This window comes from Sciurus vulgaris, assembly GCF_902686455.1.
Source record: "Sciurus vulgaris genome assembly, chromosome: 9".
In the NCBI taxonomy this organism is placed as follows: Eukaryota; Metazoa; Chordata; class Mammalia; order Rodentia; family Sciuridae; genus Sciurus; species Sciurus vulgaris.
In genome coordinates this window covers 73,323,522-73,381,255 of record NC_136469.1, presented here as the reverse complement: position 1 = coordinate 73,381,255, position 57,734 = coordinate 73,323,522, and the positions used below count along the sequence as shown (strand labels likewise).

The 57,734-nt window shown below is 35.8% G+C and overlaps 2 protein-coding genes across 2 annotated transcripts; both read right to left on the bottom strand.

Moving 5' to 3' along the window:
* Positions 1–7,388: 7,388 nt before the first annotated feature.
* Positions 7,389–21,899, bottom strand: HSD17B13 (hydroxysteroid 17-beta dehydrogenase 13). The gene is made up of 7 exons (XM_079153988.1): positions 21,496–21,899; positions 18,106–18,213; positions 16,991–17,122; positions 14,773–14,879; positions 12,829–12,966; positions 11,834–11,950; positions 7,389–7,671 (listed from the first exon to the last, which is right to left on the bottom strand). The coding sequence occupies exons 1-7, from the start codon at positions 21,703–21,705 to the stop codon at positions 7,581–7,583; spliced, it is 903 nt and encodes a 300-aa protein (XP_079010114.1). The 5' UTR covers positions 21,706–21,899; the 3' UTR covers positions 7,389–7,580.
* A 5,183-nt stretch (positions 21,900–27,082) lies between these two features.
* Positions 27,083–57,262, bottom strand: HSD17B11 (hydroxysteroid 17-beta dehydrogenase 11). The gene is made up of 7 exons (XM_079153337.1): positions 56,912–57,262; positions 53,243–53,350; positions 49,722–49,853; positions 48,382–48,488; positions 41,172–41,309; positions 30,359–30,475; positions 27,083–27,823 (listed from the first exon to the last, which is right to left on the bottom strand). The coding sequence occupies exons 1-7, from the start codon at positions 57,119–57,121 to the stop codon at positions 27,733–27,735; spliced, it is 903 nt and encodes a 300-aa protein (XP_079009463.1). The 5' UTR covers positions 57,122–57,262; the 3' UTR covers positions 27,083–27,732.
* Positions 57,263–57,734: the final 472 nt, after the last annotated feature.

The window sequence follows — 57,734 nt, the reverse complement described above, 5'->3', positions numbered from 1 at the left end:
TCTTAGATATGTATTATATCAAGTCACCTGGTGGAAGATAAGGGGAGATCAAAGTGTATGTTTTTAATAGGTTTTCTTTCTGGGAAAACTGAGGCCTGCCTTTGATCTGAAAAGCTTATCCTTATTTAGTTCCTGCTGTGGGAGGCAGCTGATGTTCTACAGGACTAGACGTAACTAACGAGCTAAAGGAGTTTTTATTTTTGCCTTAGAAGCCTGGGAAAAATCTGTAATAGAAATTATCCTAAGGGAGTCAAAACACTGTTCCCAAGAAAAAGACACAGGACACGGTTGCTCAAGAATGTTTTTCACCCTAAGACACATAGAGTTTTGTTTTGCACAAGTCTCATTGGTATCATTTGTCTGGAACCTGAATAAATCATTTAATAAAGTTGTGTTCCCTTTATCCCCCAATGCATTTATTCCATGAGAGAGACTCTGCAATGAATAATATGTCAGTAAAAACAGCAGGCACAGAAAACCCCAGAATATGCAGATGGCTTCCTGGCAGGACCCAGTTTTCTGATGAGACCTTGCAAGCATCTTCCAGAGGAACCTTGTCATGCTCTGGTAAGGGTCTTATTTGCCAAGTGCCCCCGCATCTCAGAGTTTCTCTTGTTTCAGTCCATGGTCATCTGGCTTCATTGCTTTGGGTGTCAGATGATACAGAGTACCACGGAAGAAGAGTATGGTGGCATAGGAAAGAAGCTTACCTCATGGCAGCCGGCAGGGGGGAGAGGGAGAGAGAAGAAATGGGGGGAGAAAGAGAGAAGAGATAAATATTGACAGAAGGACAGGGAACAAGATACAGTTCCCAAGGGTTCACCCCCAAGGACCCACTCCCCTCAATTAGGTCCCATCTCTTATAGTTTCTACCATCTTCCAAAAGTACATTTATGAATCCATCATTGGATTAATTCAAAAGTGTAATTGCTAGATCTCTACTTAGATGCTATTGTTATTTTAATATTGTATCTTGTGTCCCTTATATTTAGTTCTGAATCTGAAAAGTTATGACTCAGCTTTGTTTTTTCATTGCCTTAAGACTTGTGTACTTTATAATTTTAGATACTCTTGTCGATCTTGAGAATTCTTTCTGGAATAAAGTAGGATAAAATGTAATCAATAGAAACTAACTACAGTCAATATATTGGTTTCATTTTTTCCATGGTCAATAATAAATAGTTTATAAATTAATCTATTAATTGACTTTAAATCAATATAGCAGCTTGAAATTTTAGGTGGTTTTATCTTTTGATAATATACATATTGTTCAATCTAATAGCATATATACATTGATGGTATTTTTACTTACAAACTGGTTATTTAATAACTTATTATTTTCCTTTGGTACTCCATCCTTCATTTCAATGCCAGTTTTGATCTCATTGGTTTGTGGTAGGCCTCGCTTTCATTGCTTGACTGAATAAAGTCCAAATTCCTTAATGTGTGAAGGTTCTGCACTACTGGACTCTAAATATCTTTTCTAAGCTTTTATTCCCCCAAATCTCCCCAGTAATGTGATCCCTGTTTACCCTGGATGACTTACCATGCAACAACTCTAAAATACAATTTCTAAAGAACATATTGTGTACCAACGTAACATTCCCCCGTATGTTCTTCTTCTCTCTCTCTCTCTCTCTCTCTCTCTCTCTCTCTCTCTCTCACAGAGGGGACTGAAGTCAGGGCCTTGTATGCATGCTAGGCAAGGGCTTTGTCACTGGGCTTTGTCTCTGTGTTCCTCCCTTGTGGGATGTTCTTGCACCTTCTCCTCTTTAGTGCCTCAAATTATATCTCCTCAGAAAGGACAAATTTTTCCTCAAAATTATTCCTGGTCTCTTTCCATAAAGCACTTTGTTAGTAACCCTTCAAAAGTGCTGATCTTACTTTTCTTCCACTTACTTAAATGAATTTGTTCCCCTGGTATGTTAAAAAATTCTTTAAAGTGAGATTTAGATCTTCATCTCTGATTTTTCTACAGGTTAGTATTCTATGTTTCCTACCAAAATTTCTCAATGAAATTCATACTAAATATGTGCCCTTTTTTTAGTGCATGATAGAAAAGACTTGTTTTGGTTTGAAAAAGTCTATGAAGTGGTATAGTCTGTTTATCTTGGATATGGTCTATGTGGAATTCACTAAGATAGAAAGGTGCTCTCTCAAATTCACAGTATTATCAGATAACAAGGTGGACTGAAACTATAATTTTGTTTCAAATAGTTAAGTAATCATTCCAAACTGAATTCAACATCAATGTCTATATAGTCTATGTAAATAATAGTTTCAGTAACTGAAAAATAAGGAATATTTCCCGACCAGATTTGAGGTATAGGTGGAGGTTTAGACTGGAGACTATCATACTAAGTGAAATAAGCCAGTCTCCGGAAGTCAAGGTCAAATGTTTTCTCTGATATGTAGAAACTAATCTGAAATAAGTGGGGAGGAGGTTTAAAAAAAAGAAGAAAGATCAATAGAGTAGACAAATTGGAATGGGAATGAAGGGAAGGGAGGAAGGATAAAATAGGGAAAGACGGTGGAATGAATCGGATGTAACTTTCCTATGTACACATATGAATACACCAAAGTGAATCTCACAGTCATGTACACCTACAAGATGCTAATTTAAAAAAACTGTAAGTTAGTTAAAAAAAGAAAGGGGAGTATGAAAAGAGAAAGGGTGTAATAGAAGAGAGGTTGAGGATCAAATACACTCAAATAATTGGACAAAGTATTGACTAGTGAGTACAGAGCCATTAAAAGATAAGAGATTTTGAGAAACAAAAGAAAAAATAATCCTAGTTATTGAAATTAGATATGGCAACAAGCAATTCAGATTTTGAGTTGTTTGAGAATATTTAAGTCTTAAATATTACCAAGTTGACCTCACATTGAAAAATCACAAAATCTATAGAAATAATGGATCATTATTGGAGTCTAATAGCTAAATAATTTTGCTTTTTATAAGTGTTTTGATGTGAATTTATGAATATTATTTAACTTCATATGGGTTGGTGAAGATAGTTTGAACGGGAAATGGTTATATATTAGGCAAATCATAAAGTATTTTCTTGTAATTTGACTGTGATTACTGTTACTATAAATGATTGCCATCAAGTTCATGCCATTTAACTTTCCTATAATCTTATAGTTGCTTCATGAAGCTGGTAAGAAAATTGATTATATATAATATATCCAATCAAATAAAGAAGGGGTTTTCAGCAAAACACCTGGCATATGTGAAGAAGTAAATTGATACAAGCAACAATAAATGTTGGAGAGGATGTAGGGAAAAAGGTACACTCATACATTGCTGGTGGGAATACAAATTGGTACAACCATTATGGAAAACAGTATGGAGATTCCTCAGAAACCTTGGAATGGACCCCCATTTGACCTAGTTATCCCACTCCTCAGTTTATACCCAAAGGACTTAAAATCAGCATACTACAATGACACAGCCACATCAATGTTTATATCAGCTCAATTCACAATAGCTAAACTATGGAACCAATCAAGATGCCTTTCAACAGATGAATAGATAAAGAAAATGTGGCATACATACACAGTGGAATGTTGCTCAGCTTTAAAGAAGAATGAAATTCTGGCATTTGCTGGTAAATGGATAGAGTTAGAGAATATCTGCTAAGTGAAATAAGCCAAATCCAAAAATCCAAAGGCCACCTCATGTACATGTATGACTGCATGACTGATGTGATTCTGCAATATGTATAATCAGAAAAATGAGAAATTACACTCTATGTATGATCTATCAAAATGTATAAATGCATTCTACTGTCATGTACAACTAATTAGAATAAAATTTTAAAAGTTAACAAAGAAACTTCTAGTATGGTATTTATAATAAAATAATACACAAAAGAATAAAAAGTCTGAATATGAAAAAAAAAAAGAAGTCATAGTTTATCTAACAACCTTTAGATATAAGAGGAAGCAACAACCAGAAAAGTATGAGAGAACACTTATGGAAGGGTTAGGCTTCCCTCCTTATGGTTTTTCACATAGTTTGTTGTCTCGTCCAGCGAGTACAATGAAGACTCAGCTCTCAGATGAAGTTTTAAGGTCTTTATTTTTATGGGAGAGCTTCTGAGCCGAGTGCCTGGTTCTTCCTCCTCCTCCACCGCCGTCTTCTTCTTCTTCTCGCCGTGCAGCTCTCTCTTTCCTTCTTTTCTCTCGAGCAGCTGCTGCTGCCTCTCTCTTCTTCCTCTCTCGTCGCACCGCTGCTGTCTGCCTTCTTCTTCTCTCGTCATGCATCTGCTGCCTGCCTGCCCACCCGCCTTGCCTGCCTCCGCCCCGCAAAGTACGCAGCTTTATGGGATGTAATAGCCAATCACCTTAACGGGTCAGGCATTTGGCTTGTGGAGACTTACTGGTGGGCAATGAGGACATGCAGTGATCACGAGCTAAGCACTGACGCGGAGGAGATCAGTCAGCCAATAGAAAGCACTTCCTTAAAGTTGTTTTTCTTTGCAGTTGGGCTTCTCGGCGCCATCTTAGGGCGAGGCCAGCCACCACTGCGGGCCCTACAGGGCAGCGGTCTCCAACAGTTTGTGAAGATGTAAACACAAAGGTAAATGTTGGATTTGATGCAATTATCACATATTCAGAACAGCCCTTGGTCACACAATGCTGCATTAAATTCAAAGCTAATGTTATACACACACACAAAAAGCATGCCTCTTGAACTTTAGTGCACATTACCTAGAGGTCTTTTGAAAATGAAGATTCTGATATTTAAAAATCTGGGTGAGTCCCAAGGGTTTGTATTTCCAACACATTTTATTGTGATGGCTACAAAGTCAGAGAGCAGTCCTGGCATGAATCTTTTGGGCTTTCCTCCTTGTGAAAATGGAGAATTGTAATGTTAGATGTTAACATTATGTTTGGAAACATTATCACATACATAATATAAGATGTAGATCTGAGGCTAACTGAACATTGTCTCTTCAGTCATGTATTCACCTGGGTATTCCTTTAAGCTATGCATAAATCTAGAGGTGCTTGGCAGTATCAGACCTGGCAAGTGGGAACCTTGTCCCAGTCCTGCAGCTCAAAGAACTTTGCTCTTTGGAGTGCTTTCTTTGAATTTTTTAAGCCCTCTTTTGGTGCCTCTTCTGTTTCTCCCCTTTGGGGTACTCTCTCTCCTCCTACATATATGGTTGACAAGATATTCTGGAGAGCTCTGGGACTTGTATCTATGGGGTCTTTCTGGGGCCCTATTTCCTGACTCCACTTTCAGGAGGGTGACCTGGAAAGATATTTCTTTTGCAGGATCATGTGAGATTGGGCTTTCAGAATGATGCTGGCATATTTATTTTGACTGATGTTCAATTACATTAGACATAGTTCTAATTCAGGTCTCTGAGTACTCATTATCTGTGTTCTGAGCATGGTTTCACCTCTGATATGTAACATCCAAGGGCTGCATGAATGGCATCAAATATCCTTATATCTTTGCCACTCTCACTCAGAATAGTCACCCCAACTCCTCAATAAGTTCTATGTCATGGCAGACCTTTGGTGGGGGGTTGGGAGGCTGCATCTATTTCTTGTGAGAGCTTTCAAGATTATTGCTTCTTCATGCCAATAGATCATTCTGATTGATGTAGTGATGCTATGTTCTTCATGACATGTATTAAGCTGTCCCAGAGGAGGGTGAGAAATTCCTTGTGCAAAGGGGACTGCTGATTTTGTTCTCCTGGGACAAAATAATCCCCTCCTGCTGGAGGTGGTGAATGGGAAGCAAGGTGCAGTCAACATGAAAAATATCAGTTCTGAAAATGTAATGTTTAAGGCTTAAAGAGTTCAAGACAAGTCACAGTTGGAAGATGTATTATTCTGTTATGCTGTACCATTCTAAATAATAAATTGAATCTATCTATCTAGAATTCAAATTTATCATTTGTGTTTTCCTGTATGCCCTGGATAAATCTTGAGTTTGTGGTTATTATCAAAGAAATGCAATAACCATCTTTGGAGATTGGAAGCAGTATTCACAGTAAGCAGATGATGCAATGTCCAAAGTAATGATGAAAGCAATACTAAATAAATTGTAGTAGGATATTTCAGAGGGTAGAAGATTTATATTATTCCAGTATAAACATGTTACAAAGAGCCATAACATAATGAGTAATAACAGCATTGTTACCTCTTCTTTTTTGGAGAAAGTATGATGTTGACAAGGAATGGTTCATTTGATAATAAAGGAAACAAAGAAATAACTCCTGGACTGAACAAGAAGAGATGTTACCTGGGTATCAAGAAGAATTTTTATATGCATTGACTGGACAATAAACCAATAGCCCATTATTCCAAATCTTCTTTAGTAAATCACAATAGCACTTGCACATGAACTATGAATTTTATGATACATCTTTATTTATGTGATTTATATAGACAAGAGCATTGAAAAAAGTATTTGCCTATGGATCTACCCTCCAGTGCTGGGACTGGGGTTTTGGTGGGAGTGGTGATTCTTAGGGAGAATTATGAGATGGAGATTATTCTAGTAAAACATTTAGAAACTCAGCAGGAACTTATAGGAAACAAGTCTGCATTTACAATATTTTTAAAATGGGTTAAAAATAGCTCTTTATTATGCTTTCAGGCATTTCTACAAGCTAGAAAGGATTAAAACCAAAAATGGAATTAAAACAGAAAATTTTGGGCCAAGGGCATAGCTCAGTGATAGAGCTCCAGCTTAGCATACACAAGGCCCTGGGTTCAACCACCAGCACCAGAAACTAAATAAAAAACAAAAACGAACTAAAAAACAGAAAGTTTTATTTTTGGGGGGGATTTATTTGGGAAGGATTATGTTATTAATATGTGTATAACTGAATATGTTTTAATTGACTGGTGTGTTTAGTAATTGCCCAATAAAGCATAACAAAAACCAAATATATTCAAGAACTTCCATCAAGTGAAGAACAAGGCATTGAGATTTCACAATTGCAAATCTGTGTAAATATTGGACTCATCAAGTTAGATAAACAATATGGCTCGTTATTTACTCCTTGCTGTGAGAAAAACTGAACACCGAGGACAGATCATTAGGAAAATAAGTTCCTTTCTAATTCGTATAGCCAAAGAACCTCTACAAAATTTTCATTGTTCACAAACAGCCAACTCAAAGCAATATTGAAATCCTCACCAAAATAGAAATCATTACAGATATTTTTTGGAAGGCAACCTGGCAATATTTGTCTGTAATTTGAATGGTTTATCCTATCATTTATATATATAGCAATTTAGTTTATAGAATATTTACACAAAATCGCAAATATCTATGTAAAAACATATTTACTATCTTCTTGATTACTCAATAAACACTGTCTTAGTCCTTAGTATGTAACAAAATACCACAGACAGGGTTATTTGTAATAGTAGAAATTTATTTCTCACAATTCTCTGGTTTTGAGACATAGGAAGATAATTAGTTTTGCTGCTAGTGACAAATCAATGTTTTGAATATAAACAGCACTGAAAAATGTGAAAGAAAGCTTTAAAGCATTGACTCTAAACTTACATTCACTTCATTAATGTGCATACATCTTTTTCATACATCATTTCATTTTGGTTTTGTGATCAACCACTGCTTCAAATTGTATATTCTGTATACGACTTAAAGCTGCCAAGGCACGTTCAGGAAGAAACCTACATTAAAAATAAAAAGAAAAAAGAATAAAGTCAGTTTAAAATCTCTGACTCTGAAGTCACTTGTTTGTTGTCAGTTAAAATGGCCCGAATATTGAGTTTTATCTAGCTCGCATTTAATTTTCCTCTCTTCCTTAGTGTCCCCCTCTTTTGCGTGTCTCTTACCATTAGTAGTCCATATTGCATGCAAAGATAAAACACTGAACACAACACTCTTCTCATCTCTCATCTTACTTAAGAAAAATTGTATGAGATCTTATTTCATTAACGATCTAAAACTGAAGGTCTGAGCTCATTACTGAAATTGTTGCTTAATCTTGATGTCAACAGCATACAGCACAAGAACTCATTCCATCCATTCCTCCACCTCTTCCTTAAGGACAACTGAGTATCTATTACATACTCTGTAAAAAGGCAAACTAAAGAACCTAAAAAATAGCTACTGCCTTTAAGGAATTTATTCCTTAGTTGAGAGTCTAATAAGGCAAACTTGAAACACAATCACTGAAAAATATCAACCACATGCAATTAAGGGCTGGAAAAATAAGGAGGGTTAATAAGGGCTGGAATATCAGAAAAAAAACTTCAAAAACACAATTGTATGTTCAAGCATGGATGAAATTTTAATAGACCAATGAAAGAAGAGGGTATGTCTGAGTGGAAAGGGACAGAAATAATATGTTCTACAAATAAAGTCATATTGAAAGTCATTTTGGTATTATTCTCTAATTAAAGATTCAATTCCCTACCTTGGGATGGGAGGCTAGATGATGGAAGGATCAAAGTGAGGCTGGGAGGACCAAGCTGAAAAGAAAGGAGCTGGTGCAGGCCTTTCAATTACTTTTTTATTTTTTTAAATCTTTTTCGGTACTGGGGATTGAACCCAGGGCCTATGTGCTTCCAAGGCAAGCACTCTACCAACTGAACTATATCCCCAGCCCCTTTCAACTACCCTTGAAAAGAAACCTTCATACTAGTAATTGCATCTGCTCACAAAACATGTCTCTCTGAACAGGAAATAAGTGTAAAGAAGATTAATAAGATGGTCCTGTTGCTGAAATAGACAAATTCATAATTAGAGTTGGAGATTTTTAAGGATCTTCTCTCAATTATTATTTATTTGTGCTATTTATTTATTTGGAAGACACTACTTAGTTTGTTCTTTATTTACATTGGAAAGTCACGGGTTACTTATCAATAAAATGACCTTCCAGGGCAGAGAAACCTAATGATATTTATGTACAGGCTCATCCCTGGAGATCACATTTTCTGAGGGGCCTCATCTGGCCCCTTCCCAGGTCTCCAGGAACCAACTGTAAAGAAGTAGGAAACAAAAGCCATTCTGACGTTGGCACTTGCTTTTGGCCCAAGGGGAGGTGGCAGCTGGTGGTGTTCTAGTCCCTCCCCAGTGGGTGTGGGTTCTCTCAATTACTGATGGAGCAAGTAGACAAAAAAATTGGTAATGCTATGGAAACTCTGAATAGCTTTATCAACCAATTTGACTCCTAATTGACATTTATAGAACACTCAACAAGAGCAGAGGACTCATTCTTTTCAGGTGCACCTGGAACACTTTCCAAGATATACCATGAATACTCATCTATACTATATATTTGTCTCTGGAATGAAATATATCAGAGATATGAAACATATCTCAATAAATTTTTAATATTCAGTTAATACAATGGGATTAAATTAGAAATGAATGGCAGAAAAATCTCTAGAAAATTTCCCCAAATATTTAGAAACTAAAAAATAGATTTCAAAGAGTCCATAATACAAAAGGAGAATTAGAAATATTTTGAACAGAATGTAAATGAAAACACAAAATGTCAAAATCTGTGGGACAGACAGAACAAAAGGGCTACATTTGGGGAAATTAATAGCAATAAATGACTTTTTGAAAAAAAATTTCTATATATATATACACACACACACAATGGAATACTATTCAGCTTCATAAAAGAAGGAAATTGTGCAACATGCAACAACATGGATAAACCTTGAGGACATTGTGCAAGGACATGAACCACTCACAAAAATATGAATACTGCATAGTTCCACTATATGAGGTATCTAAAATTGTCAAATTCAGAGAACTGAACAGTGCAATGGTGGTTTCTAGGTACTGATGGAAAGGGAACTGGGGAATTAATGATAGAATTTTAGTCAAACAAGATATTTGAACAGAAAAGCAGGGTATGGTGGTGCACACCTATAATTCCAGCAACTGGGGAGGCTGAGGCAGGAGGATCACAAATTTGAGGTCAGATTCAGTAATTAAGGGAGATCCTTAGCAATGTAGTGAGACTGTCTCAAATCTCAAAAACAAAGAAAGAAAGGAAGGAAGGATGAAAGAAACAAAAAGAAAAAGACTGGGATGTAGCTCAGTGGTAAAACACCCCTGGGTTCAATCCCCAGTACTGGGAGGGAAAAGAAGAATAAGCTCTAGAAATCTGAAGTGCAACACTGTGTCTACAATCAATATGAGTGTAATGTACATTTAAAAATCTGTTAAGATGTAGATTTCATGTTGTTCTTAGCACAATAAAATAAAAAGGAGAAAGTATCAATTCAATGAACTCCTCCACATTAAGAAATTAGAAAAAGAGCAAATTAAATGCAAAGTAAGCAGAAGCAAATTATATGTATCAGAGGAGAAATTAACTAGAATATTAAAATGGGGAAAATCAATTAAACTAAACACTAGTGTTTTGAATAGATCAATAAAATTGACCTCTAACTATATGAATGAGAAAAGAGAGGAAACAGAAATAATCAATATCAAGAATAAGAAATTCTAAAGATTTACAGGACAATAAGGGAATGCGATGTACAAATTTATGCCAGTATTTCTGACAACTTAGATGAAATGGAAGAAATTCCCTGAATGGCACATTACCAAGAATAAATAAGTAGCTTGAATATCCTATGGTTATTAAAGAAATTAAAATTGTAATTACAAACTTTCCCACTGAGAAAATTATAGGCCCAGTACCTTTGCTGGTGAATTCTATCAAATGTTTAAGGAGGAAATAATACCAATACCACACAAGCTATTCTGGAAAATAGAAGAGGAAAAACTCACCAGTTCACTCTGAAGGTTGTAATTACCCTGATACAAAATGAAACAGTACAATATAGGATTGGCTTATCTTTTAGAATGAATCAATGTAATTCATGATATTAAACCTAAATGGAAAGATCATAAGAACTTCTTTATATATTCAGAAAAATCATCTGACAAAATTTTGTCAAAGTGGTAAATGAAGGAAAATCCATCAACCTTAATATAAGAACATCTGTGATGAAAAATAATTTATAGCTAACATCACACATAATAGTGAAAGACTGAACATTTTCCTCTAAAAATCAGGAAGAACACTTGGATGATGCTCTCTGTAGTTCTATTCAACACTGAACACTGAATTAAGGCAAGAAAAAGAAAGAAAATTATGTAAAGGAAGAAATAAAAATTTCTTTTTAAATGATTGTGTAAAAAGTCTGATGGAATCTACAAAAAACAGTGAGTTTAGCAAGTAAGCTTAGCAAGGTTACAGAATATAAGAACGAAATGCAAAAATCAAATATATGCTAGCAACAAACAATGAAGAAGAGAAAAAAATGATGCATGCCATTTTCAAGCATTAAAGCCATGAAATACTTGGGATAAATCTGATGAAAGATGTGCAAGACTTGAACACCAGAAACTACAAAATACTGCCTAAGGATTTTGAAGACGATAAAACAAAACAGGAAAGATATATTGTGTTCTTGGACTGGATGAATCGATATTGCTATTTTGTTACTTCTCCTCCAATTGTTCTATAGTTGGAGATCAATGCAATCTTCAACAACATCCCAGCAGATTTTTAAAACAGAACTTTTATAAACTACTTCACTGTATTATGTGCTTTAAAAACTGACCTTCCTTCTATTTGAATAGTCTTCAGCAAAGATTGGGCAGAGATGGTAGAGAAAAGGTATCATTTCCTATTTTTTAAAATGAGTGAGACAAAAACAGGAAACTTGAGTGTTCTCCCCAGGAGTGGAGGGTCTCCATAAAAACTTTTACAACTGAAAGACCATCAATAGTATAGTTCTATGTACAAAGAGTACAAATAGTTCCATTTGTATTTTAACTGTTCTGTGCTGTACTTACTTCTCCAGTATTAGAGAAATACCAATGTATGATGGAACAAATATCATTTTTTTATTGGTGAGTATTCCATCTATCAGACTTCTTGCAACTTCATCCGTGTCTAATACAGGCCATAATCTGTGATTAAAAAGAAAAAGTCTTTTTTTTTTTCATTTTTAAAAAGATTTGTTTATTTGAGTGCTGGAGATTAAATCTAGGGCCTCACATGTGCTAAGTAAGTGCTTTACCACTGAGCTAAACCTCAGGAACCTAGTGTTAATGTTTTTAATTAATAAAGATAAACAAATTAAGAGATCCTTTCACCAAAACTAGAACTCGGTTTTAAAATATTCCAGGTTTCACCACATAAATGTCACTTCCCTCCTTCCCCCACATCTCATATTGATGTTTTGTAAATACAGTCTTATACTTTTCATATCTAGTAGGTGTATTTCTTAGCTCACACAGTATAAATATCAAAGTGGTAGAGAGGCATTAGATGGTAAGGAATAGAGGAACCAGGGAATAAGGCAGAGTATGTTATGTTAGCACTGTGGCTGCTGTTGTGGATAATATAAAATTGGCACATATCCTTACCTTCCCATACTGTATTTGAGGAAGATGAATCACTATTGGGAAAGGGGGATACTGGGTATAATTCAATGTGGAGGTGTGGTTTCCAGGATAGAAGTCTTTCTCCATTCTCTAAATGTGCCTCTCTAGCCCACTCTTCCCAATTCCTGCTCACTCTTGGCACCCAAGTGTGTGTTGATCTTTTTGCTGGACATAAATAAACACCAGTTGCCTAATTAACTGGAATCTGATCACTCCTGCTAGTCCCTAATTTGTTTTACCCCCCCCTTTATTTACTTAATTTCAAAACAAAACTTAAAGGTAATAAAATAATATTAATAAGAAAAAAATCCTCCCTCTTAGCCAACTTAAAAAGTTTCTGATATAGTTTTCATATCAATTTCTCATGCCACATTCCTATCCTAACTTGGTTTTGACTTTACCTTGTGCTTGGGTTTTTGGTGAACCCAGTATTCACAAAAACTGGGCAGAGACATGAAGTTTTGATACCAGTTTTCCCCAAGGTTTCAAGTTCTGATGTCAGAGCTCTGTGAAAGCCAACAGCAGCAAATTTGCTGGAACTATAAGAGAATTATCAACCATCATCAGTTAAAAGAGAGCAAGACAGTTAGCTTTCTGTAAGAAGGCAGAATCATTTGGTTTGAGCAAGAAGTCAAATCCCCAAAATCATCTACTTGTGATTTTTCTGAGAGAATGAATGACCATTCATTTTCTTTTATATTTTCATATATGATCAAACAGAATTCTGAGTATACCAAATTACTTTTTTTCTTTTTTTGTTGCTGGGAATTAAACCCAGGGCCTCCTGCTCATTCTAAGTGTGTGCTCTATCCCTGAACTATATATTCCCAGTCCCTCTACCCGAATTCTTAATTAGCGACCATAGCGAAAGAACAATCATAACTTTATTGACTGATGCTCACTTTTCCACCCTACATATAAAGTTTTTCTACTCAATCTCCAAAATATTTTCTAATCAGTTTTTATTACTGTTTTTATTTAGAAAAATATGAATTATGAAAAACATATTTAGAAATACTACAAAACTAATATCTGTTTTGACAAACTTCTGTGGAATTCCATATGTTCTTCCTCTTTTGGTGACCAAGCTGGTAGTTTCCTTCTTGACACTGGTGCCACTTTGTCCTCTAAGTTGCATTAAGAGCATTTGACGTTCAAGGACTTCAGTTAGTGTGGTTAGATGCGTTTTCTGTGTGCCATCAGCACATGTCTTTATCTTCTTTTTTCTTTTCTTTTCTGATTTTTAAAATGAAGATTCTAAAATATAGGACTACCTTGAATATTCAAATACCATATGTGTAATCACTTTATTTATATGGATTTATTTGTTAATTATATAAATGTTTTTGACCCATTGACACATAACAATAATGTTAGAGACTGGTTCTTTTCTCCAGGGAGAAGAAAAGGAAAACTGTTATTGCATTGAATTTCTACACTTACAAATATTAAAACAACAGAAATGTTTAATCTGTGAAATTTTTATTTGCATTTTAAGATGATAGAGGCAGTTTGGAATAGCCATAAGTGTGTGTAATAGCAATCTACCTTACACTGAAATTTAGCTATATCTGTAACTGCACTGAGTGTCAGAAATAATTTGATTCCTAACTCAATTTAACCTTGAATGTGTATGTATAAGTAAATAAAAGATCAACTAACTACCAACCCACACACCTACCCATTGATACTCATGTATTGGTAGAGGTTTTTTTCTGAGGTTAATATAAAGCGTAGTAAGGAAGGGAGATACCATTAGCAGAGTTTACAAGGAAAGGATATTTTGTAAACAGTATATGCTTAAGGCCTCCCACCTCCTTCCTTTATGTTCTTAATAGGGTCTGGGGGTGTGGTGTCTGCATCCTTTTACTCAGGTAGAGGCCCCCCTACCATATGCACATACACACATGCACAAACGAACTTTCATTATGCAAACACCACTGGAAAATGTTTTGATCCAGAGTCCACTCTGATTGGCTTATCTTGGACAGACTGGCCATGCTATAGATTTATGTTCGTTTTAACTTCTGTATGTTTTGTTTCTTATAGTATGTGTTTCTGATTTCTTCTGTCAACATCTCTGATTCCAGGATATTATGGAAACATTCTTGGTATTTCTACTTTCTTACATCACTCTACAGAGGAGTTTTCAAAAATCTAAAAATATTTAAAATAAAATTACAATGAGTTTCATTGTTTTAGGAGAAGTCATTTAAAAAAATTATTCTACCTTGCTCTTTAAATTCTGCAACTCCAAATTTCTTTGCTGTGAGCATTGAAATTTGTAGACTAATAATCACTCAAAAGTACAGAAATATGTAGTACTGCTGGCAAGTGATACTTACCAATATGGAATAAGATAGGGAATTACTCCATGGCCGCACACTGAAGCCACTGTCACGATATGGCCGTAATTTCTCTTTATCATTGAAGGAAGAAGTGCTTTTATGATCTTAATGCCAATGCAGAAAGAAGAGAAACAATGACAAAGGCATTAAGTTTCTAAATCAGGTTATCCTATTTTTTGTTAAGACAGAATGGCAGGCTAGCGATATGGCTCAGTGGTATAGCACATACCCGGCTGGTATGAGGCCCTGGATTGGATGCCCAGACCACAAAAAGAGGATGGCATTTGAGAGAACTTTACATGAAATCACATACTTGCAAAATTTTATGACAATTTCTACAAAACGAGAGAAATCAAAAAGATAAACATGTATTGGTTTGATCTGGCATTGAGTGCTATGCCTTGTCTGTTACCAGCTAGGAACACATCTCAATATTCCCCCTTCCCTTCAGAACACCACACACACACACACACACACACACAACTAGCTCCTTTTGGAATATTTCATATAAACAATATTACCGTTATTTTTTACAGTGCTGGGGAGAGAACTCAAGGCCTCATGCCTGCTAGGCAAGCACTGTACCACTGAACTGTACCTCTAGCCCTCACAATATTATTAAGGGAGAAATTCAGTTTTCAGAACTGAAAGAAATCCCTATGATAATCTGGTATTTTGTAATTTTGTTTTTATTTGGGGATTTATCATTCTAATGACATGAGTTGAAATCTGTGTACCTGTCAAACAGTTGAGAAGAATAAACCAAGAGTCTTACAGTGACCCAAATCATTATGTAGGATGAGTAGATTCACTATCTCCCTATTCATAATATTATAGAAATTATATGGTATCATACGATACTATAATATACAGATATAATATACATGTGTAACATACTATTATATACTATATATGTATAGTATATGTCCATGTAACAGGAAACAAAAAATCTCCCTCTGCCACTGCCAAACTTTACTGTTTTGTGAAAAATTTCAATAATATTTTATAATCCTACCCCATAGACTTATGAAAATTTATCAGGCAAAAACTACCAAACCAAGCCACCTACAAATTCTGGACCCACAGAAAGTATAAGGGGATATGATTGCTTATTGTTGCTTAAACTTCTAAGTTTTGATGTAAGTTGTTTTGCAGCTATAGGTAGCTAATGTACCCAGAGAAGCAGTTTTGTGGGCATGATAATTAATTCATATTAGCATGTATGAAGAGCTGGAAAAGGTAAAGGGACACATCTTTTGCTCTCTTCTAGAATCCAGATTTACCGTAGGTTCTACATTACTAGTAGGCCTGGAAAATTAATTCATATAAATGCTTTTTACAAAGATGTGTTGAAACTCATATTTCAGTTTCCCATAAAACTAACCAATTATAAGAAATCTCTTTCCTTCCTTCCTTCCTTCCTTCCTTCCTTCCTTCCTTCCTTCCTTCCTTCCTTTTCTTTCCCTCTTTCTTTCTTCCTTTCTTTCTTTTCTTTTCTTTTCTTTTCTTTTCTTTTTTATACTGGAAATTGAACCCAGGGCCTTGACACATTCTAGGCAAGTGCTTCACCACTGAGCTTCATATCCACCCCCTTTGGAAGCACTTTATTTTGAAACAGGATCTCACTAGGTAGTACAGGATGGCCTTGAACTTGTGATCCTCTTGTGTAAGCCTCCTGAGTAGCAGGGATTACAGGCATGTACCACCTCCCCAGCAAGCTGTATTTCTAAGTTTTAGCATTCCATGGGTCTAGAACTTATCTCAGAATCCTACCCAGAAGTGTACCAACCCCTGCATACATCTAAGTACTTACTTCTGATGTCTTTACAGTTCTAAAATTTCATGAAAGGAGGTCACAAATGAATGTACACTGTGTATCTTTCCTCTAAAGCACTGAAAAGATGCACACTGATGACCCTTAACAAACCTTCACAAATATTTGTTGACGACCTGGTGCATGCCAACTATGTATTTAATACTGGTGGATAAGACAGACCAAGTGGCTCATATTCTGGTGTGTTGTGCCCCCTTGAACTTTAACCTTCTGACAGATACTCTGTGCCTCTTCCCAAACAAACTTGATAATTCCTGATTTAAGAAAATGATCTGGCCTGTTTCCCACCCCCAAGTGTGTGAACTCAATTATGAACTCCATGTATCTTCAGTGAAGGTGTACAGATGTGCACAGACCAGAAATGTTTCTGATTATACTCACCCAAAAATGTCCCAGGATGTTGACTTCAAATGTTTTGGTAATTTCTTCATCCTTGGTACTAAGAAAATCCGCGGGATATACTACTCCAGCATTATTCACCACAATGGTTACATCACCCACTTCTTTCTTTATCTTTTACAATTGAAAGGACACATCAATTGGGTCTATTATACAAACTCAAAGTTTTGGGGTTATTTTTTATTCTACTGAGTGAGGTCTCAGAGTTCAGGCTTGAAAAAGTTTCTAGTTCAAATAATAGATGCAAAGGCAAAACTGTCATAAATGTGGGCTAAAATTCTTTTAAACATCTAAGTTTCAGTACCAGTACAAAATGGATTTTGAAAGCTTATCAATAAGGTGAATTTAATATTTGTGTTGATAAATTAATATGTAAGTTCTGATTAAGTATTTTTAAAGCTGATTGAGTTATCACAATTCCACCACCTACTAGCTACATGATCTTTGCCTGGCTTAATTAACCTCCTTGAGCCTAAATTAGCTCATCTACAAAATGAGATTAATAGAATCATTGAACTAAACTAACTTAAAGAATGCAATAATTTATTCAAGTGTTAGGTTCATTGTGAGCACTTGATATTAAAATTTATTATAACTTTTTTTTTTTTTTTTTTAGGAGTTGGGGTTTGAACCTAGGGCCTCACACATGCTAGGCAAATGATCTACCACTGAGCTATGTCTTTGGTCTTAGAATTATTATAACTATTACTACATTTTCCTTACAAGAGTAGATGAGCACTAAAACTTAAAAATCTCACAAAGGAAATATTAAAGGAAGAAAACTTACTGCAAAAATACAAGAACTGAAAACTAGCAAGTAATCCATTTTTCCTACTGATAAATCTTTTGTCAGTTACTCTGGGCCACTGCTTACACTTCTGATCAGAAGGAAATCTATTAATAATATGAGACCATCATAACGAGCAGAGTTGAGTGACTTCTATACAACAAAAAAGTGTACGTATCCTTCTTTGGTTACATTACTTCATTTGGCAGTACAGTCTAATTTAAATCAGACATAAAGTACCTTTTTATTTTGCATGTCAGGGGCAATTGATACAAAATCATTACTAGAAATGTGTGACCTGAAGTCTCACCTGATTCACGGAGTTGTAAATCTCTTCTCGGTTACTGCAGTCTACCACAAATACATACACAGTAACCCCTAATTTTCGACATTCTGTTGCAGTCTCCTCAACGCCATGCTGTAATAGGGGAAAAATTTTTCAGGAAAGAGTGGAAGAAAAAGCACTGGACAAGAAAAAATTAAAAAAATATTAAAATTCACATCCAACTTCCTTATTTTTAAGAAACTTCTTGATTGTTTGCTTAATTTGCAATAAGATTCTACCTAACTTTTCTGCCAGGCAATGCTCAGATTAGTACTGAAGCAAAACCAAAAAGCAAAACCAAACGAACAAAAACCCCCAAAACAAATGAACAAAAAATCCCCCCAAAACCACTTTTCATGTTTTTGTTTTTCTAGCTTTTCATCTTGACCTGGAGGTCCTTAAGTAGGTAGTTTCTCTAAAGAGAGCTACTTTTGTAGTTTGAAGAATAGTCATGATGGGGCTCTTTGTGGTGTCATGCAGGCAGATGATTAGTAAGAAAGAAGAAAAAGCAGTTCATTTAACACACATATGATGAGCACCAAGCATGTAATGTAGGCAGTAAGGTGTGGAATAGCAGTTCTAAAGTAGCGATAATCCTAAACTGTATGCTTCCACATGTTTTTCTCGAGGATTCTGATTTATTCCTCTGGTAGCAAAAGGTAAAAGAAGGATCCTTATTTGAGAAAGATTTTCATTGGAGATCATGTCACTATCCTATGAGACAATGACAGTATATTTTTCCGGTGGTCAGGGCCATGGGAAGGACTCTCAAATTTAGGTAACCTTGTACATAACTCTAGGATATGAAAACAGGGGAATTTATTTTTGGATCAAATTCATAGACTTCTTTCCTAAGATAAAATTGTCCTAATGTTTCTTGACTTGCATTTCTGGAAAATTAGAATTCTTTTCAAGTTTTGACATCTGTTGACTTTTAAAGAGAAGATTATATGTTTTTTAAAATTATACTTTTCCCCTCACCCTTTGTAAACTATTCTCTGTGGTGAAGAGGTGAGGACATGTCAAAAGTCCTTTCCTGTGCATACTGGGATAATAGTGGTATTGCCATTATTTGTGGTCATCCCTGAGGGAATGGGGGCGCTGATTTTCCTTCACCAACATTGCCTCCCCTGCATTCTCTGTATTTCACTATTTGTGGGTAAACCCCAAAGCAGCAGACTGAAATTCCAAAGAACAGTCTTTAACAGAGACCAGGACTACTATAGCAAAACCAGTGTTCCTTCAATTAGCCTTTTGAGAGGTTGCAGAAGAGTAAAAGGAGAGCTGGTCAGGAGAGTCACTGACTACTCAGCTCCCGCAAGTAGCTTGCTCATTGCCAGAGTGCTTAGAGGATTATGTAGGTCTCCATTCTGTCTCTAGATTCAAGACCATAGACAGCATTAGTAACCAAAGCTTACATAAGGTACTTTGACGAATAAAAATTTCTTTGGTCATATTATCCAGCTGGAGTACCGCAAGATATGGTGCCTTGTCTTTTTATAAGTGAAACGCATGCTTCGACTTCAGTATCAGTGTGCATTGTGAGTTCCGCTTGTCACTGTTCCTAAAGCAGCAGTTTAGATGGAACAAGGGCCAAACTTGCCTCTCATCTTGGAAGGCAAAAGGAGCCAGCTATGACAAAAATCCAGATGGTCTTTGACCAAAGGAAATCTGATTTACACTGGTAACCTTAGAGTGAATCATTTTAATCTTTCAAATGTTTAACCATAAAATTCAAGAATTGGCAGAGAATTCACAAGGTTGGGTTACCCCATCATTCAGGCAGAACCTTAAGTCATTTTTAATATGACTTCTTTCGAATTTTACTTTTGCCTTGTCACTGGAAATGTTAAAATTAAAAAAAAATGTAATGAATATAGTCCTTTCTCCAAAAAGGGATATCTGGAAAGAGATCCAAAGGTTAAATTTCATCAAGCCTTTTCAAGGATTTATGAATACCTGAGAAAAGCAGGCAATAGTTTTCCCCATTTTAAAATTCTTGTTATAATCTAAAAAAGTTTTTGGAAATTTCTTCAAGGATCAAATACATACCAAATCATTTTCAATTCATCTATTATATAAATATCAATTCAGCTATTATGTAAATGCTCACATCTGTTAAGTAAGAAAGTATCAATTTTTTCTTCAAAGATATTCTTCACTATCCAGAAAGAACAGAGAATTAGGTCCTTAAGTTCAGGAGATATTTTTGAAGTCTTTTTAGGAAAACAGGTGTCAACTAGACATGATGGCAAAGAAAAGGAGAGTAATAATTTAATGGCAATTTAAATCTCAATGTGATTGGTGGAAAATCTGATTTTCAAAACATTTTGTTAACTATGGCCTATAGCTTATAACTGTGTGTTAATGTAACTTCATCAGTTGTAACAAATGTACCACCCTGGTGGGGGATGTTGATGGAGGAGGTTTTGCATGTGTGGAGGTGGTCAGATCACAGGAAATATTTGTGCCTTTCTCTCAATTTTGCTGTTAAGCTTCTTTTTAAAAACAAATTATTTAAATATAAACAAACAAAAAAGACCTAAAGATTTTTTTTAAAGGAAAATAAAAAGAGATCACTAAATTAAAAAAAATATTTTTGGTGCATATATTCATAGTCTTGCAAGTATTTATAAGTTTAGATAAATCATATAAAATATCAGTTATTTCAGGTTTTGGGGGTAGTTAAGATAGCATTTATAAACAAGAGTACAAGAGAAATATGTCTAAGAGAAAGCCTGACTCTCTGCACATAGATTTTATTTAACACAACTAATGTTAACCATGTGCCAGGCATTATTCTAAGCTATTAAAATACATATTTAATCCTCTTATCTAAGAGTTGGCAACATTTTTATGTAATAGGCCAAAGAGTAAATATTTTAGGTGTGTGTGTGTGTGAGAGATGGGAGGTACTAAGTGTTTTAATAGCATGTTCTTCTTTGTTTCTTTGGGTTTTGTTTTGATAACCCTTTGGAAGTGTAAGTATTATTCTTAGCCCAACAGTCTGACACGGCTAGATTTGGCCCTTAGCTATAAATTGGTGTGCTTCTTGACTACCCCTAAGGTATTATCCCCATTTCAAAGATAGGAAGATTGGGGCTGAGAGAACTTGTGACTTGGCTACTTTAAGCAGCTTGGAATAGTCTTGGCTCTGTTATACTAAGCATAACCTACACCTTATGGCATAAAAATCACTGCTCAGGTCTTAATTATGTTCCCTTCATAAAATCAACCTGATGCAACTGTATAAAAGGCTACAGAATATGTATCCAGCTTTCAAAAGAGAAATACTAAGATAAGCAGATGCTAAATCAAGTAATAAAATATGTCTTACTTTGTGAGTTTGAAAAATTGTTCAGTTACATCCATTACCTTATTAATATCCCACAGAATGAGTCTGCTTTTCCGCTTTGCAAATTCATAGGCAGTCAGCCTGCCTATTCCATGCCCAGCTCCAGTAATGAGAACAATCTCCCCAGCCACAGATTTTCTCTTCTGGGGAAGGAAAAACTTCACCAATGACTCCAAGTAGGAGTAGATGATAGTGATCAGAAGCAGGAGAATATCCAAGAAAATGTTCATGGCTCAGCTCTATTCTCTTCCTCTGACTTTCTTTGTGTAGTCCTCAGAAAGAGATGCCCTCTGCACAGAGTACCAGCAAAGACCTGTGTGCCCAGGTGTTGAAAGGAGAGCTAGGTAAGGAAGGCTTTTGTCTCCATGTTCTGATGAGTCAGAGCCACCTCTGAGTTTTTGAAGTGATACCCGTGCTAGCAGAAGCTTAGCACAGGTCAAGGGAATATGCTCTTTGGTCATGTTTATCTGAGAGCAGTTGTGTACCATGTTTCAACATGGAATTTCACCTCTAGAATTACTTCTAAATAATGACCTTGTATCTTTCTGTAAATTGAGTGTGTGTGTGTGTGTGTGTGTGTGTGTGTTTATTTATTTATTTTTAAGAAGAGAAAAGGAGAAAGTAAGATTATTATCTAAGAAATTAAAACATGGGTCAATGAAGTGTAGTGGTTTGATTCATCAATTCACAAAATCTCGCATTAATACTATATTTCAGCTGGCTAATTATCTTACATGTGATTCTTGTTTCTCAGAAAATCTTTTGAGGTTGAGGGTGATTTTAGGTTATATAAGACATTCAGTTCCTTTTGTGATAATATTGGAAAGAGCATTAGTCCAGGTGTCAGAAGTCTCAACGTCTAAGACATCTGTTTTACTTCAGGTATCTATAAACAAATTACATAAACTTATATTGGCTTATGAGCAGTAAGAATTTATTTCTCACTGTTCTGGAAGCTCTGAAGTCCAAAATCAAAGAGTGTTAGATGCCAGAAGAGTCCATATCTAGTGAGGACTGGCTTTCTGGTTTACAGAATGTTTTCATTTTACTGTGAACTCACATGGCAGAAGGAGGAAGGGAACTCTATATGACTTTATAAGGGCACTCATCCACTGGCCAAGTCCTCATGATCAAATCACCTTCCTAAGGTCCTACTTCATAATATTATCACATGGGGGTTATGCTTTTAACATATGAATTTGAGGGGAACACATACCATCTATAGCAACTTTCTAGTCAAAGAGTAGAAAGAACTCTTGTTCATCAATAGATGAATGGTGTAGTACACACACACACACACACACACACACACACACACACACACACCCCACACACAGACACTGGAATATTATTCAGCTTTTAAAATGAAGGAACTTTTCTACTCTGGAGTCTGAGACAAGAGGATTGTAAATTTGAGGCCAGCCTGGAGAAGTTAGTAAGACCCTGTCTCAAAAAAGTTCTGGAGATGATGTAGCTGAATGGAAGAGAACCTCTGGATTAAATTGTGGGTTTAATTCCCAGTAATGAGAGGGAGAAAAAAAAGGAAGGAAATTTTGCCACGTACTACAACATGGAGGAACCTCAAGGACATTATGCCAAGTCACATAAGCTAGACATAAAAGTACAAACTTTGTATGATTTCATTTATAGAAAGCATCTATAAATGAAAAAGCATGGAGTAGTTGAGTATATAGAGACGGAAAGCAGCACAGTGGTGGCTAAGGGATGCACGTAGGAGGCATGGGGTGTTACAGTTTGTTTGGGATGGTGGAAACTCTGAAGGTGGGTGATGGCAATAGTTGTACAGCAACAGGTATGCACTTAATGCCCTTGAACTGTACATTTTAAAATGGTTAAAATGGTAAACTTTATGTTACATATGTGTGACTTTGGGCAATCTCATTTATTTTCTCTGTTACAGTTTCCTTATTTGGAAAATAGAGATAAAATAAAGCCTGCTTTACCCAACACAGATCTTTTCCACACATCACAATGTCAATCTTCCCTCCCACAAGGCAGTTATAATGATCAGACAAGAGGGCATATATATGAAATGGCTTTGCAAGTAGCTTGCTAAGTTGCCCAGGTTGGCCTCAAACTTAAGATCCTCTTGTCTCAGCCTCCAGAGTAGAAAGTTTCCTTCATTTAAAAAGCAGAATAATATTCCACTATTTATGTACTATACCATTCATCTATTGATGAACAGGAGTTCTTCCCACTCTTTGGAATGCTTACAGAAATCAAATAATAGTAATAATAATGGGCTGAATTTATTAGGCACAGACCATATGCCAGGGACTATTTAAGGACTTTGCATACCCATTTATTTAATCCTCACAAGATATGTTTGAGGTAGAAACCATTAAAATCTGTATTGTATAAGTGAGGAATTGATATGTAGGGCAAAAAAAAGTAACTCGTTGACAGTCACATAGCTAGTAAGAGGTGGGGTGAGAATTTAAGCCCAGAAAGTCTGATTCTGAAGCCCCAGCTTGTAACAAGTTTCTGAATTAGGGTTGCTTTTGTGCTACAGGCTACACACAGGCATATCTGGAGAGATTTTCGATTGTCATAAATCAGGTGTGCTACTGCATCTAGTGGGTAGAGGTCAGGGATGCTGCAACCTCTTACAAAGCATAGGACGGTCCTGTGTATTGTTTTGTTTTGTTTTTTCCAGGCGTTTGGTTTGGGCACTTTGGACAAGTGCCATTGTCTGTTAGGAAACACAGATGAGGTATAGAAGCTGCTAAACTTTGCATATGTTGAGTTGAAGACATTCATTTAACTGGAACTGGAGATGATATAGATTATGCAGTTTAATTTAATCCTTTTGTGGACGAGGAACTGTAAATTCAGTAATGGCTAGCTTGCATGAGATTGCCCAGGGCTTGTTCTGCAGCATGAGGCCCCCTGAAATTGTAGGAAAGACTGTGTAAATAAAAGATACATCTCCCTGAATCTGGGCTTGACCTAGTCATCCTAGATATCAAAACAAAAACCAACTTTTTGTAAAAGTCAGATTGGTGCTCAAGTCAAGTGAAAATTCCTATCTACTTTGGGGAAGAATTTAGTGTCCAGAGTGAGTTAACACTCTCCCAATGCTTATTTGTATTTATTTTGATTTCAGGAAACTTTAGACTGTGGTGATAATAGGAATAGGCCAGGCTGGGTCTCTTTCAGGAGGAATAATGGGCTTCTGCATGATAGCATTTATTCCATCTTAAAATGGTTGAATAGTTTGTTACCACTGTAGATTTCTATTTGCTGGTTTCAAAATATTGTTTGAATTCCAAGGAAAGTTTGGGTAAATGGAAGTATGTTGGGGGCTATGCCATGCGGACTATGCCAAGATGGCGCCTGGCAGCCAGCCAGAGGTTGTTTTGATCACTTCGGTGGTGAGGAGGTTGATTAACATAAGCACACACAGGTGATTTATCATTGGCCGTATTCAATTAAGTCCACGGACATAACCCGCGGGCACAGGTGTTCCCTAGTGCTCCTGCTCCTGCCTGCTGGTTTTTGACCTTTACCATGATTGGGCAGCTAGCTCCTCACCTAATCTTCCCATAATTGGCGTCAGCCCTACCCTTCACCTCCTGGAGGGGATATAAGCTGGCTCTCCTGGAGTGCCGGTGTTCCCACGTTTCCTGAATCACCAATAAACCGTTTCCGAATTCAAGAGCCTTGCTACTCGTTTGTCTACCGCACCAAATTGACTCTGCTGGACGGCGTCAGAAGTAGAGAGTGTTTAGAACAATTATTTAACTCTCTTGAGAATTCCACTGAGGTTCTCTGATAGAAGCCTGCGGATCTATCCTGAGTTTTATTTCTAATTGGTTGCAGAATTTTAGGTAGGTTGTTTAAACTTCTCGGGGATAGAGTAATTATAAAATGAGGATAAGGGTGTCTACCACACAGAATTGTCAAAGAAAGCACATTTGGTTCTTGATAATTGTTTCCCTTCTTCACAATAAAATTTCACCATTTAGTCACCAGTCAAGTTGGTGTTGAAGATGTTCTAAGGGTTAGTTTTAGATCTTCTACTCTTTCTAATCCCCATTTACAGTAAAAAGACTAATTTCTGTCAAGTAAGAATGGTGTCCTGGAGATAGTGAGGTGGGAAAGCCTGGGAAAGGAAAGAGGCCAGTGAGTCCTAGCCGTCCTGTACTAGGGCCTCAGAATGATGCCAAGGGCTCAAAGAAAGGCCTTGTGGTTTGTCCAGGGAGCTGGGTTTCTGACTGCAAAGAGAGCTGTGACTGTCAAAGGACACCTTAGCATAAGACAGGAGTATCATGACTGTTGCCAACTTGGAGTCTTTCTCAGTCTAACCAATGACAACAGCCTCTTTGGGTGTGACCCTTAGAAGTAAATAGTGATGACTTGGATGGATTTTCTCATCTAACCATTGAGAGATAGATTTCAAGTAGGGCTTAACTTCATTCAAATAACATTTAAATGTTTTCAGACTTTGAGTCTCAGGAGTAATTGCTTAATGCTGGTAAATTAGAACAAGCTTTTTTAAAAATGCAGAGAACAAAATATAGAACCTCCATCAACAAATTATTTCTTTTCTGCAGAGTAGGGCTTCAGAATCAAAGGCTCCTTTTCTGGGTTTCTATGTTCACTGCCACGTCCACAGCTAGTTCAAGTCCTTCTAATAATCCTACTGCACAGGATTGCCATGGGATTAAATGTCAAACTGTGCCTGGTTAACATTCCATAAATGGGAATGGACTACCATTCTGTCATATAATATCCAAAGAAGGATACTTATTTCTCATAATGGTTAATGTTAAAGTTCATCCAGGTAATTTCTGATGAGTGTTTTAGGAGCCAAAACATGTTTATTGGGAAAAGGGAAATGTTTTCAGTATACCTTGGTGTATGCTAACTGATCTTACTGGTTTCCTAACGGCTTTCTCTTAGTTTACTTCACTAGCAGGCAAGCTTGTGCAGGTATAACTTAATCAACAAATCTATTCCTAAGTGAGTTAGAAGCTTACTGTATATGCATCAACTAAGTGCAGAATGTAGTTCAATGGCAATTATATTTCAATTCTGTGTATTAGAATAAGGTAAATGATGGAAAACAGGGAGAAATGTAATGTGGAACAATGTCTTCTGAGAAATCTTGTAGAATCCATAGCACAACTTGCCTTACACAGATTACCATGATTCTTATAATCTGCAGTAACGCTGATGAGATGACTTGTTGAATAAGATAAGTCATGTGTTAGCACTTGGTACATGTTACATTTTCTGTTTAGAATCTGGATAAAAATTTGTCACCTTGAAATTTCTGAGCTTAAAATTTGCTCATCTGCTACATTTCACAGGGATCAGTGAGTGGTTCTTTTGTGTTTTCAGAATAGAACTGTCTCATACAGAGATCAAGTACATGTACATCATGTACGTGTGCTGAGGCAGTCTGAAAGTATTTTTAGTAGAAACCCAACAACCCTACTTATGTTTCTGAACTTAGTCTGATCTCATACCCAAGATTTCTAGACACTTTAAAGAAAGGCCTTTTATCATATAATTGATTTTTCTTTACTTTGAAGATTAAGCTATGTTCTGTTTAAGACAAAAAGATGAAAACAACAAAAGTTGATGTTTGGTCCATTTATTATTATTGCATTTATAAGTACTGTCTCCCAATTCTCTGCCTTAAATCCCATGATGCTTTTAAATTTGCAACACGTATCCATCTCTACTTTTCTTATGCTGAAATGTTTGACTTTAAAATGTGAAGTCTCTCAGGAAAGGGTGGTAACATATAGGATGAAACATTTGAAAGATCAATAAATTCACTGTGAAATGCTACTAGATATATAATCCTTCATTATATTTGGAGTTTGAAGTTTCTGATTTTATACAGAATAGAAAAGGAAATAGGTGAATTATAAAACATGTTAAGTGCAATTAAAAATATGATATCTTAAACATTTGTAGTACAAATTTTGCAAACTTTTAGATGAGTCACAAAATTTGGAAAATTATTGTGATGAAATTGCTTTTGTTCTTTTCTCATTATTTTCCATAAGGTAAACTCTTAATGTCTATGTCCGTATTACATGAAGTTAGCTTTTACCTAAAGAACAAGTAATAATAAGTCAGTATGCCATGGTACCAAAAGGTGACATTGAAGAAAATAGGATAATTAGGAAAAAGAAGTTTAAAATATTAAAGTTCTGATTATTATTATTAAATGAAATCAACTTAACCCTGGTAAATCAGTTTTCAAGAAAACCAGGCGCTTATTGTTCTTTTGCTTTATATCCAACAACTGCATCAAACTTAACATTTATCTTTCGTTTTAAAATTTCCCAGTAACGCTGAGGTAAAAGCCTAGAAAAAAAAGACACATAAAAATAATTAGGAAATAAATATTAAGTGCATTTGCAAAACATCTTCTTTTAAAATACTTCAATTTCTCCCGAATCACGTCATGTTCATTTTAGGCAGGATTAAGAACTTTAACTCTGAGTTTGTACTATATGTTTTTTTCCTATTACATTCATTTCCTTTTCAAAAGGGTAGGAGTGACCTGAATATTTTTTATAAATACACACACAAACACACACACATATACATATATATATATATATGTGTGTGTGTGTTTGTGTGTGTATATACACACTGTATGTGTATATATATATACACACATATATATACACACATATGTACTTATTTTTGAAGTTTATACATATTTATTTTGAAATAAATATATTTTTCAGAATATCTAAGAAGAGGCACAAAAAACAGAATAGTTGAGATACTAAAGGGTTAAAAAAAGAATTCTGACAATGAAAAGTGAGAATAGAAGCTAATTTTATACTTTACAATTCAGAATATTATTTAAATGTTCTACTAAATGGGGAAATAGAACTGCTAAATGGAAATGCAGATAATGCACTTTGTTTTGAGAATAACCAGGAACAAATTAATTGACCTTGGAGTTTAAATTCCTCACATGTAAATGGAAAAATTAATATGTATCTCACAAGTGTTCCTGTGAGCAATCTTGTGTTGATTAAAAAAAATGTCTTAAACAGTGATGGTCATGTAGCATGTCTCATTTCTTAACATATAGTTAAAAGACTATTTAGGAACTTGTAACATTCCCAAGGGCTTGAGAGAAACAGAATTTTAAGTCAGTGTAATGACATACAAAGATCTGACAGATGGCATTAAAATAGGGTTTGGAAATTGAACAGCCAACCCTCACAGGGGGAAATTAAGGCAATGATAATAATAGTAGTTGTAATAATAATAGTAAATAGCAGCACATAACATTTATTGTGTATTATAGTATACAGAGTACTTTAAATGTTTTATTTACTCTTCTCAGCCTCATAGTCTTACTGATATTTCCATTTCACAGAGGAAGAAACTGAACTAACTCATCTGTGTTGCTGTTGACAGCAAGTCCCAATCGCAGCTTCATTCAGCTCCAGAGTACAAAGTTTATGTTAAAGATCTAGGAATTAGAATGACTAGTGCTTTCTATGGGCCAGGCACTCTTCAAAGTACAGGAGATACAGGGATGAAAACTTGGCAAAATTTTTTTTCACAGAGGGTTGCATTCTAAAGGGTCATAACACTTGAGTGTTTCTCTATGCAATGTGATACACATGATGCTAAAAACAGGTTTTCATTCATTTCCCATCAAGAAGACCTGGAGTTTTATACCTAAATGTCCAGGGCATGTTTAACCATGGTTTCTAGTAGAAGGGGCTAGAAAGACTGATACATGTTATACTTTGAATCTTGAATTCTTTTGGTATTTTAGATCATTAATTCTCAAAGTATAATCTTTGGTCCAACTGCTGGTCCATGTATTTCTGAATCCCAACCCAATTCTCCCATATTCAAATTTCTAGAAGTAAGATTCAGGAATCTATTTTTTAAATAGACTTCCCTAGTGAGCCTGATCTCCATGAACTTGGAAAAGCCTGAACTTAGGCACAGGCAGCAAGAGGTTTCTTCTTCCAGATAACTCAAGGCTCCTCTTCATTTTCCCCCAGTTACCGGAACAGCCTCCCTGCCACACTGTTTTCCCAATGAGTGAATCACGATAGGGTGTGTGTCATGAGGAGGTAGCCTTTAAGCCAGAGGTTTCCATAGAGTTGCTACATCTCTAAAACCTAGGCCCACACTCCACACCAACTGAGTCAGGATCTTGAGGAGGAGGTCTATGCATCAGCATTGTTTAAACCTCCCAAGTGAATTCCAATGAACTCCAAAGTTGAGTGCTACTGCTCCAAAGAAGAGCTTCTGGAATTTTAATATGTGTACAAATCATCTGGTATCTTAGCAAGTTCTCATTCAGGAGATCAGGAGATTCTGTATTTCTAACAAACTCCTCAGGGATACTGATGCAGGTAGCCCACAGACCCCACTGGAAGTAGTAAAGCTCAAGGATCTCCAAAATGATAAAAGATCATTCAGCAATTCCTATATTTCAGTATGATTTCCCACAAAATAAAAGGTAAAGGTATCTGTGAATAAATATCTAAAACCTAACTAGGGTCTTCTTTAATCTCATTGTCCTATGATTTTGCTATGTGAAAATGCTTTAAAACATGCTTTTTCATAGTCATTAATTAATAAGACAAGACTTCTAGAAATAGACAACTTAAACAAAACAAATATAAACACATGAGGACATGATTCAATTGGTTTACTCAACAGTTACACCAATCTTGCTTCTCTGATTAATTTTGTGTGGTTTTAAAAAAATTGATGAAATCTTTGAGTCTATTGTTTTTAACTTAACTCTAATTATACTTTATCAACAAGTGTCGAGTTGTAAATATGAGTTAAAAATATGTAAGAGGTAAACGTTCACTTCTAATGCTGACAAACTTAACCGTTACTTACCTATCAAAGACATATAAAATCTTTAGTAAGGATGGAACCAAAACCATCCTCTTCTCAGTCAGGATTCCATTCATTAGCTCATTTACAACTTCCTCAGGTTCCAGGGTGGGTCCCAAACTGAAATCAGAGGCAGACTTCAGAAACAAAACATTTCACTGAGATTTCAAATGAAATTACCAAAGGACTCAACATATCTGATCTTTGGCAGCCAGTCTCTCAAAGGTGCTCAGAAATTATAGCTACTTTACCATTAATATTAATAACAACCATTTATTTAGTATTAGGTACTCTGCATTGTGTTAGACCTCTACTTAGGTTATCTCAGTGAAGTTTTATAACGCTTTGGTGACACTATAAACTTTATTTTATGAATGATAATTATAGAACCAACTAGGACTCAAAAATAGGTTAGGACTAACAAGTTCACTTCTAAAGCTTCAGCAGTTTTGGGGAAGAAGTCAGGTACTGGTGTGCAAGTTTTGTTATACACTAAGTGTCTTTACTGAATGAAGTCTAAAGTTTCAGAGGAATTAAAATATAGTTATTCCCCTGGCCCTAGGTCCTTGATCACCACCACATGGAACTTTTACATGCATTAGGTCTTAATTTATTTTTCAGCCTTGTTACTTAGTTCCATGTCACACACTATCACTGTGTAACCACCTGGGTACCTGCACCACAGACTGGCAAGTGGTCCCCCAAAAGTTTCACCAACCCCAAAAAACCAAAGCCCAAATATTCTCTCTGTGCGGATGCTAACACACAATAAGGGGGGTATAGGGAAGAACAGAAGTACGTTGGATTAGACAAATGGGAATGAAGGGAAAGGAGGGGGAATGGGAATAGGAAAGATAGTAGAATGAATCAGACATAACTTTCCTATGAGCATATAAGAATACAGGACCAGTATAACTCCACATCAGGAACAACTGCAAGAATACTTCATGAATACTCCACGTATGTATAATATTTCAAAATATACTCTACTGTCAAGTATGACTAAAAAGAACAAATTTTAAAAAGTGGTTTTTCAAAGCCTGGGTGTTAGGGTAAGAACACTTAGGAAGGGTTGTTGGTCATAAGAGTTTGTCAGTTTTTAATGTCTTATTAATCACTTAGAAAAAAGAGACACATAATTAAATACACTAATGAAATTTGCCAATGTCACCAGAGAGGCTAACATTTTGGGGAAGCAGATTTTAAATATGTGTGATTACTTAAAAGAAGTATTACAAAAAGTATTATATGACGTTGTCTAGAAATAAATACAGAATAGTTCATTCAAGAGGGAAAAAATAAGTTGTAAAGTAAAATTTAGACTACTGAGAAGTGTAGCTTTGTTCTTAAAAGCAAGCATGGTGACTGGATCCAGGAAGGAGAGGATTGCTTAAAAACAGGATACAATCTTTCATTCTCAGTCATTTATTAGAAGACCATGTTTACCATGAGACTCTGAAACAACAGTATTATTTATGAAAAGCTTGGAAAGTAAATAGGAGAGGAAATGTAAAAATGAAATGGAGTCAAAAGTCAAAGGCAAATGGAAGCTTGAAGAAACAAAGCAGTCCTTTAGGTAGTAGTATAGTCAAGTATAGGTGCCATGGAGAATGAATCCAGAAACTGAAGCCTACGGTACTCTAAAAAGCATTCAGAGTGAAATTCTTTGTAGTATATTGCTACCAGCCTTCCATATTCCCAAGCTCATAAACACCTGTGTCCATAGCATAGCATACTCCCTTCTGCTCACTGTGGCCTTGCTAATCTGCCAATCATGCGGCATTGACTGAACTTTTCTTAGTGACCTGCTTTCTTAAAGTTCTTAGTGTCTTTTCTTTGAAATGCAATGACTGTCTAATAACATTTTTAATTAATTAATTTGATACTGGGATTGAACACAGGGGTGCTTTACCACTGAATTATACCCCTGTCCTATTTATTTAAATTTATTTATTTGAATTTACTTATTTAAATGATCTCGGGCTGGGGAGATAGCTCAGCTGGTAGAGTGCTTGCCTCGCAAGCACAAGTCCCTGAGTTCGATCCCCGGTACCGCAAAAAAAAAAAAAAAAAAAAAAAAAAAAAAAAAAAAAAAGAGAAAAAAAAAATACATAGATTTAAATGATCTCACTAAGTAGCCCAGGCTGTCCTTGAACTTGTGATCTACCTGACTCAGCCTCCCCAAGTTGCTGGAATTATAGGTATGAAACACCACACCCAATATCATGATTTTAAAAAGACTAAAAGACAGCAAGTAAATGAAAAATTTTCAACATTTCTAGCAATCATGGAAATGCAAATCAAAACTACATTAAGGTTTCATCTTACTCTACAATATGAATACAAATAATAAATGCTGTGAGGATGCAGGTAAAAAGGTACATTGATACACTGTTGGTGGAATTGTACAACTGCTCTGGAAAGCAGTATGGAGAGTCCTCAGAAAACTAGGAAGGAACTGCCATTTGACCCAGCTATCCCACTCCTCAATACTTAAACTAAAATCAGTATACTATAGTGATAGACTCATTTCAACGTTCACAGCAGCACAATTCATAATAGCCAAATTATGGAACGAGCCCAGATACCCATGAATAGATGAATGGATTAAGAAAATGTGGTTTGCATACATGATGGGGTTTTACTCAGCCACAAAAAAGAATAAAATTATGGAATTTGCTGGTAAATGGATGCAAATGGAGAACATCATGCTAGGTGAAATAAACTGGACTCAGAAAATCAAGGATTGAATGTTTTCACTCATGTGGAAGCTAGAGCAAAATAAGGGAAAGAAGGTGGTGGGGTGGGGGTCACATATTATGAAGATATAGGGAAGATAAGTAGAGCAGAAGGAGATCAGGAGGGATGGGAAAGGGGAGGAAATATGAAATTAATTTAACACTATCATGTTATGTGTATCTATAAATATGCCACAGGGAATTTCACCTTTTGAGTATGTAGAAAATAACAATAAAAATAATAAATAAGCAAAAGGAAGACAAACAGAATAGAGGAAGAATTGGGGGAGGATGAGGGGAAGGAAAGTGTGGGAATGGGAACTGACATCAAATTTATGTATTTTAGATTTTGTCAAGATGAACCCAACTACTATGTATAGCTATAATGCTCTAATAAAAAAAAATAAATGGGCCAAAATAAAAGACTTTTAGGAAAAATTCAATTTGTTGGTAGAATAAAATCATAATCACTTAAAAGTCAGAACTTGGAAACATTTCCCCCCAACATTCTAATGTCAATCAGAGTTGCAAATTCTATTAAGCAAACATTCATAATGGATTTTGTAGAAACAATACAAAACAACTTTGTACCAATTTGTTCAGGTGGGAAAAAAAGGACACATAGGGGAGGAGAAATACTTAGGTAGGGGAGAGTATTTTTAGTTAGAAGGACTGTTTGATTATTTACTTTATCATCTAAGTAGTTGAATAATCTAGGGAAAAACATTCCAATGCTTTACAGTTTTCAGGTTTTTGCTTTTGTTGTTTCTTTACTTGAAAAACAGGGATAAGGTAGTGGTATGGTGATAAATGTTTAAGAACTGGCTCTCCAGAGGTCAAAAATCCCAGTTTTGTAGTATTTGCTGATTTCCACAGTAAAAGTACTCCCACTATGTTGACTTGAAGCTGCCACCATGACATCACTGAATGAAAACAGGCCAGGAGCAGCACTCTATCAGCAATGTGAGGATTAAATGGAAATATACATATTGGCACTTCTTACAGCTATATTATACAAGTGTAACTTAATTTTTTTTTTTTTTTGGTTTGGGAAGTTGAACCCAGTGTTATGGGCTAACAGATCTGACTCCATGAGAATGTTATAGGCCAGACTGTAAGGGAATTAACTAAACAGACTCCATTTTGCTCTGAAACTCCATGTTATTGAGGAAATAAGTTTCTCCCATGGGAACATCTGGGAACACCTGTCTCTGTACCCATCATCAGTTCCTTAGTGTGACATGTTTAACAATACAGAATGACAATTCCTATGTAAAGAAAAATTGCTCTCTTTTGATTCCTATTGTTCCTAACCAATGTACCATGTGAATGGTGATTGTGTGGATGTTAGTAACCATTCTTTAGTTTGTACCTAGGTAAGGGTCATTTTGACCCACTTCCCCCTCTGTCGATGATCTCGTGATGTTAGTTTGTAATTTCAAATCATAGCAACAGACACTTATGATTGATGTGATTTTTGGTATAAGAACCTCTACAACCCTGTGGTCGGGGCTGTTCTCCCAACAGCCATTTTTTCGGGGCATTGTGTAAGACAGTCAGCCGGCCAGCTTAATAAAGACTCTCAAATTTGGACTTCTCAGTGGTGACCGGTCTGTTCTTAAGTTGCGCCCCATAACACCCAGGGCCTCACAGGCTAGGTGAACAATTTCCCACTGAGCTACATCCCCAGCCCTACAAATGTCTTCTTATATACTATCTTCTGTTTTTGATACTATTTAGTAAAAACTAATGCCTTTCTGTCACACACACACACACACAAACACTTAAACATCTAAAGAAAAAAATAATTTGAATATATATATATATATAATAGGTAGACAAGTAGATGTCTGAAAATTTGTTGCTATCAAAAATAATTAGAATACTTGATGATACCTAATCTAATAAATTCAGATTATGCTACATTATTTAAACCATTAACTGGAAAGCAAGGAGATTTATTCCAGCAATGCAAAGTGGTGTACCATACAAACATTAATATTTGAAGTAGGCAGGACTTAGTGAGGCACTACCACTCTGGTGAGAAGACAAATTTGGACAATCTTTTCAGAGGGCAATCTATAAATCTATCAAAAATTAAACATGTAAGAACATGTTTTGTTTTGTTTGCACCAGGAATTGAACCCAGAGGTACTTTACCATTGAGCTATATCCCAAGTCCTTTTCATTTTTCAGTTTGAAACAGATTTTCATCAAGTTGCCAAGGGTCTTGCTAAATTGTTGAGTCTGACTCTGAACTGAACTTGTGATCCTCCTGCCTCAGACTCCCCAGTTGCTGAGATTGCAAGTGTGCACCACCATGCCTGGAAGAACATGTTTTGATTCAGCCTTTCCACTTCAAAAAAAAATCATAACAAAATGACTGGAAAAGTGAGCAAAGATACACACACACACACACACACACACACACACACAAACACACACACACACATACACAGACATGCATCTATATATATATAGACTGCACATCTATGTAGACATGCACACACATACATTTATTATCTAAATGTCCATCAGTAGAGAATACATATATCCAAAGATTGTCATGCCAACATTATAAAGAATAAAGCAAGGTAACTGTATCAATATAGAAGTTAAAGAGGCAATTAACAGAACAGTGTATTTTCAGGTACAGTAAAAAATGATGCATTAAAATAATTATTAAGTTGAAAAACTGTAATTAGAAATTGAATTTTTAAATAAAGTGGTTGTCTCTGGGAGAGTAGTATTTATAAAAAGACTTTTTTCCTATGGTATTTAAATTTTGTTTACTATACATTATCAGAAAAACAACAAGGATATTTCAAATAAACATTTAACATGCATATTAAAATGATGAGTCTCAGGGGTAATTTTTAATTTAAAATTTATGTGAAAAATAAATCTACTAGTAGGGCATTTGGAGTCAGACCTACGTAGGTCTAGTCAGTCACTTTGGGGCTCTGTAACTTTCAGCAGTTTTCTCAATTTTCCAAGTTTCAGTCTCTATCTAAAAAAAGGTATGAAAAGAACACTATAGTTTGGATCTTAGAAATCCCCCAAAGGTTTGTGTATTAAAGGTTTGCTCCCGAGCTTGCTGCTACTTGATGGAACCTTAAGAGGTGCAGCCTGGTGGGAGGTCAATGGGAATGTGTCCTGGGAAGAAAGAACAGCTTCCAGCACCTTCCTCTTTTTATCTTTTGCTTCCTGGTTATTAGGTGAACAGTTTTAATTTACCATGGGGCTCCTATCTTAATGTGCCACCTCTCCAGAGGCCCAAAAGCAATAGGGCCAATTGATTAGATGCTGGAATCTCCAAAATTGTGAGCCAAAATAATTATTTTCTCTTTGTAATTGATCATGTCAAAATAAAATAAATAAATCTTTTCTCTTTATAAGTTGATTATCTTGGTATTCCATTATAGAGATAGAAAACTAACAAAAAGACGTATCTTTCAGAATTGTTATAAGAACTAGAGCAGGAATAGGCAAACTATGGCCATGGGATCCAATCTAACTTTCCAGGATTAGAAATCAGAGGTACCTAGTAATGTTTCTATCCTTATGTAAGGTACTTACTAATGTTTCTAATATTTAGCAGATATTAAACAAATGTTTTTAAGAAAACAATAGGTAGTTAAATTTTGTAACAGAAAGAATTCTTAGCTTTCAAAAATTAATCAGAACACCCTGCTATATTTAATTCCCCTAAACTCAGATTATGTTGTGCTATAACCTTTATAGTAAATCAGTTTTTTTGGAATATGTTAGCAGTATAATACAATAACCATTAAACTTCATCTGTGTTTTTAAAGAGATCATTAAAGTTCCAACTTTAATGTAAACAACAGATTATTTCAAATTCAGCCATTCAAAGGTTGGTTCAGTTTTCTCTACTCAGAAATTTGGCTCTGTGTAGCTTAGTTTGAATCTAAGTTCTGCTACTTATGGGCAAGTTATTTAATATCTCTAATCCTCAGATAACTCTCATTCATTGAAGACAACTAATAACATCCCCTTCAAAGTATTATTGTGAGATTTAGTAAAATGACAGATTTTATTTATTTAGTGTTTGATTAGGGTATTTGCTTTCCTTCCTCTTAGAAGCACCAAATTTCTATATTAAAACCAAGGTTATGTTTAGGATACACTCTACTACCAGGTTAATATAGGAAAGGTCCATGATTCAGGCTCTTCCTAGCCAGTTTTGTATGCACATGACTGTCAGGCCAGAATCATGTTAGCATCTAGTCATGCTGTTAGCAAATTTTATGTTTTAGTTGTACTTACAGAGTTTTGTCAAAAGAGGGCACTATTGCCTTGTGTAGACTTGTCCTGGGGGCAAGGTTAAAAATGATTACAACTTTCTTTTCAAATTTATTTTTGTAGTTGTATATGAACAGAATGCCTTTATTTGTTTATTTTTATGTGGTGCTGAGTATTGAGCCCAGTGCCACACACATGCTAGGCAAGTGCTCTGCCACTGAGTTACTGTCTCAGCCCCCGTTATGACTTTTAAAAATATGGTATCTGTTTTTAAAGTACTGAAAGACAGTTTGAGGGGGGGAAATCCCCCAAACAAACAAACAAAAAAAGCTTCACATGTGTTATTCTAGTATCTAAATACTGTAAGCAAGAGAGGAAATTGGCAAGTTGTACCTTCCACATCTGCTCTCAGTTTTAGTAAACTCTTAACCTTTCTACTCCTCTTCTTCAACTCCTTTTCCCAACCCAAAAAACATGTTTCTTTCCTTCTCTCTTCAGGATCCAGTTAGGGTTTCCTTGGTTAATAAAGATGAACTTAAGCACTGGTCTTCTGAAGTATGTATACTTATTGTGTGTTGAGATGGGTCTGACTGTGTTGTGTAGGATGGTGTCAAACACGAGGTCTCAAGTGATTCCCTCCTGCTCAGCTTCCTGAGGGCTGGGACTACAAGTGAGAGTGGCCATGCCAAACTTTACTCTTTCCTTTGTTTTCTTACAAACTGTACCTTAAAAATAGATATTAAGGACTCCAGATGGATAGGATGATTCGACTGAAGATTTTTTAACTCTATGATATCCATCATAATGCATATCTATCATATGCAGCCAGCAGAAACTATGTTGAATTTTGGTCCTTCCCTGAGCTAGTGGATGATATGCTGTATGATCCTCTCTCCTGAAGTTGGAATAAATCTCCCTGTCAGTCATGTAGTCAGTCACAATCTTGAGGGGGAAACAATGGATATTCTATGGTGTATCATGTTTCTGAAATATAATGTTCAGTAGGTTAGGTATATTACATGCTTTTTTGATTTATGATATTTTCTACTTTCAATAGGTTTATTGGAACATAATCCCATCATATGCTGGGGAGCATGTGCACTTCATAGATTCTTGGGGACTTGAGATTTTTGGACAGCTCCCAAACTTTTGCATAATATTGGCTTTTCATTCTGCCTACCTGTGGAAGGCCTTAGGCTGAGGTGTTATATTATTTATCTTTTTGTTGCTGTGACAAAATACCTGGGGAAATCAACTTAGAAGAGGAAAGATCTATTTTGGTTCACAGCTTCAGAGGTTTAGTCTGTGGTGGTTGGTTCCATTGCCTCTGGGCCTGAGGTAAAGTGCAACGTAGTGGCAGAGGAAAGTTGCTTAGCTCATGGAAGCCAGGCAGCAGAGAGAGGTTGAGGGGAAGGGAACAGGGACAAGAAATAGTCCCCAAAGCATGTCACCTCAGTGCCTAGGATCCACCTACTACAGTTTCCACCCCTTCCCAATAATGCCATCAAATTATTAATCTGTCAATGGACTAATCCACTGATGAGGCCAGAGCCCTTATGATCCAATCACTTCAGAGCCCCACCTCTGAACATTCTTGCACTGAGGGGATAATTCTGATCCAAACCACAAGAAGTATATTTTTAAAAGAATCTGATACATTCCTACGGGGCCACAATAAATATTTCTCATTAATTTTAAATACATTTTCAATAAGAACAGCTAAATTGTAGGAAAGAGGCACAAAGTTTGAGAGGGCAGAAAAAACCTTAAAAATTAAATCTCACCAATGCAATAGAAGAGAGAATCAAAAAGTCTATCAAAGTAAGTATGTGAACTTCTTTGATATAAATTTTAAATCAGCGAGGAAAATAATGTATTATTTAACAAACAGTACAGAACAACTCATTAGCTATTTGGGAAAAGCACACTGTGCCATAACCTGATTTATTAAATAAAATAAATTCAGACGGATTAATGACTCAAATGTGAAAAACACAACCATAAAATGTTTACTAGAAGGGCTTGGAGTGTAACTCAATGGTAGAACACTTGGTTACAATGTACAAGGCACTGGATTCAATCCCCAGCACTACTAAAAACCAAAAACCCACAACTGGATATTTTCAAAAGGCTGGCATGAAAAACACCTCATAGAACCTAAAAGCCACGAAGGGGGAAAAACCGACCTTAGAAATTTTAAGGTTAAAAGTAGGCCTAAAGGCAATAATAGCAAACTAGGAAAAAAATATATATGTGACATACAAAGGGGCATTTCAAATGTATCAAGGACTCTATGTATTAGTCATTTAAAAACTCTGTTGCTCAGTTGAAAACAGTGAGTAGAGATCATGAAATGGGCAATTCACACAAGAAGTCAAATGATCAAATATCAAAAGCAAACACTTTAGTCAATTGTCAGGATAAAATTTAAATGATTCTTCATGTATTGAATTGGCAATGATTAAAAAATGAGCAGAAGTCAGACTGATGAAAAAGCAGGACGAAGGCGTTCTCACTGCACTGTGGGTAGGAGTGTAAATGGCTTCAGCATTTTTGAAGGGGCATTTGGCAGTATGTATGAATATTTACGATTTGTATAACCTTTGATGCAGCAATACCCTTTCATGGATCGACTTAAAGGAGATAATTACCCAAATGTGAAAATACTGGTGCACAAGGATGTTCATCACAGTTTTACTATGTTAAAAATTCAGAAAATTAAAAACAACACTAAAATTAACACTAGCAGACACTATTGTTCCCAGTAATCAATCCAATTTATGATAAAGGTCTGTATTCTATCAGCACAAAAAGATGCCTATAATGCATAGTCAATGTATTGATAAGCTCTATATTTGATATGAATAGATGCCCATGACATAATGCTGTGGGAAGTAAGTAGTTCACTTATTGCTTCCAGAACTTCACTATGTAATAAATGCCAGTTATTTAAAGTTTAAACACTTATTCTATATATACTGAGATGCCTAGGAGGATTTTTATCAAAATGTTGAGTGATTTCCATGCATTAAGAAAATTTGAAAAGAAACCTTCTGATTTATATTTTTATGTAATATTGAATTTTTTTTAAAAAAGTATGCACGATAACAAAGACATTAAAGCTAGTTCCAAAGAAAAGAAACATTAAAAATTATATTCAGAGGACTGGGGATGTAACTTAGGGGTAGGGCACTTGCCTAGTATATGTGCAAGGCCTTGGGTTCAATCCCCACCACTGAAAAAAAAAAAAAGAATAGAAAAAAAATTTAAAAATTATACACAGAGCTGATCATTTATTTTGTTTTTCAGTCAAGCAAAGAGTCGGGGAATTCAGTTTGGAGGATAATTTATAAATTACCATAGGGAAGAGTTTTTCACCTTGTATTCCTGGTTATCTCTATCAAAATCACCTATCGTGCTTTTTAAACACAAAATTCCAGAGCCCCTTCCCCCACCACTACCCTGTCCCAACCAAATCCAATAAATCATCATGCCCGGATGTGTGGCCTACATGGTTCCAAAGCATTCCTGTGATATGTAAGCATATTTGAGTGTGAGAACCACTGGTTAAAGGAAGGAAAAAAAAGAAAGGCTACCAAGTTCACCTGTGTCATTCATGTTTACACTTACAGTCATTCTTTCCCTCTCTTCCTTTCTTCATCTCTCTACCTGCTCTCCACAATCTACAGAAGCTGAAAGCAAGATGAATTAAGGGCATTAAACAGCTGGTGTTTTAGGGATTAGAATATTTAGGAAAACCCATAAAACAATTGCTATTCATAGTAACCACTAATCCTTTTATCTCAACTTACTTGGTGCTTGGATTTTTGATGAAGCCAGTGTTTATGAAATTAGGACAGAGACACGTTGTTTTTATTCCAGTTTTTTCTAAGGCATCCAGTTCTTCAGTCAAAGCTCCATGAAATCCAACAGCAGCAAACTTACTTGAACTGAAAATAAACAGAGAGTGTTTGCAAGCTAATTCAAAAATATAGACATGTCCACTTACTTCAGACATCTGTTTTCCTTAAGAGTATGGTCCTGCATCTCAGGCCCAGTACAGACCTACTGAATCAGAATCTGCATTTTGTAAGATGCTCAGGTAAATGTGAAGGTATATTGAAGTCATAGGCACAGTGACATCACAGTATCACTTAACAGAGTCAGAATTCAGTGTCGTAAATGGGTTGACAGAAAAATTGGCCGAATGTTTGTTTGTGTTGTTGCTGTTTCATAAAATCCAAATCACTGTACACTGCTTCTTATTATAAAATGTTCATGAAATTCACGAGAAACTTCCCTTGGAGGATAAACTCTATTCTTTTTTTTTGGGGTGCTGGGGATCGAACCCAGGGCCTTGTGCTTACAAAGCAAGCACTCTACCGAATGAGCTATCTCCCCAGTCCCCTCTATTCTTCTTTTAAGTTATTGCTTCACTTCCATAAAGAGGCCTTTCCTGACCCCCAAACTGTTTGCTAATGACAGGGTAGTTTTCGGATTTCCATAATAGCATGTCTCAGATTTGTAACTAAACATTCATTTGGGATTGAGTGTTTTTAACATTTGTCTCCCACACCTTTGCTATGAGTTCCATGACTATGTTGGTCACCAATGAATTTCCAGCAAAGCATAGTGCTTTGCTCTTAGCAGGTACTGAATAAATATTTATCAAATAAATGAACCACAGGGAAAAGAAGTTCTTATAATAGTGCTTTCATTTGGAAATAGTGGTGAAATTATTATAAATAAACATTATTTTTCCAGATAGGTTTTTAAAAATAGCTTTACCAAAATATAAATTCATATTCATTCACTTAATGGGTATAAAATTCAATAGTGTTTGGTATATAATATTATAATTTAAAAAATTATAGTAAAGGATTGTAAACAAAATTTGTTATTTTATACATTTTAAGAGCATAGTTCGGTGATAATTTCAATTTTTAAAAAGATTCTTTAAGTCTGTGAATCAGCAATTATACAAAATAGCTATAAATTCTTATCAATGAACTTGTGCTTTGGAAATTGGAAAACTGAAAATCTTTCTTTTATGTTTGTTTTTTTTTTTTTTTTTTTTTTTGCAGTACTGGGGATCAAACTCACGGCCTTGTGCTTGTGAGGCAAGCACTCTACCAGCTGAGCTATCTCCCCAGACCTCTTTTATGTTTTTGATTTTAAAACTTAGATATATATTGAAGCCTTAAAAGACAGACTGTTAGATTCAATTGTGTAAGGTGGAAATGTGTACATTGAAAAACAACAAATAAAAATAATGATATGTAAAATTAATTTATGTGCCGGACACTGTCCTTAGTTATTCAGGTTTTATTTAATTTAATCCTCACAACAATGCTATGAAATATATATATATAATTATGATCACAATTTACCAAAGAGAAAACTAAGATACCAGGGGTTATAGAACTTGCCCAAAGATATATGAGCAATAAACCAGACTAGTATGGTATACTCTAAACTTTGCTCCCAATCAAGTCATGACACAAGTGACAAACTGATAAGGCTTTTGCAACCTATAAGACAAGGATAAAGATTAAAATACGGTAGTTTGCTAGGGATGTAGCTTAATGCAAAGGAGTTTGTCTAGCATGTGTGAGGCCCTGAGTTTGATCCCCAGCACTTGGGGGGGGGGGGGGGGGGAAGCACTTTTATAAATGAGTAAGACAATTTTCCAATAGATAAATGGTTAAAGGACATTAGCATAAAATTTGCAAAATAAAAATAACAATAGCTAGAGACATATAAAAATGTTTTATTTCAGGAATAATTCATATAAATATAACAATATCATAGTATTTTTGCCTAGCAGTAACAGTAAGGATGTGTAGAAATTTTTATTTGTTCGACTTGTTTTTCAGTATACAGAAGATTTTCATTTTGTATAATTGAATCTAGTAATATTTTAAACTTTTGGTCAAGCTTTAACAAAAGAGTCAGAAAAAGTTTTCAACATCTTTCTATCTTCCAAAGCCTTTCTGAAGACAATTTGACCAACGTTCATTAAAATTGTGCCATGCTCTTAGATCCAGTATTATCTCTAAGTGTTATCCCAAGGAAATAATCAATGTTTCCAAGGATTTATGTTTCGGGATATTCCCTGGAATATAGCTCATAAAAGCAATTGTAAACAATTGTGAATGTGTGGTGGACAGCTGTTGTTTGTGTCCTTCTGCATTCACATTCCCTTGTTCTGGTGACATCACCGTTACCAAATACCGTGATTGGATCCAAGTTGGCCTAGTTCAATTCAGTTACTAAACTCTTGAACTAGAACATTGGAAGGTACTTTTGGGAGGTGATAATTTTTCCCCTTCCTGCTGGATATGAAATTTAGGGATGTAACTATGGAATTGCTGGTAGTTATCATGACCCAGAGTGGGAGGGCCTACCTAAGACTTTACTTACAGAGCCAAAATAATTCCTCCTTTAGTCTGGGCAGTTTAGGGTTTGTGTTCCTTCTAACTGAAATAATTCTGATAAAGTCCCCCAAATAATGCATAAATTGAATAAATAATGATACACGCAGTGGCATATCATGTAGGGATGGAAAATGATGCTGCACATATATATTTATTAACCTGCAAAACTTACTCATGTTAAATAAAAATGCAAGATTATAAATGCAGGTTTTAAAAAATATATGATTACATATCTGCATTTAAAATATCCTACAGAGTTATAATAATTGCTTACCATGGTTATTTCTACACGGTGATATTACCAACATTTTCTTTCTTTTACTAAATTGTAGTTTTTAATTTTTTTAATCTCAGAGTTAATGATCTGCATGTGTATTAAAGGAATAGTATATTTTAAAATTTTAGCATGATCCTTTATGTTGACATGCATAATGCTAAAAGTGAGTAGATTCCTTCCCTTCACTTAGCAACATTACATCGAATTCTTACTTATTACAAATAATCTGAATTATTTTCTTATTACGAATTATTATTTTAAATAACATTTCCATGTAAACTAATGCTCAGGATTCAGTTTTTTGTTTGTCTTTTTGTGGGTTTTTTTGTTTTTGTTTTTGTTTTTTTTTGATACTGGGAATTGAACCCATGGGAACTGAACAACTGAGCCACACCCCCAGTCCTTTTTATTTTTTCTTTCAAGACAGGGTCTTACCAAATTGCTTAGGGCCTCACTAAGTTGTTAAGGCTGGTTTTGAACCTGGGATCCCCCTGCCTCAGCCTCCCTAGTCACTGGGATAACAGGTATGCACCACCCACAGCACTCAGTTTTGCTGAGTCTTCCCTCACTGGTAACTTTCATATGTCCCACACTGGTAACTGGCTATTTGAGTTGATAAAATACATAGCCTGTTAATTGTTTTCTTCTGAAAATCAAAGATATCTGAGAATAAAATACTTAGCAAGCAGTAAAAAGATTGACTTTCCCTACTATGAATCCAGTTCTGTCATCTTGCATTTTTTCATATTAATTATTAAAACTGTTGAACCATGACTCCAAAGAGATATTGAAATATTTTTTCCTAAGAGAGATTATTAGAGTTGCAATAGATTCTACTGCTGTGGTAACTCAGCACAGGTGACCTCAGTTACAGGTGAGGACTATATTACAGAGGAAAAAAAATCAAGTAAATCTGTTTCTCCTCCTTTCATTCCAACAATCAGGAGCCAGAGCATATACATACTTAGTTCCATGGGGGCAAATTATTCTGGAACCTAAATGAGAGGTGAGTCCTCACTGTTTTGTGTGCAAACAGGAGAATGGAATTGAAACATGATACCAACAGATATCCTTCTGTTATTGAACACCTGCAGGATTCCAGACACTATGCTAAGTACATTGAACAATATAGTTTAACTCCTAAAGCATCCTGATGAGTTAGATGCTATTTATATACTGTTTTATGGGTGAGGAAAATGAAGCACAGAAAAATAGAGCAATTTGCCTAAGGTTGCACAGTTAGTAAGTGATTCAGTCCATAATCAAAATGTCATTATTCCTAATAACTCTATTCTGGAAACAACCCAAATGTTCATAAACAATAGAATGGTTAAATAAACTGTTGTCTAGTCACATGCTGCAAGACTATATGGGCATGAAAGTGATCAAACAATAGTTATCGATAGCAACAGGGATAAATCTCCCAAATACATTGTGATTCCATGTATATAAAAATTTAAAAATAAGCAAAATTAATCTGTGGTGCTACAAGTCAATATAGTTGTCGTTTTAAAGAAGGCCAGGGGCACTGGGATTAGGAAGAGTTCCTAGAGAAGCTTCTGGGGTCTGATATGTTTTACTTTCAACTTGCACGCTAGTTAAGTGGATGCATACAATTTGCAGTAACTTACTGAGCTATATACTTGGGATTTCTTCATTTTTTACAAATGTAGACTACATTTCAATAAAAAGTTTATGTTTAAAATCAGTGTCTCTGATTGTAATTACCCAGTTGTTAAAAACAACATCTGGCAAACATTGATCTCTGCTGGCAGAAATCTTCAGTATCTCTGCAAAAGTTCTATAATCCATCAGAAGCTTAAGAAAAAACAGAGCCAAACCAATCCTGATCTGTTAGCTCAAATGACACCCAGTGTGAATTTTAAAAAGCCATTTCTCTTCTCAAGCTATTTCATTGCCATCTGCTTGAAAAAAAAAAATCATTCAAGTCTAAAAGGACCAGGATGCAAATACAGAACCATAGAATTGTGCAGCACACAATCTGCACACCTATGTATCCATTCCTTGCTTGCTTGTGAGTGTGTGTGTGGGTGTGTATGATGCTGGGTGTGTATTGAAAACAGGGCCTTGTGTGTGCTAGGCAAGTACTCACCACTAAGCTATAACCCTAGCCCATCATTCCTGTTTTGACAGTACTCAATGAGAACCTTGATTTCTGCTGAAAGCACCATCACTAATTATCAAAATACAAGTTTCCCACACAAAGTACTTTCTCTTTTGGTTATAGCTATGAAACACTCAGTGGAAGAGAATCGAATCAGAACTCACAGAGCCACAGTGCTTACTATGGTCAAGGGAAGGGGGAAGTATGAGAGGGCTTACAACCCTGCTGGAGTCTCTGACCCTCCATGCCTATCTCAGATCCTGGTAACTAAGAGAAGAGGCTGGCAGGGGAGTGGAATGTTGTGCATTAGCTTGGCAGCAGCACCTGCAACTTTCTTTCATCAAGGAGGTGAAATGAACGCTGTGTTTATTGTCTCTTGCTAATCCCCTAACTTAGACTGGCTTCCAGAGAGACCCTATACAGTCTTGAACCTGTGCCACAACTCCTTCACCAGTGAATTCAACTTTTCTTCTCCTTTTGAAAGTGCAGCCTAAGTCTATATTTGTTTTTAAAAATCTTAGAAAACAAAAATGTGTTCAGAAAAAAAGGAAAAAGAAAGGAAATACAGATGAACAAATACAATAAAATAGAAATAGAAATCATTTGTCAGGCTGGGGGTATAGCTTAAAAAGTAAAAAAAAAAATAGGGAGAAAGGAGTTATACTTAGATAATAACAAGACAAGTGATATTTTTTTTTTCAGTACTGGAAATGGGAGTCAAACCCAGGGCATGCTAGGTAAACACTCTACCACTGAGTTAAATCCCTAGGTCCTAAGAATAACTACTTAGGGTACAACAGTTTGGTGTTTATCTTTGAAAACTTTTGTATATATAAAAACAAAATTATCCCTCTACTCATCTATGCCTATATCTATGTATTTATACACATATCTATAGCTATATGTACAAGTACATCAATGTGGTTGTTAGAATTTGGATACTTAATTGGGAGTACAGTGGTAGAAAACAAGTCTCAGCATTATAGTATGTATACACATTTGCATGGTCACAATTTGATATATTTTTTTAACTTTTAAAAATTTAAGGGGCTGGGGAGATAGCTCAGTCAGTATAGTGCTTGTCTTACAAGCACAAGGCCCTGGGTTCGATCCCCAGTCCCCCCCCCCCCCAAAATTATTTATTTATTTAATTATTTATTTTTGGTACTGGGGATTGAACCCACGGGTGCTCAATCTCTGAGCCACACCCCCAGCCCTTTTTATATTTAGTCAGCATCTTGGTCAGTTGTATAGCTCCTTGCTAAGTTGCTGAGGCTGGTTTTAAATTCGTGAGCTTTCTGCCTCAGCCTCCCAAGTCACTGGGCTTACAGGCCTGGGTCACTGTACCCAGCCACACAATTGACATTATTAAAAGTTACTACTTCCTAAACTATAAAAACAGCCAAGAATTAGTAGGATCACCTGGGCTACTACAATGGCCTCATTGATCAAGTCTTTACAGCCCTGAGGAGCACACCATTACTATGATCAACCCATTATAGCAGATTCTACAGTTGTTATTACAATGTTTTTGTTTTTGTTTTATTTTTTTAGGGAATCTGAGGGATTTTAATTAGAAAAATTAGGTTCATGATTTTGTTTCTTAAAAAACAAGAATTACTGACTTATTAAATTTGCACCCAGTGAGCACTATGTAAAATACTGGAAATTCACATTTAAGTGAAGTGAAATAATTTAATGTATGTAACAAAAAGAACATACAATGGTATTTTTTTCAATGACTAACCATTCAATTTTTAACTCCATTGTTAAAATATTTGCAATATTTAGAATCACAAACATGTTCTCTGTTATGCTGTTTTGCATCTATAAAATTTTATCCATTTTTATTCATATTAAATTATTAATATTAATTTTCTTCATGGTACACAAATATTGTTCTTGTTTTATATAATGCCTTGCTGCTAAGAAGGATGAGAAATGCATTAAATGGCTTGTTTATAACTGAATAAATTCCCTATAGCCATTTTTAGAACAGTCCTCTAGTTGAAATACAGAAGGCAATTAATAGTTGATAATGCTGTTACACAAGACACCATGCAACTCTTTCTATTTTAGCAATTTCAAGTCTATTTTGATAAAGGCAGTCCTCATTAGATAGGGTAAGACATCTCACACAAGTTAAGTATAAGAACCAATGAAGGAAACACATGCTCACATACCAATAAGCCATTAAGAAGGGAATCCCAATTAGCCCAGCTGCTGAAGCCACAGTGACAATATGGCCATGATTATTCTTCATCATCGATGGGAGAAATGCCTTTGTAGTCTAGAAACAGTTTTTATTAAGAGAGAAAAAAATGTAGTATTTCTGATTTGCAGACTCATTAGGAATATTTTGAAACAAAGGTATAGATTTTAAACATAGTTCCTAGTACAAATGAAAAACCTAAATTGTCAAGTATGATGACATAAGGCAAGTGGATGGGATGCCCACATTAAAAAAATGAAGCAAAACAACAGATAAAAAACTCTAAAAATTCACCTCATTTAAATGGCTAACTTCTTATTATCCCTGAACCTCCACCTCTTATCATTGATGTCTTTTACCACCTTATAAATTAAATGGGGACAATAATCTAAAATTATCAAAAGAATTTACATTTAATGTGAAACTGTTAGAAAACAATTAGGGTACCTCATCAAAATACTTAGGAGCAATCATCCGGGGATAACTAAATAATTCATGCACTAAACATTTATTGAGTACCTACAATGTGCAGAAACAATGCAGAAACAAAGCAATACCCTACATTTTAACAAACCTAAAAATACAAATATAGATTTGTATTTTTACAAATTCCCAGGTCAGTAACCTGGGAATAATAATATAAAATAATGCCGCATCTTCACTAACCCCAATGTTCTTTTGATACTCATCATCCCAAACTCACATCAAAGAAATCTTTGAGGGAACTTTTCATGAATGAGTTAATCGGGAACTATTTGGAGATTTTAGAAACGAGCAGTATATCAGAGATTTAAGACCTTATGAATAGTGAGTTTCATGATAAAGTTTGCAATTTTTAGTCCAGGAAATAGTATGAGGATCTGAAAGCAAATTGGATTCATCTTTACAGAACCACAGATGGTGACTCAGATGGTCTCTATTCCCTTTCTGTATCTCTCAAAAATTGCATGGAAATGTGAAAACCTAGCTTACATACACAAAATCTGAAGTTTATAAGTATTTCTTATTGTCATTATTAATTTTCTGGGGGGGCAAATGATTGGTAGAATTTGTTCATAGCATGAAAATCAAACTCTCTGTATAATGTTATCCCTAGTACTTGAAGAAAATTTTAATATGAACTTAATACTATTTTTTCCCCAATGGTGGGGATTGAACCCATGTCCTTGAGCATGCCAGGCAAGAGCTCTACCACTGACACTATCAGCTCTTGATTTAATACTTTTTTATAATTTGCTGAAAGATCCACTTTAAACTTAGTCTTTGGAGTTTTCAAAATAGATTTTTTTTTTTTAAACAAAGCATACTCACCCAAAAATGTGCAAGTACATTGACTGCAAAGGTCTTTTCAATCTGAGAGTCTTGCGTAGCAAACAAATCTGACGTATAGACTACACCAGCATTATTTACTAAAATACTAATATCTCCAATTTCTGCCTTTACCTTTAAAAATAAAATAAGAAAAATACATTCATTGAGAGGTAAGAGTGTAGGTTTGCATGCAATCACTATTCAAGGAGAATATCTTTCTGCTACATGTAGAAGAAAGGTTTGTTATCTACGTGCAAACATGAAAACAAAACAAAACAAAAAAAGAAAAATTTTATTTTAGGCACCTCTATTCAAAACAGCTTCGCTAACCAGTCTACTGGGTAGAAATTTTCTTTTGCAACTTAGTCTCTTGACCTTGTTCTATTGAGTAAAGCTTAGGAGGCAATTGGTTATGTAGTTATTTTTTAAATACTACTTCAAAAGGTAAGTTCCCCAAAGTTTAATTTATTGGCAAATTCTGGGACTACTATGGAGGATCATGTAAAATTGACTATTAAACTGGCCACATAGTTGTTTGTTTATTTATTTTCAGGGCCACTCTGTTCTATTGCTCACCAGTTATTATCCATTTAGTGACTGTAGGCCTAGGGGTGAAGTGTGGGCTAACTTTGCTCAGCCTTGAGTTGAATCCTGGCTGTACCACTATCTGAACCTTGAACATGTTACTTAATCTCTTGAAACTTCAATTGTTTCTCTTAACATAGAGATAATAATATGGCTTGCTTATGAGTTAGTTATGGGAAAAATGAAATAATGCATGTAGAGGGGCTAACACTGTCTGATATACATAGTGAATTGCTACTGTTATCACTATTATTATTATTATTATTATTATTATTATTATTATTATTATTATTTTGGTACAGGGGATTGAACCCAGGGGTGCTTAATCACTGAGCCACATCTCGGCTCTTTTTAATTTTTTATTTACAAACAGGGTCTCACTGAGTTGCTTAGGTCCTCACTAAGTTGCTGAGGCTGGCTTCAAACTCTTGATCCTCCTGCCTTATCCTCCCGTGCCACCACATCTATCATTATTAATATATTATCACTATTACACGTTTATTTATACCTATGTGTATGGAACATGTTTGAAGATTCTTGCCCTTCTGAGGTATCTATGAGAGTACTTGATATGAAAATACAAAATGAGGTAAATAACATAAAAACTACGTACGTATGGTTTTCTAATATGAATGTGTGGTACAGGTATGTGTTTTCTTTTGATAATTAAATCTTTACTTTGGTATTAATTCAGAAGGAAGAGCACTTGAGAGATTAAAGTGATCGTGTTCAAGTCTTATGTGGGCCCTGAAGGCCACTTTCGTAGGTTATCACAGCTATCATAGATAAAATGATTTCAGCTGAGGAAACAAGCAAACGAACAGGGCTAGCTGCCAAGAACAACAGAGGATCCTTTGAACTATAAAGACTATTTGTATTCAATAGGGAAGAAGTACAGATACTGCAATTTTTGCTTGAAAATAATGGTTATATATTCTGGACTTTAATATCATCAGTAACAGTACCTTTAAATAAAAAATATCATAGACTCTTGATGCTTAAACCCTACATTTTATAAGACCAGAGTGCCAAGAGCTAACAATGCAAGGTTATCTTATACAATATTTTTACACTGCTTTGAGTAACTAAGCTTTTTGGTTGAATAGACTCTAGAGTCATAATGAGTTTTGCTATACATCACGTTTCAAACAAAAGCTAGCTTCTATGAATGGCATTATCAATGTTTAGAGATAGTGCTATGGTGTGTTTGGGTCTGAGGGAAAGGTGGCAAATAGCCTATTAGAAGCTTTCTGTTATGCATTTAGCATGATTTCATTATTTATCTCATTTGAGTCTTACATTCTATGAAGCAGAAACTCTTGTATGTACACTTTAAAGATGAGAAACATGAAACACAGAAGGATTGAGTTTCTTACTCAAAGTTCCATGGCTATTAAAGGGTAGGGTTAGGACTCGCCCAGATCTGTCTGATCTCAGAGCCCAAGACAAGGCACCACAAATAGAGAGGAAGCAAAGGTTCATCAATGTAGAAGGCTCACCAGTCAGCCCTAAATCTCATCAGGTTTTATTTAAATTAGTTAAATGTCAGCCTAAGTTATTTGGGCCTTGATCAACACCAGTTGTACCTATATCTGCATCTCCAGTACAATATGAAAACTGTTCAGAATAATTCCCCCAAATTATCAAGAAAGCCAGGATGTTTTATGTGGTTGAACTGATAAAACTGCAATAATATCTGAATTAATATTAATCTTACAATATTAATTACTATTTCATATTACCAAATGTTATCATATTTCCGTGCTACTCTTGAGTCTTTTTTCAATATTACCTATTATCTCCTCAGGATCACATTGTCTGGTTTGCACATTTCTTAATAAAGAAAGCAAATCAAGAGTTTGTTTAGTGGTTTCAAATGTCCTAATACCCAGATAGCTATATCAATTAGCTACTTCAAAACATCTGATCACAAGTCCTTATGTATACTCTGTTTAAGCATAAAGCCTTAGAACAATTTCAATAAAAACACCATAGTTAAAATAGTTGGAATTGGCTAAAATAATAAAATTATTTTTCCCAGAACCGCCTAGTCCAAGGAGAGTGTGGAAACAAATGTTTTCCACTCAGGTAACTAAGGATGTGAAGCTAGTAGATTCTTCTGGCAATGCCTAATAACAATATTATATAGATAATGTCCTGGGCCAGCTATTTTAAGTACTCTAAGTACTGTGCATTGTTAATTCATTTAACTCTCATTGATAACCGAATGAATTAAGCACTGCTATAATCCCCATTTTATAGTTGAGTAAACTCAGATACGAAGGTTAAGGAAAGTGTCCACAGTCATACAGTTAGCTTTAACTGGAAGAGCAGAATTTGAATCTGCCAGTGTAGTTCCTGAGTCTGTAGTCTTAACTATGCAATATGTGCTTCTTTAGGAAGGATAATCATTGTTTATTCTGGCTTTCTAATCAAATTTTTTAGGGTTAGAAAAGAGCTTCAGAAGACATCCAAGGATGTCTTCCAGGATTTCCTGGATGAGAATTACGGACTAGGTGAGAGAGTATAGGGTACTAAATATGTAATCTCCTGGGTCTTGCCCTAGACCCAGTGGAAGAAAACCTCTTCTTCAATAGAAATTGGCTCAACACTTTCTACTGCCTCCCCGGAGTAAAACCCAAAGTGCATACAGTAGCTTCCAGGAAACTTTATGACCTGGAGCTTCTAACTTTCTGTCTCTAGAACAGCATGTCCCCAGGATGTATATTTTTAACAAGTTCCCTGGAAGGCTCCGGAACATAATACATCTGTGAATCTCAATTCTAGGACCTAATTCTGGGTCTAGCCAGTGCATAGCCTTGGAAAAATTACAGTATTTCTCAATTACTTTGTCAGTATCATGAATGGACTTTGTCATCTCCAAAATACCTCCTAGCTCTAACGTGATGTGAGTCTAACTAAATATAAAATTTTACCTTCTTTGCAGAATTATAAATATCTTCTCGATTACTGCAGTCTACTACAAAGGAATGAGCCTGGGCACCCAGCTTTCTGCATTCAGCTGCTGTTTCCTCTAGGCCATGCTAGAAAAAAGCAACAAAAAGGCAAGAGAAAAAAAGAACAAATTACATGAACATTTATATCAGCAGATAAAACAAAGGACCAACAAAATCTCAAAATAAAAGATGAATTATTTAAATTAAACTAATTTAACCTAAAAAAAAAAGCTCATTACATTGTCCCTAATTTTTCAGACCACTTGTCACAACTTCTGCTACTACCAACAAAGTCTGATGAGTCACCATAATATTTTCTCTTACCTGGATTGTCAATATAGTGTCTTAGCTACTTTCATGCTTCACTTGCTCCTTGTATTTCTTTTCTTCTTCTTTCTCTTAACCCAGTGGCTGGAAAATCTTCTTCAACAGAAATTGGCTCAATACCTTCTACCTCCTCCCCAGAATAAAAACCCAAGTGCATATAGTAGCTTCCAGGAAACTTTATGACCTAGACCTAGAGCTTCTATCTTTCTGTCTCTAGAACAGCATGTCCTATAGAAATATAATGGGAACCATATAGAGACACATTTAAGTAGCTCTAAGATGGTGGCTGGCGGCTGGGCCAAGAGGTGACGCATAATTAGTGTTAACATGGCGTGATTTCTCATGACCTTTTGCCTGATTGGTTGATGTCTCTTCCGCGCTTGTGGTCAACAGATGTTCCTCATTCTTTCTTGATTGGTACAGTGGTGTGTGCTCCAATTGTGCTACTTAATCCTAAGCTGATTGGCTGCCTTAGTGTATACAAGACATTCTCTTCACCTGGGAGAAGGATGCACCTCTAAGAAGCAGCAGACCTCTGAAAGCATAGCCTCTTTGAAAGCGTAGCACCTCTATAAAGCAAGCAAGCCTCTCTTCCTCTGTAAACCAGCGAGCAATAAAGCAAGCAAAAAGGCAAGCAAGGAAGCAGCACAAAAAGGATAAAGTAGTTCATTCCCAGTCTGCCTCTGATAAATTCTCGTGGTCTCGTTGGTGCAGGCAGCAACAGAGCCGTGTATGCAACTTTAACTTTTCAACGAGCTACAAAAATAAAACTTAACTTACCAGTATATTTATGTAGATTGATTGAACAATTTGTCTCTCAGATGCCTTCTGTTGAAGAATTGTCCCTGGATAGTTGTACTAAGGCATACTAAAGCCAAAAGTCAACATCACACTATTTTTTTTTTTTTTTTTTTTGTGGTGCTAGGGATTGAACCTAGGGTCTTGTGCTTGCAAGGCAGGCACTCTACCAACTGAGTTATCTCCCCAGCCCAATATCATATTAATTAACAGGAAATTGTTCAGAAAAAGTCAGTAAGAGAAAACATCAGATCAGTTAACAAGAAATTGTTCTGATACATATAGTAAAAGGGAATTGAAAGCATTATTTCCAAATGGATTGCATCACATAATTCAGCCAAATATGAGTCAAACACTTCAGGATAAATTCCTCTTGTGGTCTTACACTTTGCTTTACTTTTGTTCCAGTGGGACTTAATGTTTTGGGTATGCATCCCAAGAGATGCACAAAGCAAAATCTGGTATCATTGGTTAACATGTGCATGTAGAAGACAAGGAGAGGGTGAATGTGGAATTCAAACTCAGGTCATGAATCAGTGAGGGTCAAACCAGGCTGAACGATGCATTACAAAACAGGTAGCAAAGTTTGATCAGAATCAGTTCCAACAATATCTAAAAGCTGGTTGAAGGGTAGTTTCTACAACCCATAGTGTTGTGGGATTTGACCCATGGACAAATTGTTCAACTGATCCTTTCATTTAGTCCAATACATCCATTATTATCATTTCAACATATAAAAATGACTCAGATGATATTCTACACTGCTTCTCACACCAAATCCTTGAAATCAAGTGGGTTATTTCTATCCACAGTACATTTCAATTCAGAAATATCCGTATTTCAATTCAGAAATAGCCATATTTCAAATGTCCAACAGCCACAAGGGGCTGGTGGCTATGACCTATTATTGTATTTGACAGCTGAGATCTACATCTTTTTACTTCTCACTTCCCTCACTCTGTGTCAGGCTTTGCATTTTCTGATTTCTCTCTACAGAGAGAGCAGAGGGCTCACTGTGCTCTCAGCATCTTCTGATCCTAACTGTTTCCTTTGTGTGTGTGTGTGTGTGTGTGTGTGTGTGGTGCTGGGGATCTAACTTGGGCCCTCATGCATGCTAGGCAAGTGGACTACCCTGGTTCCTACTGTCTCCATCTTAATGAGGCCTTCTCCAGCCACCTGCATGAGATCAATACACACCCCTGCCCTCCCTACCTACAGTGTTTAACTCCCTTTCATGTTTTACTTATTTCTTTAAACTTAACACCACTCAACAATTGTATATTTTATTATACAGTGTACCTTGTTTACTGTGTTTAGTTCATGAGGTCTGTGTTTTTCCTCACAGCTGTATCCTCAGTTCTGCACTGGCAGGTGGGAGGTGCTAGATAAATATTTGTTGAAAAAAATGCACTTCACTTCAGATCAGAGAAAGTTTGTGCGAACCAGCACTAGGTACGGGGAATCATTAACCTAACTTGCTCTTTGTTAAGGAATAACACCACCAATCCAGCGGGTTTACCATGTGCCAGAAACTATGTATCCTATGTATTATCTTATATCATACTCCCAGCCTTCTGAAGTAGGTGCTGTTATTTTATTATCCATTTTGGAGAAAAGAAAAGAAAGTTCTTGGAAGTTAAGTTACCCAATGAAGAAGGAGAGAGACCATATGTGTCTGACCACACCAACATGCCAGACCTTAGCCACTATCCTATGCTGAGCCTAATTTACATCTTTGTGTGTGTAAGCACTTAATTCCTATTTCCTCTACTAGATTGTGGGCAAGGGACTCTCTCTCCTTTTTGCCACCTTGTCCACAGCGTATAGACAATAGATACTCAATAAGCATTTGTTAATTGTTGTCTCAATCAACCATTCATTGTTAGATCTCATTTAAGCTTATATACCTTGAGTTCATGTTCACACCCACTAAGGTGTAATGGTTGGTGTTTCTGGCTAAGAGATGCCTTCCAGAAATTTTTCTGGGTCCTCTTTTCTTCCCTAAGCTTATGCTTGTACTTGTCCTGGGTGAAAAATTACTCTGGACTTCTTTTTTCCCTTCTATTGTTTTTGTTAAAGATTAGTTTAAAAAATTACTCTTGTTAATAACTATAGTAATGTTGCTTACTGTTGGGTACAATCTTTTAACTCATCTCTAACTGCAAATAGGATGCAGTACAATTTCTTACTCCTAATACACGGTTACTTTTTCTATATGATTAAGATTCAAGATCAGTGAAATCAGATTCAGAAAGAGATTACAAATCATTTTCAGGGCAAAAGTGAAGATCCATTTACAGTACTCATTTAGCCATGGGCAGTAACTGAGAATCTTATATACTCTGGGTCCATTTATCCTGTGATCATAAACAAATTAATTCAAGGAGCCCAACCTGTAAAATGGCAATGGTAATTTTTTTCCCATCTTCTTTACAGAGATGCTGTAAAGGTGTTTGCCAGCAAAATGTAGCCATGTCCACAGATTAAAGGTACCAGAAAGGAAAACATAGTAAGCACTATTACCTTATTGATATCCCAGAGAACCAGTTTGCTTTTTAGTTTGGCAAATTCATAGGCAGTCAGTCTTCCAATTCCATGTCCAGCTCCAGTAATCAGGACGATTTCTCCGGTGACTGATTTTCTTTTTTTTGGAATAAAAAGCTTGACAAAACATTCTAAATAGAAAATGATCATTAAGGGCAGAAACAGAACTAACTCCACAAGGAAATTCATCCTTTCTGTTGCTGTGAGCGTTGGTTATGGTTTCTTTTACCAATCACTCTAAATAGCTTTTGAGAGCTGAGTGGTCGAAGACCGGGGTAAAAGCGAGAACAAGGAAGAGCTCCTTTACCAAAGAAAAACAACTCTGAAACCGTTCCTTCCGCTGGGCTGGGCTTTGTTAGGTTTTTTGCAATTGGCTCGGGCTGCAGTGCGGAGCGGCTGCTCGCTGGCTCAGAAATCTGGGAGGGACCGGGTCCAGACCGAGCAGAGCTTCCTCGTTCTCCACCGCACAGCACCATCCAACTACGCAGTGTGCTGCCACGACAACCTTTCCCCTACTTCCTCCCTATCTCCTGAGCGGACCTCAGACCTCGGACCGCTGGGGGTTAGTTGCCCACGTGTTTTCCTAAATTTGATAAATCCAGTCTGTTAAAAAAAATAATAACTGACAGTGTTTGCAGACCAGATGCTTCATTGGAAGTTGACAATTGCTTAATACTAAATAAGGGATGCAAATGTAGAATTATACCTTAAAGGCCCCGGAAGAAACCAGTCCTGCTTCTGACCTAGAAGTGACCCTACATCACATTTAGTTAGAAGTAAGCACGGTTTCTGGAAGACTGAA

What these genes read in the sequence shown, in the direction of transcription:
- HSD17B13 (XM_079153988.1), bottom strand. Translation starts at nt 21,705, where the DNA reads ATGAACATTTTCTTGGATATTCTCCTGCTTCTGATCACTATCATCTAC. An exon ending in CCCTATCTTATTCCATATTG is followed by an intron (nt 12,967 to 14,772) that starts GTAAGTATCACT and finishes ATTCTCTTATAG; the next exon opens with TTCCAGCAAATTTGCTGCTG. An exon ending in ATTTCTCTAATACTGGAGAA is followed by an intron (nt 7,672 to 11,833) that starts GTAAGTACAGCA and finishes TTTTTAATGTAG; the next exon opens with GTTTCTTCCTGAACGTGCCT.
- HSD17B11 (XM_079153337.1), bottom strand. Translation starts at nt 57,121, where the DNA reads ATGAATTTCCTTGTGGAGTTAGTTCTGTTTCTGCCCTTAATGATCATT. An exon ending in ATCAAAAATCCAAGCACCAA is followed by an intron (nt 30,476 to 41,171) that starts GTAAGTTGAGAT and finishes CTCTGATTTCAG; the next exon opens with TTTGGGACCCACCCTGGAAC. An exon ending in ATTTTATATGTCTTTGATAG is followed by an intron (nt 27,824 to 30,358) that starts GTAAGTAACGGT and finishes TTTTTTTTCTAG; the next exon opens with GCTTTTACCTCAGCGTTACT.